This window comes from Magnolia sinica, chromosome 1, assembly GCF_029962835.1.
Source record: "Magnolia sinica isolate HGM2019 chromosome 1, MsV1, whole genome shotgun sequence".
NCBI classification, from domain to species: domain Eukaryota; kingdom Viridiplantae; phylum Streptophyta; class Magnoliopsida; order Magnoliales; family Magnoliaceae; genus Magnolia; species Magnolia sinica.
The window spans coordinates 43,109,754-43,170,701 of record NC_080573.1 but is presented as its reverse complement, the minus strand read 5'-3'; the positions used below and the strand labels follow the sequence as shown (position 1 = coordinate 43,170,701).

The 60,948-nt window shown below is 42.2% G+C and overlaps 1 protein-coding gene and 2 long non-coding RNA genes across 4 annotated transcripts; 2 read left to right on the top strand and 1 right to left on the bottom strand.

The window, feature by feature from the left end:
* The first annotated feature begins 20,647 nt into the window (after nucleotides 1–20,647).
* Nucleotides 20,648–21,521, top strand: LOC131241220 (uncharacterized). The gene is made up of 2 exons (XR_009168988.1): nucleotides 20,648–20,756; nucleotides 21,043–21,521. It is a non-coding gene; the product is annotated as an uncharacterized LOC131241220 (long non-coding RNA).
* A 1,592-nt stretch (nucleotides 21,522–23,113) lies between these two features.
* On the top strand, nucleotides 23,114–23,622 carry LOC131247116 (uncharacterized). Its single transcript, XR_009171550.1, has 2 exons — nucleotides 23,114–23,400; nucleotides 23,570–23,622. It is a non-coding gene; the product is annotated as an uncharacterized LOC131247116 (long non-coding RNA).
* A 2,927-nt stretch (nucleotides 23,623–26,549) lies between these two features.
* LOC131247104 (uncharacterized) lies at nucleotides 26,550–33,091 on the bottom strand. Of its 2 annotated transcripts, XM_058247545.1 has the most exons (4): nucleotides 31,899–33,091; nucleotides 27,876–27,998; nucleotides 27,654–27,746; nucleotides 26,552–27,195 (listed from the first exon to the last, which is right to left on the bottom strand). In XM_058247545.1, the coding sequence occupies exons 2-4, from the start codon at nucleotides 27,987–27,989 to the stop codon at nucleotides 26,776–26,778; spliced, it is 627 nt and encodes a 208-aa protein (XP_058103528.1). In that variant the 5' UTR covers nucleotides 27,990–27,998; nucleotides 31,899–33,091; the 3' UTR covers nucleotides 26,552–26,775. The 2 variants fall into 2 exon arrangements, with proteins under 2 accessions (XP_058103533.1, XP_058103528.1); XM_058247550.1 differs by lacking the exon at nucleotides 31,899–33,091 and having other exon boundaries at nucleotides 26,550–27,195; nucleotides 27,876–28,169.
* Between the last annotated feature and the right edge of the window lie 27,857 nt (nucleotides 33,092–60,948).

The window sequence follows — 60,948 nt, the reverse complement described above, 5'->3', positions numbered from 1 at the left end:
TAGAGATTTTAGGATAAGGAGGGAATAAGGGGAAGATTGAGGGGTAAAATGGGGAGAAAAAGAATAAGAGAATGATGGCTAGTATTGATAAGGGTATGGGTTGCATGAGAATGGCATGGATTTGTTTGACTAATGGGGAGAGAGTGACATGAGTGATAGATGGCTTGATTGATGGATGGATTGATGGATTGATTGATTCGACAACATGGAGATTTGTGCAAGTGGGGCCCATGTGCATTACGTGGCTTACATTCTTTACTCTTTTTTTTTTTGGTAGTGTTGAAAAGGAAATGAATGTTGCATGATGCTAATGCTTGTATGTTAATGAAACTGATAGAAGCTTGAGTGATTGGATGAACAGTAACATCGTAAGGCTATATTAAGTAGCTCAGAATTAAACTTGAGTGGCTGAGGAGGCTAGTACTCTTGCTAGGCTAGGCTAGACCGGAGCTGGGCTCTCTCTCTCTCTCTCATTCTCACTCTGCTTGGTGAATGGATGGCTAAGGCTAAGGTTAAGGGATTTATAAATATGGGAGTGAATTGGAATGAGAGTGGATGCCTTCTAAAGTTTATGAGATGCTTGAAATGAGAATGAGAGAGGGCTATTTATAGTCTCTCAACCCGATTTTCTGGTAATTCCTGATAATCCTAAGGACAAAAGGTGTTTGAATGGCTTTAATTGGAAATTGCCACATTGCATCATCTCATGGTTTGGATGATGTGGTAAAATGGTAATTTTAGGTAAGGAGATGGGTACGAGAGTAAATGTACCTCAACCACATACTTAAGGTTCGAAAAAGGAAAAACCTACATGCTTGAGGGACGCTGCCTGAAAGAGGGGGAGTGTCATATGACCGGCGGCAACTTGACTGCCACCGGTCCCCACTTACACTCCTTGCTTTGGCAAGCCCAAGTGTGTGGAGGCTCTATTGTAAAGTATGTTGCTTTGAGGTTTCGGCTATTTTTTTAATTGGGCTTGGGTTAGGGCTTGGTTTTGGACTTAACTAGGTGAATTGACTGGGTTATGGGTTTAAGTAGGCTGACGGGGTGAGTTAACCGGGTGAGTCGACTCGTCGAGTTAACTCTAGGCTCTAGGGTTTTAGGTTATTAGAGTTCAAGGTTAGGCTGACTAGGTTGAATGTGTTGAGTTTAGGGAGTTTAGGGTTTATGACTTGAGTTTCCTAGGGTTTAGGCTTTTAGGATTAGGGTGCGGTTATCCATCCATCCGTTCAAACTTTATTAGCTTATTATCCTGGGGTGGGGTGTCTACAACTGACAATCTGAGTGGATTTCTCTTGGTTAATCTCAACCGTAAGACTGGAAGAATCTCAACCATTCATCTTTTGCTCACAGGGATTGTTGAGTTGTGCGTAACAAATGTTACTTCTATTACATTATTTCGTTCGATCATTAGAGTAGCGGGGTAGAGAGTGCATCTGGACCATTTGTCTCCCATCCAATGGTTGTGAGAGAGGTAGGGTTTGCTATGAGAGAAATAGATAGTAATTTACAATGCCTCTTCTCTGTTTCTAATGGCAGCCCTAGAAAATTGCTCCCGAACTCAATTTCTTGCAAACCCACCACCCAAACAAACCTAGAGCTTCAATTCGAAGCATCCACAAGCTCCTATGGATTGATTCAGACCCTCTACAAGTGCCAGCTTGAAGAAATACACACCAGACATCAATCCACCATTAAAGGTCACCTTCTTCCCTGACAAAGAAGCTCAGCTGTTCGTTCTTACCACATACCCAATCTCATATCTATTTTATTCATTTGGGGGCCATGAAAACATCATCCAATTGTTGTGAATCAAACGAAGAAGCATGTCAAGTGCGTCAAAAAATGTAGTGAAATCATCACCAAATTGATTACTGCACTTTGTTTGCATGACTCATGTTGCATTACCTTGATGAAGAGAATCTTATCGCTGTCACATTTGTGATTGCGTGACTTGTTGGGTTGATTTGACTCATCAAGAGTTTGGTCGAGTTGTTGATGGGTTCCAGGTTTGATCTGAGCTTTCCGGCAGGAGAATGGAAGAGGGAAAGGTGAGGAGAAAGGAGAAATCAAGAGAAGGGAAGGAGGTTCTTTTTATTTTTCGGGTCTGTCGAGTTGTGACTTGGTCGACTCAGTTTAGATCCGAGTTAGACAAATGCCGATGCAAATTGGAAAAAAACAGTGAGGATTGGGTGATTATCTGGTTCATCGGTAATTGTTGCATCATCAGCCAGTTGCGAGTTAGCTCGATTAAAGACAAGTTGGGATGACTCAGTTAGTGCACTAATTTTTACACCTTATCGATCGAACAAACCCTAAGTGCAGGCCTTTGATGTAGTAATAACTCAGTGAGACCAAGGTCAAATCATCGAAGAATGGGAAACACAACTAAAACTAGTCTAAAGCTAACGGTTTATCTGGGTTTTTAATCCAGCGAATGAGTTGAGAGCAAAAATAACTTGTATAAGATCATTTCCCTAAGGCCTACTTTGTAGAAACTATACTCTAATACCAACTGTAATGCCCCTTCTTTTCAAGACCCGAGTATACGACTCATTTCCCAAAAACCCGGGTGTTAACCTATAGAGAACCAAATTCCATATATATTTTTTTTATCTTCTTTTATCAGAGTTAGCAGATTAGCATAGAATGGTCAAGTTAGCATAAAAGAAAATTTACATTTATATTTAGAATATACAAGAGGTTGCCCATAATGACTTATACAAACTAATGTCTCGATATTAACAATACAAGATTTATAAAATTCAATACATGAGAAATATTAAAATGCATTCAAACATAAATCGCAAAGTCACACAGCTTCACTTGGTAGGTACAACCATGCATCCTTGACAATTACACCTAGCTCCTCATCAGTCTAAACATGAACATCATCTAAGCCACCTGTGTTACCTATACAGTTATATATTTGATGGATGAGTGGCCAACTCAACGTGAATTCTCTTCAAGGTTACACACCGCCGCCTTAGCTAAACATAGTTAAAACAACAAGGCAGTCAAAACAATACATGATGTAGTCTTTTTAAATGCATAGATGCGTGAATGCACATCGAGTTGGGGATGCTCATCCAGTCGGACTTGGGCACGTCACCCATGCAAAAGATTGGTTACCAGCATAGCATATCTCATACAACATGGTGCTAAGTCATCGTACATATCTCATATGTAGGTCACTAGTGTAGCATATCTCGTACAGTATAGTAGCCAAACCGTTATTATTCCAATTACAATCAGCCATTTTAAGTAACTCAATGGTCACTACGGGGGGCTCGTCACCCAGCGTAAGCCGACAGCTCGGACATAGTGTCCTATAACCACCATCCCGACTCATGAGGTTTTCCACCTTGGGATGTTAAATAAAACCCTTTGATTAAAATGACACTAGGTCAAGGGCCCTATTTTCCACACAAAATCCGTCTAGTTACACCCCAAGTGTGGCTCACATACAATAGTGGAGTTCTCCATGCGTAGTGTTGTGAGTTAGATATTAAGGCGACTCACAACCATAAGTTCTTATATGAAGGTGCATAGAATTATATAATGGAGGTAAATTTTTCAATGTGTCATCATGAGACTATAGTACCATCTATCAAGTAATACAATACTAAACACAAGAATAACGATCATCATTCATGAATGGTGCTCATTAACGAGCATATGAGCCTAGTATGTAGTATGAACATAATGCATCAATCATGAATTTGAGATAGGGCAGTTAATAGAACTTAGAAATTCATGAAAAATATCAGGACCTTAAGCTAGTGTTAACAATTTTATGTATACTATGTTTGGCTAACTTAGAGATGGAAAGCCGAAGGGGAAAGTCATCGCCTTGAGAGTTGTAGTATTTTATCCGATTCAATGTTCCTGTGGTCGCCTCGTGGCCCAAATTACGCAAGCAGTCACCTAGAGTCATTCCCAATATAGAACCTTGTGTTAGAAGGCGTTTAAGACCTTGGACTGAATGGGATTTGTAAGGACCCATGAACAAGGACATTTTTGGCCTAAACTAGAGTGAACAGGGCCACCAGCCATGGCTCAACTGGCGTGGCCTGGACTGGGCTATTTTTGGCCCACTGCTAGGTCTTGATTGGCCCAAATTTGCAACTTAAATCTGATCTAGGCTGGGCTAGTGATGTGGCCCAATTTGATAGCCCACTTACTACCTAGAAAATGGGCTAGACTGGGCCGAATTCGACCCAGTCGTGCTGCCAAAGGTTGGACTGTGGTTTAGCCCACCTGTTTTGCAGACACAGCCCGGACTGCCGGTCTAGCCCACCTGTGTGTGGTCTTCCTGAAAAGTGTAGGGCCCGCTACCTTGATGTGGTGCGGCCCACTGAGATTTGATTTTTGCCCATTTCTGGGTTGGTTTTTAGCCCAGATTGCTGCTTAATGCAAGGCCCAGCTGGAGCTCGGTTTTGAGGCAGCGTTCGGCTTAGAACTGAGGTCCGATTTCATCCCTGACTCTAGGCTCGTTTGCAGCTTGTTTTGAGCCCCACCCACGGCAGCCTATCGAAAGTTTGTTTGCGGTCTGCTAATGGACCGGTTTTGGCCCACTACATGCACCAGCTGAGGACTGAATTTTCAGTCCGGTAGCGTCCCAATCCCCAGCCGGATTTCAGCTACCTTCAAGCTGGATTTTCAGCTGTTTTCAAGTTGGATTTTCAGCTATTTTCAAGTTGGTTTTAAACTCAGCCCAACTCGGCAAACTCGGATCGAGTCTTGGTGCAGCTAGGGACTCGATGACCTCACCATGTCTCTCCTTATTTCTTTCTTTTCCTCCATTTTCTTTTCATCTCCTTCTTCCAACACCAGGGACATCTCCATATGGTGAGAGGCTGAAGATGGCACGCCCAAACCTATCTCGACTCAATTTTGAACGGTGGAGAAGACAACATGCCATTAATGGCACATTTGAAAAGGATGCTTCTTCCTCCAATCTGCTTCCTTCAGATTATTCATATGGGTCGTAGAGGGCTTATGGATAAGCTCTTTCAAAGCTCAAGGAGGGTTTGGATGGTGGGTTCGACATTGAGAGAAATGACCTTTTTTTTTTTTGATTTCGAGCTGTTGTTAGGAATGGGAAGCCCTAACTCAAAAATACCTCTCTTGTATGGCTTGCCCTAACATTTTTAAGCCACTAGATTGAGAGCAGATGGTGTGGATTGATACATGTGTTAGGTTTCTAGAAACAGACAACAACAAGGAGGTTTTTGCATCCGTCTCTACTAGGAAGCCCTAATCCATGTGAAGGGTTGTTAGATGGCTGAGATCTCGCCAAACGGATGGCTGAGATCTGAGGAATCCTCCTCACTCGGATTGTCATAGCTGGCCTGCTACAAAGCAATTTCCTTTTTTGGAAAGTGATGTGTTTGTATGGCCTGTTTGCACCAAGGATTGTGTGCCTGCACGTGAGATCCCAGGCGTAGGATTTGGTGGGGTTTGGTCAGAATGATCTCCGCACTAGATGGACGGATCAAATCATGGCCCTGGGTCGTGATGGTGGGCCATAGATCAACACAAATGTTTGCCCATTTGAAACGGACACTAGCGAGAACGTGAAAGAAGGATTTTTCCTTCTTTAGAAATTCTTCGGGTCAGCCCGACTTTAACTGACAATGCAATCTAGTGTACCGCTGGTGCACATGAACTATACTCATGCAATGCATGCATGGGGGGTCCATCATGATGTTTTCATGAAATCTACTTCGTTCATTAGCTTTGGAGGTCCCGGATAGGGTCTCTGACAAAAAAAAAAGGTAGATCCAAGTCTCAAGTGAGCCATACTTCGGAATTTGTGCATCTAGTTAGCAATCCCATGCGATCTAGCGATCTGATGGGCTTTAAATCTGATCCATTCCGACCATTCAATGCATTGGTCCTTGTAAGGCCATGAGTCCTAAAATTGAGGTTGTTTTAACATTTGGGTGGCCCTACAATGTTTGTGGGGCCCAAAGAGGTATTTCAGTAAATTCAATCCACTCATTTGTTTAGTAAGGTTAACTAGGGTGGGGGATTAAACGTGTGGCTTATCAAAAGGTTCAGATGGGCCATACTTTCTGGCCTTGGTGTTTGATTGTGGATTCTCATCGATCAAATGGCCAGATCGAATTTAAGTCTGACCATCAATGGTTCTTAGCGCTTCTAGTCTGATCTAAATGGGTTCTTAAGGGTTATCCTCATAATTAGATGGTCAAATTACATGATTAAGTGATAATTTAATAGATAGGGTATGATGGACACGATGAACGGTGGATCTCGTGACTTTGATCTCTAAACTTACCAGGAGGATTTTCTAATGTGCATTTATCTCATAAGAGGCATAACCACAACTTTACCCAAATCATAAAGGCAACATCATCATCACATATCCATTAATATAAACATTTGAATATAATGTTTGAAAGGGAAATACATATGTTAATAATCAAAGCTCCGTAAGTCAACTACATGCTTCAAGCTCCACGATGCCACAACCAATCATCTCCTGCACGCATCTATCATGCATAAGCTTATAGAAGGCTTAGAAGGTGGTGAAAGTGTATCGCAAGATAAGTGCCAAGCACACCAATACAACGCCAAAGCATACAATGTCGAAAATACAGTAAGATTATGAATCATTCGATATTAGAGTAATATAGATCAATTATGCAAATGAGAAGTCATAAAGAAGTCAAATATCGGATGTCGTATCTAGACCATATAAATGTAGAAACATAGTAACCCAAAATACCATATGCCGCGAATGTAATGCAACATGTGGTGCGAATGGAATGAACATGTTGGAGTGTGAAATCGGGATGATAGTACGTAGTATAGCAGGCTATGGGGTCCATCACAAGGACTTCTATCCAAACCGATCACATACCAATTTGGATAGTCGGACTTAATGTGGTAAACTCCCGATCTCGGGTTAGTCGCGTGCCCCAACGGAAATCCTGGCCATTACGAAGGCACACGTAACAATAGTTATGCACCACCACCGAGTGGATAGTGAATGAATAAATATGCAACTCCTACCCAATAAGTCCACATATCAAGATCATAGTTTATCTCCGGGATCATCACCGGGTCTAGTACACTCTACACCGATCATCACCCACTGGCAAGTGCACAACTGGGTTAGTGGAAAAGACCTCACTATCCGCCTGGCCGATAGTCTACCAATATTTACCCGGCACATTGATAGCGGACCCATTCACGAGTGGTCAAACTCGGCCTAGCTATGCCTACTCCCTCAAACGGGTAAGGCCACACCCTCCCAACCGACCACGGCATAGTGAGAGATGCGGCCTACTATTATACGGCCCTTATGCGCTCATATACATCCACTCGGTTTCGACGTTGGGACGTCCTTAGGTACCGAGAGGGTTTAAAAATTTTCACTCGGGGCCATCTATGGTAGCCTGATGCTACTAACATATTTTTAGTATCCCATCCGACCATCCACGATATGCCTATGGAGGCTACGGATTCTGATGTCGCAAGGGCATACAAGAATCACAACACACAATGCCGATGCATGAGTCATACAATCCAGTCATGCATCAATCCCGCACATACCGTGAGCTCATGTGGTATAATTCCGCCTATAAGGGAGTCTCAAAACCCATCTGTACTATGGCATATGCAATGGTCAATCACATCTCATAATAAACATGCAGATGATGCGTATGGGCATGTATCATGATACTATGCTGTGACATACTCATAATCGGTATCAATAACCAACATCAACAATCAGCCTCGACAATGTGGACATTTAATAGAGCCTAACATATAGTGGACCCATAGCCTCACACAAGGGCCTAATATATAACACCATGGGCCTTACTCGAGAGCTTAATACACATCACGATGGGCCTCTCTCATGGGCCTAATATATATCACAATGGGCTCCATCTCATAGCCCTCACATGCACCACAATGGGCCTCATCATATAGGCCTTATATACATCAAAATCAGCCTTAATAATCAGAATTGACCTCGATAATCAAAATCAACCTTGATAATTAGAATTGGCCTCGACAATCAGAATCTGTCTCAACAATCGGAATCGGCCTCGACAATCGGAATCGGAATCGGTGAGAATGAGCCTAAGGGAAGGTCACAATGTGGACATTTAACCATCATTGCCATCAATGTAGACATTTAACCAACATTTCTCCCAAGGAGTGGCGCACATAAACATCATTACATAGATCATAGCAAAATTACACATCACATCGGGCCTTGAATACACAACAGGTAAGCCCTACACTTGGGCCTCAAATACATCACATGGGCCTTATCACACAGGCCTCAAATACACAACAGGTGGGTTCTGCACATGGGCCTCAAATACATCACATGGGCCTCTCATATACATCATGTCGGGCCTCGCCAAAGGTCACAAACACATCATAGTGGGCCTCCTTACGTGGGCCATATATACATTAATGGGCCTCGTCAAATGGGCCACAAATACATCATAATGGGCCTTGCCCATGGGCCTTAATTACATCATATTGGGTCCCGCCCATGGGCCTTGAATACATCCCAATGGGCCGCACCCATGGGCCTCGGATATATCACAATGGGCCTTACTCATGGGCTTCATGTACATCAAAGTGGGCCACATGACATGGAGCTCGGATCAAACACGTACATCACGTGGGGGCCACATGAATGGACGGTGTAAATATAGAACATATATATATATATATATATAATATCATGATGGGTCCTACAACCTCGATGGACGGTGGGAGCTTGGATTACATCTAAAATCATTTCGATAGTGGCGGGTGCAACATGTGTATCACTATACACGGGTACATGGCTCACTAATGTGATCAGCACTGTACAAACATTGTCCATGTACATCAACACTATCCGAACATTGTCCAACACCGTCCAGCACATTTGGACGGTGTGGAAGAAACAAATACATCACGGTGTGGCCCATATGGCAAAACAAGTGGACGGCTTAGGTAAAACACATCAAAGGTGGATCCACAATGGACGGACGGTGTGGATTAAAACATACATCATGGTGGTTACTCAAAGCTCCTGCTCGCCCCAGTAAGTGGATGGACGGTGTAAATAAGACCATACATCACGGTGGTATCCACCGTCCCGTGGGACAGTGTGGATGAATCATGTACGTCTAGTGGATTAATCCAAATGGATGGTTAGGATATACAACATGTACATTAGGCGGGACCCACGAGAACTTGTTGTCGTGGCTACGGCTTATACATAGGTGTAATTGTACACCAGTGATCTTCTACCATAATAGGTGTGTCCCACCACATACTATATATATATATATATATTATTGATATAGGATGGGTGTTGTAAGGAATGGGAATGGGAAAGCATGAGTTTGTTTGAAATTTTGTAAAGGAGGGATGGGTAGGGAGAGAGAGAGTTGACTTGTGGAAAAAGAGTGATGGTTTTGTACTTAGAATAGGGTGAGGTGGCATTGATAGGTGGTGTACTTAACTTGATTTGATGTGACATGATGTAGAGATTCTCTCAAAATTCAAAACGCGCGCGTTTTTCTTGAAATGAACGCAGGCCCACATCTCTTGGCCGAGTATCGAATCGGTGCGCGAGTCGCGATGTTGGAACCGCGGCGACGCGCGGTCAGTAGGGTACAAGTTTCGGTAGCCGACTTTGGTATGTAGAACTCGGCTTAGGATCGCGCGCAAATGTCGGATATATGTCGAAGGTTTTGAAATTCGACCGGGAAGATCGCGGAAGTCTACGGAACGACACAACTAGGATAGGAACCTTACAACTCTCCCCTCAAAAAAAAATTTTCGTTCTCAAAATTGAAATAATTATCGCAACTAGACATAACTCATAAGAAAGAGGAAACATGACATTATCATATATATATATGTCAAGGCACAATTAGTTTATAAAAGGATGAGAATAACGCTTTCTAATCTTAACCTTGCACTCCCAAGGCCCCTCATCAATGTTATAAGGACCCATACTGAACTTTAGATCCTGGATCGGAAACGATTGAAACTACGATACCTTGCAGCCTCAGAATTTTATCAATGATTACTCTAACAAGACGGTCCTAAGAACTGGAGGCGCGAATCGTTGGCCACTCCTTCTGAGGGCTAAGGGTCCTGCTGGGCTGCATGAAGTCTGCCCTATGCATATTGGGGAGGTGTGTGTCTTCTCTGTGGTTGTCACTACCACGACTGTTACTGGGGCTATCCAAATTAGGTATGAGGCTGGTTTGGATAGAAGTCCCTTGTGATGGACCCCATAGCTGCGATACTACGTACTATCATCCCGATTTCATACTCCGGCATGGTCATTCCATTCACACCGCATGTTGCATTACATTCGCGGCATATGGTATTTTGGGTTACTATGTTTCTACATTTATATGGTCTAGATACGACACAGAACTTGTTGACGTCATGGACTTGCAGTATTTCCACTTACTCTGGTATCGTATGATTCATGATCTTGCCAGTATTTTCAACCTTTTTTTATTATGGCGTTGTATTTGTGCGCTTGACACTTATCTTGCGCACACACTTTTGCCACCCTCTAAGCTTTCTATAAGCTTATGCACGATACATGCGTGCAGGTGGGGTCAGGTTGCAGCAGTGTTGAGCTTGGAGTGTGCAGCAGACTTCTGGAGCTTTGATTTCAATATATGTATTTCCCTTTCAGTACTGTATTCAATTATTTATATTAGTGGATATGTGATGATGATGTTGCCTTTGTGATTTGGGTAAACTTATGGTTATGCCTCTTACAAGATAAATGCACATTGGAAAATCCTCCTTGTAGGATCCCAATATTAGAATCTGGCATAGAATGGGGCACTACGGAGGCTGTCGGCACCAGATTCGGTAAATCGAAATTCCTATGAATTCGATTTCTAGGTTTGGGGCATGACAGAAGTTGGTATCAGAGTATAACTTGAGAATACCTGAGGATAACATCACATATCTACTGATAAATACCCTATACTATGATTGTTGAGAACTTATATTGATTAGGTCCCCAAGTTCGAATAACTCAGAGACTTTCTGATAAAGCCCACCATCGTGTGTATATTCAAGAGTATTTAAGGATAATAGGTGCCTTTATTCCTTCCTATAGGACATGCCACCGAGGAGAGTGACGCTAGCGACTCCCACTCCACCACCAAAGATCCTTGCTCCCCAACTTGAGGATGACGTTCCTCCACCTGAGACTGATGTGGATCCGACTGTACCCGTGAGTGCCTCCCAGTTAAAGCAAATGTTGTAAGCTGTGATGGCTGCCCTTCAGGGGCAGGGCAGGCACCCCGTTGTTTCGCCAACCCAGGCAGAGTAGGAGTGCATGAGCACCCTTCTTTGGGAATTCTGACAGCTCGATCCCCTGCGTTTCCAAGGTGAGCCAGATCCAGTAGCAGTCGAGAAATGGTGCTCCGATGTAGAGAAGATTATTGATATTATGTCATTACGACCCATCAGCGAGTCCGGTTGGCAGTATTTCTTTTCCAGGGTGAGGCCGAGCACTGGTGGACCTCCGTCACCCATGTTGCAGGGCTTGATTTTGTCTGGACATGGGAGGATTTTATTGATCGATTCGAACAACAGTACTTTCCCGACCACATTCGTTGTCAGAAGGCGTTAGAGTTCGAGACTCTGGTATAGGGGGACATGTCCGTGGCGCAGTATGCGGCCCGTTTTGTGGCACTATCGAGGTTCGCGTCGTATTTGGTTGATGATGAGGGGTGGAAGGCCCACCGTTTCGAGAACGGCTTACGTTATAGTCTCCTAGGCCGTGTTGTTGGGCATGAGCTCCCGACTTTCGAGAATGTAGTACGGAGGGCCCAGATTTATGAGGACGAGTGGGTCAGTTCGCAAAGGGATCGTGACCAAAGAAGAGACCAGAAGAGGCAAGCCCCCCTCCGGTAACTCCCAGCAATAACAACGTCAACGGCCGTAGAGGCATAGGAATCGTTCATCCATCCGAGCATCGACAACACTTTTAGCACCACCTCTGAGGCAGTTCACCGGTGCCTATCATGGGTGCGGCGAGACAAGACACCGTTAGCGGGAGTGTCCCCGCCTTTAGCACCAGTAGCAGCGACAACAACTCTTACCATCAGGACCCCAGCAGCAGTCGCGGTAGCGACAACCATAGAGAAGACACACACCTCCCCAACAGGCATAGGACAGACTTTATGCAGCCCAGCAGGACCCTCAGTCGTCAGAAAGAATTGCCGATGATTTGCGCGACCAGTTCATAGCACCGTCTTGTTAGATTAATCATTAATAAAATTTCGAGACTGCAAGGTATCCTAGTTTCAATCGTTTCTAATCCAGGATTTGAAGTTCAGTAAGGGCCACCATAATGTCGATGAGATATCTTGGGAGTGCGAGGCCGAGATTCGAGAGCGATATCCCTATCTTTTTTATGATTGATTATATGTTGTATCATGTATGCTGTCTTTGATTTTATATGATGATGCTATATTTCCTCTTTTCTTATGAGTTATGTCTAGTTGCTTTGATTATGTAAATTTTGAGGATGAAATTTTGAGGATGAAATTTTTATTTGGAGGGGAGAGTTGTAGGACCAATATCCTAGACTGTACCATTGCGTAGGCTTCCGCAGTCCTCCCGGTCGAATTCTGGCAACCCTTGACTTGTATCCGACGTTTGCCCGCGATCCTAAGCCGAGTCCTGCATATAGAATTTGACTTGACCGTCCGTGCTATCGTTGTGGTTCTAATGTAGTGACTCACGCACCGATCCGATACCCGGGCTAGGAGATGTGGGCCCGCGTTCATTCTGAAGAAACGGCACGCGCGCCAATTTCGAGAGAATCTCTACATCATGTCACATCAAATCAAGTCAAGTACACCACCATATCTCAATGCCACATCACCCTATTACAAGTATAAGCAACCATCACTCTTTTTCCACAAGTCAACTTTCTCTCTCCCTACCCATCCCTCTTTTACAAAAATTTCCAACAAACCTACGCTTTCTCATTCCCCTTCCTTACAACACCCATCCCATATCAATCCATTATTCTTCCCTCTCTCTCTCTCTCATTCTCTAGTAATTCCGAACTTCCATGAGAGCTCCAACATCCAAGCTCTCTCTTCCAAAAACTATGTGTGATCCACTTTCTTACCCTCTCATCTCACATCTCAACCATCAAAACTTCATCATCTTCCGTCAAAGTCAAAGCCGATGAGCTAAGGATTCCATCGGGCTAAGAAGATCGAAAGGTGGGTGATCTAACCGTCGATTTTGTTATTTAAGGGCCCACTTGTGGTGGAACCCATCTTGATGTATGCTTTATATTTAGGGAGGGCCCATAGTGGCGGGGTCCCTCCCCTTCTTACCGATCTCTCTCTCTCTCTCTCCCCTTCCTTGTTGATGTGGCCCACCTATTTTGTGCATGTGTGATTCAGACCGTCTAACCATTGGGCTAGCTCTGCTGCCTGATTTGGATAAAGGGAAATCACAAATATCAGCTTGATCCCAGCTCAGGTGGGCCACCACGTGGACCCACCATATTGTATTATTTTATCAATGCCATCCATCCATTTTATCCAAGCCATCCAACGGGCCTAGACGATGTAAAAATGCAAATATCAGCTTGATCAATACGTGGGGCTCACCTTAAAGATATGTTGTACTTAACATGTGAGACCCACTGCTATAGAAAGAAGATTGGCTCATCCGTGCTGTCCTCCACACCATCCACTGTCCATCCCGGGATGGTGGGACCCACCCTGATGACTCTGTTTCAATCCACACCGTCTAGTCCCTGGACGGTGGGATACCGTGACGTATGTGTTTCTTCCTAGTCATCTAGGTCTTAAGACTCGCATGACGTTTGTGTTATATCCAGACCGTCCATCTGGGACTGATCATGAGGTCTGTGTTATGTACAGACCATCCATCTGAGGACCTTATCATGAGGTGTTGTTATATCCAAACCGTCCATCCATTGCTGGTGGGTCCCACACGTGTGGACCGACCAGATGTAGGTATTATATATCTAAACCGTTCATCTGCTGGGGGTACACAGCAGTTGCTGTGATTGACATTAACAACTTCTGTGGCCCCATCTCATGAGGTATGGGTTATATTAAAACCGTCCATTACATAGGGCCTGGACGAAGGGAAGACACAAATATCAGCTTGACCTGTGGGTCCCACCATGATCTATGTGTGGTGTCCACACAGTCCAATGGTTGGACGTGGCACCCACATGGTACAAATGTTTTACCCGGGCCATCCGTTTGGGAGGCTGGGCACTGGATGCTGTATCATTTAAAAAAAACTAATATAATAATAATATATATAGTATGTGGTGGGCCCCACGTGGGACCCACCTGTTGTGGTAGAAGATCGGCTGGTGTACGATCACACTAGCTATGTATAGCTGCTGTAGCCACGACAACAAATTCTGTGGGTCCCGCCTAAAGTACATGTTGTAAATCCTGACCGTCCATTTGGATGGGACCCACTAGACGTACATGATTCATCCACACTGTCCAGTTATCAGGATGGTGGATACCACTGTGATGTATGGTCTTATTTACATCGTCCATCCACTTAGCTGGGACAGGCAGGAGCTTTGAGTAACCACCATGATGTATGTTTTGATCCACACCGTCCGTCTATTGTGGATCCACCTTTGATGTGTTTTAGACCCAATCCGTCCACCTGTTTTGCCATGTGGGCCACACCATGATGTATTTATTTCATCCACACTGTCCAAATATGCTGGAAGGTGCTGGACAATGTCCGGATAGTGTTGATGTACATGGACAATGTTTGTACAGTGCTGGTCACATTAGTGAGCCATGTACCCCTATGACAGTGATACACATGTTGCACCTGCCACTATCGAAATGATTTTAGATGTAATCCAAGCTCCCACCGTCCATTAGGATGTAAGACCCACCGTGATATTTTATATATATATATATGTTCTATATTTACACCGTCCACTCATGTGGCCCCCACGTGATGTACGTGTTTGATCCGAGCTCCATGTCATGTAGCCCACTTTGATGTACATGAAGTCCATGAGTAAGGCCCGTTGTGATATATCTCGAGGCCCATGAGTTGTAGCCCATTGTGATATATTTGAGGCCCGTTATGAGGCCCATAGTGATGTATATGTGGTACAGATATGAGGCCCATTATGATGTATTTGTGACCTATTTGGCGAGGCCCACATTGATGTATATATGACCCACGTGAGGAGGCCCACCGTGATATGTTCATGACCTTTAGTGAGGCTCGACATGATGTATATGAGAGGCCCATGTGATGTATTTGAGGCGAATTATCGATCGATTTCGATTGTCATAGCTGATTGCCGATTTGTGATCGAGGCCGATTATCATGACTAATTTTCAATTCTGATTAACATGGCCGATTTGTCAATTCTGATTATCGAGGCTGATTTTTGATCGATTTTGATTGTCGTGGCCAATTACCGATTAGCGATCGAGGCCAATTGTTGTGATCGATTTCTGATTCTGATTGACGTGACCGATTTTTCGATTCCAATTGTCGATACCGATTTTGATTATCGAGGCCCGTTATCGATCGATTTCGATTGTCGTGGCTGATTGCCGAGGCCCATTATGATGTACATGTGACCCGTATTTGAGGCCCATTTTAATGAGCATTCAGCCTCGGCTTGATGCATGCGAGGCCTATGTGATGAGGCCCATTGTGGTGCATTTGAGGGCCAGGCGATGGAGCCCGTTGTGTTGTATGTTAGGCCCATGAGAGAGTCCCATCGTGATGTATATTAAACTCTTAAGTGAGGCCCATGGTGTTGTATGTTAGGCCCTTATGTGAGGCCATGGTTTTACTATATGTTAGTCTCTATGCTGGCCATTCCTTGGAAGCAATATTGGTTAAATGTCTACATTATCGAGGCCGATTGTCGATGTCAGTTATTGAAACAGATTATGAGTACGTGATAGCATAGCATCATGATACATGCCCATACGCATCATCCGCATGTTTGTTATGAGGTGTGGTTGACCATTGCATATATTATTAGGCAGGTTGTTGTGTGGTATGCACATGATTGATGCATGATTGGATTGTATGACTCATGCATCGGCATTGTGTATTGTGATTCTTGTATGCCCTAGCAACATCGTGGCCATAGCCTCCATAGGCATATTGTGGATGGACAGATGAGACACCGAAAATATGTTAGTAGCATCGGGCGCGATAAATGTCCCGTGGTGAAAATTCTTAAACCCTCTTGGTATCGGAGGACACCCCAACGTCGAGATCGAGTGGATATATATGAGCGCATGAGGGTCGTATACCAATAGGCCGCGTCTCCCACCGTGTCATGGTCGGTTGGGAGGGGGTGTGGCCTTACTCGCCCTTGGAAGGAGTAGGCATAGCTAGGTGAGTTTGACTAGCTCGTGAATGGGTCTGCTATCGATGTGCCGGGTAGATATTGGCCGACTACTAGCCGGGCGAATAGTGAGGTCTTTTCCACTTACCTAGTTGAGCGCTTGATGGGGCGGCAAGTGGTATAGAGTGTACTAGACCCGGTGATGATCTCGGAGATGAACTGTACCGATATGTGGACTTATTGGGCGGGAGTTGCATATTTATTCATTCACTATCCACTCACGGGTGGTGTGCAACTATTGTTACGTGTGTCTTCGCAATGGCAAGGATTTCGGTTGGGGTGCGCGACTAACTGAAATCGGGAGTTTACCACATTGAGTCCGACTATCCAAATTAGGTATGAGGCTGGTTTGGATAGAAGTCCCTTGTGATGGACCTCATAGCTGCGATACTACATACTATCATCCCGATTTCACACTCCAAAGATGGTCATTCCATTCGCACCGCATGTTGCATTACATCCGCGACATATGGTATTTTGGGTTCTTGTGTTTTTACATTTATATGGTCTAGATACGACATTTGATATTTAACTCTTTATGATTCTAAGCGGTATTTTCACTTACTTTGATATCGAATGATTCATGATCTTACTTGTATTTCCGACATTGTATGATTGTGACATTGTATTTGTGTGCTTGGCACTTACCTTGTGTACACACTTACACCACCCTCTAAGCTTTTTATAAACTTATGCACGATAGATGCGTGCAGGTGATGTCAGGTTTCAACAGCGTGAAGCTTGGAGCATGTAGCTGACTTCTGGAGTTTTGATTTTAACAGATGTATTTTCCTTTCAGCATTGTATTCAAATGTTTATATTAATGGATATGTGATGATGATGTTGCCTTTGTTATTTGGGTAAACTTGTGGTTATGCCTCTTATAAGATAAATGCACATTGGAAAATTCTCCTTGTAGGATCCCAGGATCGGAATCTGGCATATGGGCGTTGGGAGCCGAGAATGGGGCACTACGGAGGCTGTCGGCACCAGATTCGGCAAATTGGGATTCCTATGAATCTGATTTTCAGGTTTAGGGCATTACGATTATCCTCATAATCGATGGTTAAGTTGCATGATTAAGGGATAATTTGTGAGATAGGTTGTGATGGACACAATGAACAAGTGGATTTCGTGACTCGATCTTTTAACTCACTTTATATGATTTATTTATACTAAATAGGCGTAATCTAAAATATCTTCATGATCAAGGTTTTAAAAATAGGATTATTTATTTATTTATTTATTTATTTAAGTACAGGGTTAATTTAATCATGTTGAGGTGGTTAAAGGGGCAGATCGATCTCAAATCTTACGATTGTGTAGTGAGTAGTCATAGTTTAAAATCGGATGGTTGAAAGGTCATTAGGGATCCAGGGCGGATTGAACAAACTCTTAAAGGTCTTGTTGTCATAGTTAAAGGCTAACGGTTTATCTGGGTTTTTAATCCAGCGAATGAGTTGAGAGCAAAAATAACACAAATAAAGCACTACAGTTCTAGGGATCCACTTCTAATAATCACAATGCATAATTCATCGATTCATCCTCTATAACTCAACTAGAATTGAATTCTAATTCGTTCCAATCGAAAGATCAAATAATTAAACCAATCTCAACATCTAACAAGTTATAATATTAATTGAACTATTTTCTCATGAAGCACTCTGACATCAATCGCAGAGAATTCAACCATCTATTGTGCCCAAATTCTACAATAGATCAATGAATTTTGTAGAATGATTTATTCTCTAATCAATCATTGTAATTGCACTTCCAAGTATGAATTCATAAACTAAAACATAGTAATAAATTAGATGCTTCACCCCTTAGCCTTATCTAAGAGATTAGTGGTCATAGCTAACTCTTAAAAAACTAAAAACTAAAGATCTACTAGAACTCGTAAAGAAATTGAAGTGGAAGAATGTTGTGAGTGCTCCACCCAAACCTTCTCTCTCTCTCTCTCTCTCTCTCTCTCTCTCTCTCTCTCTCTCTCTCTCTCTCCAAACCCTAGAAGATGCTTAGGAACGTCTAAAACAACTCCTTAATATATAGGAGGCTTGCACTTAGACTCATTCACACCGTCTTCAAACCAACTCTGAATTTATACAATTGTGCACACCTTCGATGACATCTCAATGGCATCAAACTCTCATTCACACTTTGTCGATGGCATCGAGTAGAAACATGAAATTGTTTAGCAACCAACTTTTTAATTGAGAATTTTCTCAATGGCATCGAAGAATGTGTTTAGCAACTAAATTGGATTTTATTTTATTTTTCTAGAATTTGTCTTTCTAGCCCTACAATTTCAAAATTCGATTTTCCTGGCCCTAAATTTTCAGGACTCATTTTTGTTGGTTTCTTCTCTTGATTTCAAGCATTATTCGACTTCCTATTGATCTCATTTAGTTCACATATTCGAATATGCTTGATCTTCATATCTTGAGCTCTTAAATCTTCAAATACTCTACTCTTGATTATCTTTGGACTTTAAATCCTCACATTTAACGCAAATTTGGTCTCGGACTTCAAATCTCTCTTTGAACATGAAATGCACATAATTAGAACTAATTAATTTGATAGATATATAAAAGAAATGTAAATTATGGGATAAATATGTAATATTTAGACATTATCACACCTCCAACTAGCATTTTGCTAGTCTTAAGAAAAACATGTGAAAGACATTTCAAAAATAGATGAAGAATTTTTCTATAAACTCAAACAATTCCAAAAACAATCCAAAAACTCATTACACAATTCACATCCCATGTAAAATAATTGTGATTGAACGCCCATAACGTTACTCGAAAAGCAAAAACACAAATATTATATATCCAAAAATTTTAAGCCCCCAGTAAGTTTTTAATGGTGTCCATTCAATCCTTATTGTGTGGTCCACCTAAGATTTGGATTTGCTTCAATTTTGGGTGTGTGCATTAAAATTAGCTGGAAAAATGAATAGACTTCCTGAATATACAACATATACATCAAGGTGGGCCCCATGGTTAAGGAAACTAGAGTGGTTTAGCTGTTACTTGGATAACACGTTAGTGGTGGTTACCCTAACAATATTGACCCATCTTGATGTAATTTTTCTATATCAATGTTGTCCATCTGCTTTAACATTTCATTTTCAGATGAGATGTAAAACCTTAAGAAGATCTAAATCTGATGGGGACTACACCACTAGAAATAGTAATGAATGACCGTTAAAAACCTTTTGTAGGCCACAAAAGTTTTAGATTAAGCTGATCAATTTATTTTCCATTCAACCAGATCCTCTTAACATTATTAACAGCTTGGATGGAAAAATAAACGTTATGAAAGCCTCACAAAGGGCCCTTCAGAAGTTTTAATGGTGAGGCACTCGATCAACACTGTTTCCTATGGTGTGGTCCATCTAGATTTTAATATGATTAATTTTTGAGACCACGTCGTAAAATGGGTTGGATGGACGGTATGGATATACAACACATAATCTAAGTGGGCCCATGATAAGGTGTTACCAGTGTGACAGCTAATCTGCACCCCACTTACCCGGTGGGGGTTACCGTTAGCATGTGGAGTCTACCTTGATAAATGTGTTTCATATCCATGCTTCTCATCCATTTTTTTCATCCATTTTTTCATGTCATTTAAGGATGTTTTGAAAAAAATTAAATAGATCCAACTCCTCAATGAAGCACAACTGAAAAAAGTGGCAAATAAGCATTAAAAACTTTTTATAGGCTACAAAATTTTTGGATCAAACTAATCTATGCAATTTTCCTTTATTCAGTTTTGGTTGGCCTTATCAACAAGTTGGATGTTAAGTAAACATTACAGATCTTCTTAAAGTGAGCATCAAGGAGTTTTTAATGGCAAGCATTCAATTGTTAGTGTTTCTTGCGGTGCAGTTCACCTGAAATATGGATATGGTTAATGTTAAGGACAGCTTCCTAAATGGGCTAATAATAATAAAACGAACTAACGGAATGCACATACGACATATCATGAAGGTGTACGGTGTACACTACCGTAAAGGTAAACCCAGTGAGCTGTTACTCGGGTAACACGTAATCCACGCCCATTACGAGGTAACACGTAAACTGCTCCCATTCACATTTAAGGTGGGCCCAACTAAGTTTACTCAATACAATAAGAGCATACTAAGTAACTCAGTACGTAATCCGATTTCCCAAGGGGGCCACCCTCTCTCATCTTCCTCTTGCTGCCTCTTTTAATTTTTCTCCCTTCTTCATCAAACCCTAACCATAGCAACAAAGGCACCCAAATCCCTCTCATTATTTCCCAAAATTAGGTAAAATCCCCCTTACACGGAAATCTCTCGTTCGAGCCGTGGATCCGAAAGCGATTTGGCATAGCGGCTCTCCACCATTCATTTCCCGACGGATCTCTCTTCTCCTCTATGAAAACCAAAGCAAATATATCTTGTAGACACAACCCTTCAAATATATATATATATATATATATATATATATATATATATATATATATATATATATATATATATATATATATATATATATATATTCCTTTTAGAGTTAGCATCCCTTAAATACGTCGGGGCAACTCATTGTACACAGCGGCATCCTCATCAGTCCTCAAACGTGGCCCACCTTGTATTCTATGACGGATCTGACGGTTGCGCCTATGCCAAACTATAATAAAGAAATCCTTCAAAGCAATTCCTCACCGTCGACGAGTGGGTTCAGATTCGACAAATCTGGGGAAGTTTTCATATTCAACTTTATTATTTCATCTTATCATTATATTTTTTCGATCATTTAAGCTAATCATTTTTTATTTAGTTCAGTGTTGTTAATATCTTTTTAAAAAAAATAAAAATAAAAAATTACGATTGTTAATGGAAGATTATTCATTGTTATCAAAACCCCTTTATAGTCTTCAAAAACGTCTGGATCCAATGGGCTATCTGATCTGAAAATTGAACCATTCAATCACTCTGGTTGGGTTCATCATTCATTCTTCCCAAATGGTAGGCGTACAAGTTCTAATAATAAATAACTGTCCTCCAAATGGTAGGCCCAAATTTATATCGATTGCCAAACAAAACTTGTGGTGATTCTATTTTCTAGCTGATGATTAGCAGGCATCTAAGAAACAGTTAGAATTAAAAATAATCTACAGTGAATTGAATAAACAAATGTTCATTAATCTTAGTTTAAGATTGTTCAATCTATCTTTATTGGAATTTGAACCTAATTGTTTATAGCTTGTTTGAATTATATATATATATATATATATATATATATATATATATATATATATATATATATATATATATATATAATTTTCAAATGTCTGGATCGATGGGTTTCCAGTCCTAAAGTCAACCTGGCTATACATCTAGTTGAGTCGAGTTTTTGAGTTTTTAAACTATGCTGAGGACTGGGCATAAAAAAATTGACTATTCCTTTGCTAGAGTAAACAAAATAGTTAAGCTGGAAGAGACAATTCTAATTTCATTAAGAACAAAGAGGAGCCTAGAGGGCTCTAAGCCTCGTGTTGCCGGGTGGATGGCTTTGGCTGATTGTCCTTTTGACGATGATTGGAAATTCGAAAGCGGCCCCATTAAGATGCAGTGCCTATCTCTCAATGCTATGGCTAAGCTTCAGGCAGATTGCAAGGGGAGATTGGACCTGAGAAGGATAACAAAATTGTAATAGCAGAATTTCTCAAAATCCCCCCAATGCCAGCTACCGATTGAACCCCATAGGAAATACACTTTAACACACTGATCATCACCAACCACTGTCATCCAGTCTTTGCAGATATCCATGGGGGCCTGATCCTTTGATTTGGATGTGGCTGCCCATTCCGGCACTGTTCCTATCACCGTGATGATCAACTCCTGGATAGAGACTTGCATGTCCTTGAATATCCAGCTGTTATTCTCCTTCTAGATCTCCCAACAAATTTTGAAAGGGAGAAGACTCACAGAAATCTACCATTTTTTCAATAGGGTCTACTGCCCCTACACGTGAATAGAACCCACTTGATTTGAAACTTCCCTAGAAGGTGATTCCATTCCTCGGATGCCAACGGATAGTGGAAAGAAAAGGATGATTACCACTTTTCTCAGGCTCCATACATGTGATGCACCGATTTGGAAAGGCATACCTCTTTGTTGCAACTTGTCCACTGTAAGAGTTTTCCCATGCTTCACCAGCCATGTGAAAGCCACTACTCTCAGCATGATGATACCATTCTCCCATTGAAGTAGCAAATGGGCAGAGCTTGATGGAGTTCTTAAAGGTAAGATCTACATGAGAAGGTGCCTGAAGCCTCCTATTTCCAACCCCTGTGGTCATCTTCCCTTGGGTTTAAGCAGTTGTCATGCAAACACGTCAACGCCTGAAAGGGGGCCATCTTCCAGCCATTCATCTTCCAAAAAATGGACATTGTCACCCTATCATTATTCACCATAAAACTAAGGCCATCAACCATCACCTTACCTCACAATTTTAGACTGATTTCCCATGGACATTATTCCCTTCCATAATTGGGAAACAGGGAGCCTACCAACCATAACCAGATCCCATCCCCTGTTTGTTGCTCCATATTTTTATAGAATAACTCTTTTCCAAAGTGCCCGCTTCTCCACAACTGATGTAGAGCGGGTCCACAGGCGAGTTTAGTTCCATTCTCTGATCCTGCCTAGCGCCTACTCCGAAACCCCTCCTCCGGTTTCAGTACCTCTTTCCAATTGATGAGATGTAATTTCTGGATCTCATCCCAGTAACCCCACAAGAAATCCCTTTGGATTTTTTCAATCATTTCTGCAACCATGCGCATGGTTTTAAAGAGGGAAGTATTTTACACCGATTACACAGAAGATTCCTTGTTTACCTGCAAATTTGCTAGTTCTTGCATCACAATTCACATCTGCCATGTGGACAGAGATCCAAGCCATTCATCAGGTTATGTGCTCATCCGAACTTTACATCTGGTTTTAACAGTGGTTAGATGTTCTGCCTTGAAAACTAGTCCATTTTACTCAGGTGGGTTACAATGAAAATTGTAAACTACTAGTCTTTCTGGCCTTCCATTTGCTTTGTATTTTCATGGCTCACTTGCTTTGTATTCCAGATATCTAAACAACATAGATAACCTGATGGAAAGATCTGACCTTGCACGTGTTACATAGTGGCACATGTTTTTGCATCTAGATGGTATGGGCTCCTACAACCATGGAATTAGCAAAGCTAACATGATGTTGAGTACAATATGTTCACGTCCGGTTGCATTGCTATAGTATTTGTGGCGACTATAGCCATTGGATGTCATGTTTCGATGATCTGAGCCGTTTATAAGGTGGGCCACACCTTGGATGCGGGATGCACAAAAAATTATTAGACTAGAATATTCCAATTCTTCTTTCATTTATATCTTTGACTTTGAACATGTAACGTTTACTTAACCATTGGTTTGTGGGCCATTCGTCAAAATATAAGATCTTCCAATCTTAAAGGTTGTCAATGCAATCACTATCAGTTATTGGGTGCATCATTTCGATTACCCAAAATGACATCTCCACATCCGACGACTCATGGCTGTAGTCCTGATGTATCCTACAACAACCCATGTTGTCACAAACCACACGTACAAATGCATATAGCTACTTCTGAGATAGATAAGGGCAGCCGGAGAGGGAACCAGTCCTTCATGCGCACGACCCGACGGAATTCTTTCTGATTCCGCAAGCCCACCTCACGCCTTCCGACATTTGAATTGAGAAAGAATGGGGTTCCGACGCATCCGAACGGACCCCTCTGACGTGTATACGAGACTGATGGGTGGGGATTTCATCGATGACTCGAATCGCCCCTATCAATATTAGAGGGGGCACGCTTCCCTTCGCTTGCCGAGATGTGGGGGGGGTGTGCCACGACGAAACAAGGGAATGAAAGGCCGCTTTGCGTTGGATGCTCTTTACCCTCCCCACAATGATGGCCCCATCATCAGGATCACCTTGTGCAAAAATCAGCCACATCCACTATCAAGTGGATGACACTTATATTTTGTTATTTATCAATGGCTAGACATTGTTTTATATGGTGTGGGGCACTTGATGAATAGATAGGGTTATGGGGCCAACCTATTGGAAGGGTTGGTTGTCGCATGCATTTAAGAGCCACTCTCCCTCCCTCCCTCACTAGCTCATATGGGCCCACTGGATGTACCTCCTATGTTGCTCATATGGGCCTGCTGGATGTACCTCCTATGTTAGGCCCAAGGCCAAAATGTCAGGCCTGTGCTTTTCAGGTGGACCATGTGATTGGGAACATTGAAGAGAGGCCTGATTTTTGGGCCCTGGACCTAACATGGGGTGACACATTTGATGATTGGAGTGGATTTCACAGACACATCACATGCTTCATTATATATATATATATATATATATATATATATATATATATATATATATATATATATATATATATATATATATATCAAAGATAGGCATCCATTTTTACCAAGGAAATTAGTTTGTGTAGTTTTTGTGACCTAGGCCAGACCTGCCGGTTGAAATGGCTTGGATTGGGACTTCCGGTCCATACGAAACTCCACTTTTGAATGCAACTCACCCAGGTTGTATTTTGCTATTTATCAATGGCTAGACACTGTTTTCTATGGTGTGGGGCACTTGATGAGTAGATAGGCTTATATTTGTATAGGTGATCCTCATGGTGGGCCAACCTATTGGAAGGGTTGGATGTCATATTCACTTAATAGGTTGGGAGTTATTCACTGGGTAGACCATAGATTGTGCACAATCCCAGCCTCCGATTTGTGGAAACTTCTGGTCTTGTCCAAAAGTCAGAATTAGTTTCACAATCCCAACCTCTGATTTATGGAAACTTTTGGTTTATTATACGCAAACTTTCATTATATGCCTAAATTGGTGCCTATAGTTTGGACAGCTTAAATTGAATTACCTGTGTTACATCCATCACACTATCAGAGTATCAACGTTTTTCTCTTTCTACATAGAAGGAGAAAAGCTCAGATACAACGATTGAATCAGAAGTTATGATACAGCATCATGTTGCTGCCCAACATCTTAACAGGTCAAATTTGTAGGACGGCCATCCTAAAAAAGATAAGTGACTCCATGGTGACAACTTAGGAATAGGATGCTTCAAAACTTGTGTCTTTTAGATTTCTTGTCAATGTTAAGTTTGCTAGCAAGAAAAATAAGTGGTTTATCTAAATCTTCCATTATTCACATCTCTAGGCACCACTATTGGAAAATAGTGGATTACTCTACCCAATCAAAACCATCAAGATAGTGGATCCAACTTAGATGGTGTATAGATAAAAAATCATAATGATTTGATGGTCATAACCCTTGATTTGAAGATCTTGGCTCTTCATTCCAAAAGGGTAGGCAACCCATGATGCACGGGCCCTGGTAACACATGTTTAGCCCAATTCCTCTATCACGAACCATGCATTCCATTTCCATGGAAAGACGGATTTGCCATTCCCTTCATGCATTTCTCACTCATTTTCCTTCTTCATGCATTTATGCATATTCTCGTGAGTTGAGCATAACTAACCCCAAAAGAAATGGTGACTCGAGTGATATTTCTAAATTACACTTACCTTATTATTTTTGTATTTTAATAATATTTTGAAGTTCATAGGAAGTGTCTTCCATTTATCCTTTGACATGTAACATAAACTTAGGTCTTTTAAAAGCTAATAGATGTAAAAAGAAAGTACATAACTAAGTAGATGTCATATAAATGATGCGTGATAGCTAACAAATCAAAACATGATAATAAGATCCGATATTTGCATTTTAAATGAAGTGTTCCAACCTCAAAACATGATATTAAGATCCAATATTTGCATTTTAAATGAAGTGTTCCAACTGTGGATAAAACTTGCATATCTAATTTGAAGAAACCAGCACAGTAGCCATTTCAGCCAATGCCCACTTTCTGCAAATTGAATATATGGACTCATGGAATCGCTTGCGAAAGCATTAATCGCATTTTTTGCCTTGCATGGAATGTGAACATTGTGGATTTGAACCTCTGATGCTCGATTATGGACTTAGATGTGAGTGGATACAACTATAATTTTTTTAAAATATAATGAAGAAATGGACATGATACAACCGAATACAATGAAATCATAACTTATGAGTGTCCATGCATTACCTATTACATGTAATGATAAAATATTAAAATTGGACCTTAGCTAATACATGTGTAAATACAAATATGTAATTGAAAGAGAATATGAAAACTATCAAACTTTTCATGAACTTCAATGATATTGTATCAAACTTTTCGGAAACAGAATGTGACCCCAAAACCCACAACCAATGCCATTGATACTATGGCAGTGTACATGAGAACTTTAATAATAATAATAAAACATTGTGTGTTTGGGCATATGCTTTTGAGTACAAGTATGCAGCTCCCAAAGATGAAAGTGATGCACAATGAAATTAAGGATGCCTTGAAGAAAAAATTGTGGCTTGAACCTGTTGTTTGATTTCCAAGAAATCCTGCCAAAACTGCAATAACTCCGCAGGCGGCAATCTCACTAGCCCAGATTGCAACCGTTAATCCGGTCTTTAGGTCTTTTGCTTGTGTCTCATTTTGTGATGGTTGCAGTTGACTAGCTTCAGAATTCATTCCTCCTACTACTCTATCAGCTTGTTGGTTTATTGCAATCGTGGTGTTGGTTTCATGGCCCTTACAATATAGGGAGGGTTTAAATTTGTTGTTCCACCAAAATAAGATGCTAATCGCATAAATAATTACAAGAATAAAATTAAGATGCAAACTTTCATCCATGAAGCCATATGTCCATTGCATGGACCATCCATGATGGGACACGTGGAAGAATGAATTATCTATTTGATTTGTCAATTTAGGAGCCCCATAGTTGATCAATAGTCATAAAAAAACTTATGTCCATGGTGCAATCCCATCTATCTGATGACCAATTTAAATCAGATGGTTCAGAAATGTCGAGGGAAAAAAAAGTCATTAGACTTACATTTATGTACGAAAATTAGTTCCCAAGAATTGTCTGCCATTCATGGTTTTGTACAGTTTGCATCTTACGTGGGTCAAAAGATGAATATTCTGGAGGGATATACTGGTAGAATGTGAAACTTTTTGCTAAAACCGTTTATAGTGGTAAATACCTGTGTTTGATTTGGTATCTGAGAATTCATGTTTTGCATGTCTATTTGGGTTTGTAATCCTGTGCTAATCTCAGCATTGGAATGTACATGTTGCTGTAAAATGAAAAACAATAGAAAAAAAAAATGTGGATGTTATAAGTAGCATCTGCATCAATAAATTCATTTCAAATAATAAAACAGGATTTGAAAGCAAAAATTACAGGAAGTAAAAAGGTTTTCCACCTCTATTGTTACATCATCCATCCCCAACATCTGTATCTTATTCAGCAACTCAACAATGTACATGTATAATGAATAAATGTATGAAAATATGCTGCAGCGTCTTGTTAAAGCCATAACTTGTCCCTGAAATGAAAATAATGAAGTGAATAAATCACTAGGGATGAGAAATTAAGCGTAAAAACAGTAGTTCAATAATACTAAAACTCGATTTTATTTGATGTTGAGTTGGGTCGGGTTGTGTCGAAGGGCTGAAAGAGCATAATTTTACTCGGCTCGATATTCAAATATATAAATGAAAAGTGTATATAAACAAGGACCCACTTGAAATATATATATATATATATATATATATATATATATATATATATATATATATATATATACAAAAACGCTCACCTGCGAACCAGTTCGTACGTACTACATACGAACTTTTTTGAGAACCCATCATACGTGATGTGGATCCAAAATCTGAACCGTTCATGTGAAGCAGCACCTCGTGAAACCCTCCGGGACCAAGTTTTACTTTGATCTAAAACTTTGATGGGCCATGAAAAATGAAAACAGTTTCCTCCCTTGATTTGCATTTCTCTTTGCTATGGCCCACCAGAATTTTAGATCAGGGTGAAAATTTCCCATAGGGGTTTCATGGGATTCCGCATCACATGGACCGTTCAGATTAGACACCCATGACACGTGTGCAAAGGTGCGCACGTGCGTATGTGTTGGGATATCTCATAATTCAAAAGGGATCCATCAAATGCACCTAATGGTGTTGTTAACTGATGGCCTCTTGCAATCTGCAAGGGACAGCTAAGAAAATTGAGCGATTAGGTATCAATAGATCAGCAGCTTTGATTGATGCACCACCAGTGGCATAGGAGAGGCATCTGGCTTTCTTACTGACTTGCCTACTTGACTGACTCAGCGTGATTTGAACGGAGTGAGGATGAGTGGCGATGAGTAAGTTGGGATTTTAACTCACAACCTCAAACAAATAAAAATTGTGAGGATGAGTGACTATGAGTAAGTAGGGATTTTACTCACAACCTCAAACAATTCAAAAATTCAAAAAATAGCATTTAACGGCAAGCTATGCAAAGCCTTTGTGACTTTTGTTGTCTTGTTTTTTTGTGTTTATTTTTTTTTTTTTTTTTATAAACATGCCATTTAAATACCAGGTCGACTTGATTCAAGTATTCTAGTTGACCCAACCTAGCTTAAGAACGAGTCAAGTCTAGTTTTCGAGTTTTAAAACTTTGGTTTGAACCATGCTCTGGACTTGATGTTTAGCCAGGTCAACTTGTGGACTCAACCAAGCTAGGACTTGACTCAACATTTAAATAATTAAATTGCGATTATGTAGTGATTCAATTCCCTGCACACATCCATGGACGGATATGAGCTTGGTGTCAGTGGCTAAACTATATGCTTGAGTCACACTGACTTGTATGAAGTTGACCAAGTTTTCAAGCTGACTCAATGAGCCTTGTCCCCTGCCTGTGAGTTTCCAAGAGACTAAACTCGAAATCTAAATGAGTAAAGTCGGAGGAGTTCTGAGTCAATGCAGTATGTTTTAGTGTTACGATTGAAACCAGATACACCAGATGACACTATATGTGCAAAGAGTCAAGGGATCTAAGATGATCTTTATGCAGGTATCCTTAGTAGAGGTGCAAGTTGGACGGGTTAGTTTGAGGGTTGACTCGAGCCTAACCTCTTTTTTATTTTTTTTAATTTTATTTTATATATTATTATTATTATTATTATTATTTAAATACATACACGCACTCACGCCCCACACACACCTATGCACTCACACCAGAGTGGTTTTTCACCATAATGGGTACTCAATTGATCTTGTGTTGAAACTCTTGTGAGTCTACCACTGAGGCATGAACAAGACCCAACCTAACCACAAGAGGAACCAACCCACGATGTGACCTGGCCTTACCCGAATTCCAACCCAAGATGCTCCATTCTAACTTTACCCGATCTCAACCTGAGTCAAATACATATGGTTATTTCCAACCTGGCCTTACTTGGCTCAACTTGACCTGACCCAAATTTGCTCAACCTGAGTTCAAATTGGGTTCGCATTTTCCAACCTGAACCCATATGATTATTTACAACGCAACCTAATTCGATCCAAATGCATATGATCATTTCCAACTCAATCTAACCCGCCTTGAATTTGCTCTACCCAAACCCAACTCAAATTCAAATTGGGTACCCAACCCGACCCAAATACATATGATTATTTCCAAGCCGACCTAACTGACAGAATTCGCTCAGCCTGAACACAACCTGAATTCAAGTTAGGCTGGTGTTTTCCAACCCAATCCAACTCGAGGACCTCGACAACCCAACCTAAACTAGGTTGGATCAATCGGGTTTGGCTTGTGGCCCTAATCCTTATAGGTCTCTTGAGACAATTAAAAGATTTAAGTATGAAACAAGTAGCTTGAAAGAGTAAAATGCAGTTGCTTACCGCAGCCACAGAGCTATAGGCCCATTAATAGGTCTGGACCAACCTCAGACCAGCCCTTTTTATGCTTTGGTGGGTTGATTTTCATACCAGATAAATAATAGGAAAGCCCAACAAGCAGCTCAGACCAACCCAGAGGTAGACTCATGTGAGTTTCAACACGAGGTCATGGGTTCGAGTACCCGTTGTGGTGAAACCTCACTATGGTGTGAGTGCGTGGGTTAACAGAAAACGAAAAGAAGAAAACCAAAAACCGAACCCAACGTATTTGACTATTCCTTGTTGAGTAGTCTTTAAGGGGCTCACCGAGCCATATTCGCAGTGGGCTAGGCCTTGACCCAGATATTTAACTGACAGGTCCAATTATCCATCTGGACTATCTATACCATTGATCCTTACTTTGATTACTGAGGTTTCAGTGGTACGTGCAATTCTAACCATCCAAAATCTCGGACAGAACAGAAGGTCCAAATACATTGCAACTGAAAAGACAATCATGAATCTGAAATATCTTATGAATGGGCTCCCACCCCTTTTATTTTACATGCCTTTCAAAGATCAGTTTATAAAAAAAAATAAAAATCTAACCATCTCTATTTGCGACCAACGAAGTAGTTGGCCCTCATCGATTCTAAGTGAAAATGATGAATCATCAATCTGGACCATATGGATGAGGGCCACTGATCGGTTGTCAGATAATTAGGTTGATGTAATTTTTGAAGAATGTTCATTTGACACATTATTAAGAGAAATTACCCTGCCGAGCCAACTATTCAGAGGGTTATCTCATATTCAGGCCCACCTGCTCCATCTTTTCAGTTTTTTTGCTATCTCTACTGGCTGACGTGTGTATGAGTTTAGGCTTTACCGCACGCATGCCAAACCAGTGCGTGTGAAGATTTAGGTCCATTCATCTTGTGAACATGCCCGCAGTCGCAGGCAAAATCCGTCTGGTTCACTGCACAGGTGGCGAACAGGTGGTAATATAAAAATGGACAGTCAGAGAATTTTATATACACATGTGCCCCCTCTGATGGACGTGTTGGGCTGATCTTTCGCTCAGAGCATGCTTACCATGGCTGCGCCTAATGAATGGGCACAGATTGCGCACAAGCGTCACCTGTTGGCACGTGTGCCAAGAACCTCTGCCTCTTATCTCAAGTGAGGAAGTGCCATTAGCGTTCTTCATAAAAAAATGCAACATAGATGGTTCACGGCAGTGAATTTGGTAGGCCCCACTCCAAGAAAACTTGGGAAGGGCATGTAGCAAGTAAGAGCGTTCATCTAATATCCCACATCATGAATGGTTCATAATTGAGAAAAATCAAACCACTCAAGTTAGAAAAAATAAAAACATAAATTGAAGAAGAAGAAGAAGAAGAATCCAAGAATCAAAAAATCGAAGAAGAAGAAGAGGAGGAAGAAGAAGAAGAAGAAGAATGTTAATTGAATCAAATGAATAAAGAGCAACTGATGAAACGAATTCGTGTGATTGGTAGGATTAGCTAAACTATAAGCAAAGAGAAGGAAAAACTTACTTAATTGAAGTCTCTCTCACTTTGTTTTAAACAAGAGATGATCTTAAGACACGATAGAAAGAGTTGGAAGAAAGATAGGTAATTGACAGTATAGAAGAAGCTGAGACCAATGCCCCTTTTTATAGCAATGGGCGGGGAAAGACTCAAGACAAAAGAAATTGACAGGAAAATCAGGTCGGTCGGGGGGCGGGTGTGGTGGGCGGGGCCTGTGACAAAAGAGCAACTCCCAGGTTTGCAAGCTCCCTTTGCAAAAGTGCTTAAGACAACTATTCATTTGCATTTTTGAGCTCTTTGATTTTGCATGCTTAAGTCCCGAGTCCTACCGGTTGCATCTTTTCATTTGCACTTATGGGCTATAGGATTTGCAAGTTGTAGTGTCCAACCGATTACTTGTTTTGATTTGAAATTTGGGGCTTTTCTTATTTGCACATTTGAGCTTATGTCCCAAGTCCAACTGGATACATTGTTTTATTTGCACTTTTGGGCTATATGATTTGGACGTTTGGATTTGGTCTCAAGTCTATCTGGTCAAATACTTTGATTTACACTTTTGGTCTCTTTGCTTTCCAAATTTGAGCATAGGTTGCAAGTCTGATAGGTTACATGTTTTGATTTGCAATTGAACAGTTTGATTTGCATGTTTAAGCTTAGGTTTTTGATTTGCAATTTTGGGCTCCATCGATTTGCATGTTTGAGCTAAGGTCTCAAGTCCTACCAGTTACATGATTTGATTTGTACTTTTAGGCTCTTTCATATGCATATGTGAGGTAATGACCTAAGTCCAAATACATTTTTTTTATTTGCACTTTTGGATTCTTTACTTTGCACGTTTGAACTTGGCTTCATGTTCAGCTGATTACATTTTTTGATATGCCCTTTTGGGGTCTTTGATTTACCTGCGCCTTAGGTTGCAGGTCCAATACCTTACATGTCTTGATTTGCATGTTTAAGCTTAGGTCTCAATTCCAACCTTAGGATCCTTTGATTTGCACTTTTAAGCCCTTTGATTTGCATGTATTAGCTTGTCCCAAGTCTAACTGATTACATGTTTGATTTACACTTTAGAACTCTTTCATTTGCATATTTAATTTTAGGTTTCAAGTCTAATGGGGTAAGAATTTTGATTTGCATGTTTGAGCTCAGGTCTCAAGTCCAGCCGGATTGCATGCTTTAATATGCACTTTTGGACTCTTTGATATTGATGTAGAGCGGGTCGCGGACAGTTACATGTTTTGATTTGCACTTTTGGTCTTTTTTATTCGCATGTTTGAAATTGGTCCCAAATCAAACCAGTTGTGTTTTGATTTTTCTTCTTGTGGCTCTTTGATTTGCATGTTTGAGCTTAGGTCCCATGTCTAATTAGTTACATCCTTTTGTAGTGCACTTTTGAAATCTTTGATTTGCATGTTTGAGAGTAGGTCACATGTCTAACTGTTACGGATTTCAATTTATGCTTTTAGACTCTTTGATTTGCATGTTTAACCTTGACTCCAAGACCAACTAGGTACACATTTGGACTCCCACTTTTGGACTTTTTAATTTGCATGTTTTATGTTAGATACTCTCTATAGCTGACGTCTTTATTTTAATGTACTTTTTTGATTTGCATGTTGGATCTTAGGTTTTTGAAAGTTATTTGCAAGGTGGACTGTTAATGTAATCCAACACGTTAGACTCAGGACCTCCTTTATGAGTTTTTATTTAGTGGCTACGACCTTTTGAAATGCCAGGTGTCCACTTTGCAGTTTTGAGCTGATAGTGTTTGTAGTTTCATGGGATTTCTGAGGATGGACGTGTGCTTTGACGAAAGACACAGTCGTTGGGGGTCATAGATTAAGTGAGGCAGGGTAACAGTTTAACTGTTTAGTGAGTGAGGCCTTGAATGTGTGGCCCACCTCGATGTATGTGTTGTAGATGCACACTGTACATTCATTTTTTCATTTGGTTTTTCAGCTCATTTGAGGGCATTATATCAAAATTGAGGTAGATACAAAATCTCAGGTGAATCACAGTAGGGATTTCTGGGGGCCACAGAAGTTTTGGATCAAAATGCTATTCTAGACTCTTTGATTTGCATGTTTAACCTTGACTCTCAAGACCAACTAGGTACACATTTGGACTCCCACTTTTGGACTTTTTAATTTGCATGTTTGAGCTTCGATATATAAACGCGGACATCGAGCAGGTCCCACGGTCAGGGCATCACCCACTAAGCTGTCAAGTCTGCCTCATCTAATCCGCGCATTTGACACTGTTTTAAGGTGACTGTTGACCCAAAAGACACGGAAAAAGGAGGTGTGCTTTGTCACCATAATTCTTTACGGTGACCCCTTCACCAAGCATACGGGGGATACATGTATGGTTGGTTATCTGACCGTCCTTAATAGTGGGCCACTTGGGATGAGGCATGGCTCGAAGTATAGTGGACAACTGGGGATGAGGCCCCATAGCACAAAGTCGTGCTAATAAAACAGTCTTAACCATTCAATAGATGGGGATCACGTGGTTGTTCAAGGGTCTAATTCAATTACAAAATAGAATTTTTAAGATCAACTAATTAATGCGTGCTTCATGCATGCTCCATCACATCTATGGTCAAGCCCCTAAATTGTGTGGTCTGGATTACCAAACATACATGCATGCAATGGATGAGTAGCAACAACTCTAGAATCCCTTCTCGCACTAATATTTCTAATATCTCATGAGAGATGTGGCCTAATTTCCTGTTCCACAACATGGAGAAATTTTCTTAATCTAGTATTCGCTTAGATCCTACTTTATTTTTATATATGACATTTATACTATACATGTGAGGTATTCAAGTCTAATTGGTATAGGTCGTTCACTATATAATCAGTGCCGACGATAATTGAATCAAAGTAAACACTCAACTTTTTAATCTCAAATTTAAACGAATAACCTAATTTGTCTAAATGAGAAATAAAAATCAAACTATGCCTTATAGAAGGCACACAAAATGTATCAACTAGATCCAATAAATGACTTGATCCTAACATAAGCCTACAGACTCCGACTTGCCTCCACATCGACTTTAACACCATTACATACGTATACTAAGTATTCTGCATCAGTTGGTGTCCAACACTGTAAAAAGTCCTGCACAGAAGTACAGATGTGAATAGTTGTTCCCGAATCTATCCACCAAGAATCTCCCGATACATCAGTTAGATTAGGTTCAAAACAGACTAAGATAGAAATATCGCCCTTCTTTATGAGCCACTAATTATACTTTATGCAGTCTTTCTTCTTATTGCTCAGCTTATTGTTGTAGAAATAATTTTTCTTTTTAGCCCACTTATGACTCAATGCATTCCCAAGTTGACTGCCGGTCGGAGGACCTAGAGGACCTGAGGATCCCTTATCAGAACCATTTTTCCTTTTTTTCTGCTTCCATTATGTCCCCGTCTATCTATTCAAGTTATGATATTAGCATTTTCTGTCTTGCCTAGTGTCTTGAGCCTTTCCTCCTCTTAGACGCACCGAGATTTCAGTTTGTCCAATGTCTATTTATCCCTTAGTGTGTTATAATTTGCTAGGAACGGTATTGTATTGAGAAGGTAAGTTATTGATGACCAAGTCAACCAATTGACCATATTTGATTTCCAAGTCTCTTGAGTGGGTGCAAAACCTTTACATGTCGAGGATCTTCAAAGCACTCCCAAAACCTCGGACTTCACAACCTCCTACTCCGTGACCTTTATTCGATTATGAATTTTTCGATCAGGTCTATTAATTGTTTCCATGACACGCCAAGGGTTCGTCCCATCTAATTGGTTGGAATTTTTAATAGCTCTCGAGACACCCATAGTTTTATTAGTCTGGCTGAGGTCCGAAGAGGAGTTTAATCTCATTTTGGATGGGATTTCCAAGAGTATGAAAATATTCTCTTCTCATTCTTTCTTCTTTGAGTTCTTTTTATTTCTTGAGTAAGGTTTGAAGACAATAGTCTAGCTTCTTGGTGGTATAAATAAAAACTAGAGAAAAAATAAATGCTATTATGGTACTAAGACCAAATCAAGAATTATAATGGTTTGATGTCATGCCCCAAACTCGGAAATTGGACTCACAAAATTTTCAATCGCCGAATCCGACACTAACAACCTCCATAGTACCTCATTCTCGGCTCTCGGCACCTACATACACTAGGTTCCGATCTTAGGATCCCACAAGGAGGATTTTAAATATGATTTGATTCGTAATGAGCATAATCATAAGCCTAACCCATGAACAATAACCATAAGAACACCATCACAAAATCCACTATGATAAAAACTTTGAGTACAATACGTACGAAAGGAAAATACAAGATATGAAAATAACAGAACTCTAGAGGCTCAACCGCACACTCCAACCGCCGCAAGGCTATGGCCGTGTCCGACGTCACCTGCATGCATCAATCGTGCATAAGCTTATAAAAAGCTTAGAAGGTGGTGTAAGTGTGTGCGTAGTATGAACGTGCTCATAATGCAAAGTCAGAGTAATGCGGAATCATATTGATGAGTACATGAATGCAATCAGCCGTACCAAGGCTATGCGGTGCAAGATATGAATGTTATCGGCCATATCAAGACCATGCGATGCGAGATGCAACTCAAGCATGTCAATCCTCATCCAAATCCTCATACAGCTCATCAAATATCAGTACAGTTCTCATTCTAGATAATCACCGGGGTTTGATACACTCCAAATGGCACTGCCCCCTATCTGAACACACAACTGGGAGAGTGGAAGAGACCTCACTATCCACTAGCAAATATCAGGCCCGGCTCGTCGATAGCGGACCTATTCCTCAAGCCGGTCAAACTCAACCTAGAAATTATCCCCTCACTCAGGCGGATAAGGTCACAACCCTTTCTTACCGACCACGACACATTGGGAGACGTGGCCTCCTGGTATTCGGCCGTCGTACCATCCATGATGTGCTTGTGGAGGCCACAACCCTCTGGTACCATGGGGTTTAGAAATTTTCACCTAGGGACATCTATGGTGCCCCTATGCTAGAAACAGTATTTTCTGTGTCCGATCCTACCATCCACGATGTGCCTATGGAGGCCACAGCCCTAATGTCGCTAGGGCGTGCAGTAATCATGTCATACAAATGCGAAGTGCGTGAATCACACTACCAGTCATGCAGCAATCCTGCGCGTACCGCGCGCTCATGTAGGGCAACTCCACCTATCAGGGAGCCCATAAACAATCTGCCCGAAGGCATATGCTATGATCAGTCACTCCTCATATCAAGCATACATATGATGCGTATGAGCATGAATCATGGATCTATACTAAACATGTTATATGGTGATGGATTCTGTTTATAACAAAGATGGGCCTAGACGGCCTACACGCTACAAGTATGGGCCTATCAATGGGCCCCTAGGAGAGTTACAATGCAGACATTTAACCATCACTGCTCTTACAATGTGGACGTCAAACCATCATTGCTCCCAAGGCACGGCCTGTCTTGAACATCATTATATAAACCATGGTAGAGTCACACATTGCAATGGGCCTTATGTACATCCCATTAGACCTTTACCTAAGGGCTCCAAATACATCAAATGGGCCGCATCACATGGGCCTCATATATATCTAGGTGGGCCCCAACAACGGGCCACAAATACATCAAGGTGGGCCTCCTCATATGGCCTTATATGTATACCAAGGTGGGCCTCAACGGATGGGTCATAACTAGATCAAGATAGGCCTCAATTATGGGCCTCATATATACCAAGGTGGGCCTCAAAAGATCAACTGGATCACACTCTAAATAACAGTGGCGACAATGATTTCCACCATTAAAAATCCTACAGGGCCCACCGTTATGTATTGTTTTGGGATCCAACCTATTCATAAATTTACATGGAGATAGATGAAGTGAAAGCAAAAACATCAGCTTGATTGGAACCACAGTGACCCTTAAGAAGTTTTGAACGATGAATGTCATTGTCCCCACTATTTTTAAATGGTGGGGTCTACTTGAATTATAGATCTATCTCATTTTTAGTCTCAAGCCTTAAGACCAGCTTTTAAAATGGTTGGACGGCTTAGATGCAACACATGCATCCTGATGGGCCCCATAGATGGATGGCGTGGATAAGACAGGTGGGACCCATGGAACTTGGTGACACCACTCCAGCAGCTATGGCCGGAGTGAGGTACACCAGCCGTCCCACCACGATGTGGGTAAAACACATACATTAGTGGGTCCCACGTAGGGCCCACCATAACGTTAACTTTCCATCCAATCTGTTAATAAGGTCACGTAGACTTGAATGCAGAGGAAAAACAATTTTCATAATGGTCCAAAACTTTTGGGACACCCAAAAGGGTTTTAATGGAAGACATTCAATCACCTCTGTTTCCTGTGATGTGGGCCACTTGAGTTCTGGATGAGGCTAATTTTCGGAGGGGTCCACTGCCCTAAGGGGCCCATCAAATGTACGGTGTTAATGTTCAACACACATCACGGTGGGGGCCATGGTCGGGACAAGTGGGTCCCTGCTGCTTCACACCATAAAGAAGACAGGATGTTGCTTGCGGCCCTATCGCATATATGTTATATATATATATATATATTGTTTTTGATTTATTTGGGGTTTTTCCTAGGTGGGACCCGTCAAGAGGATCCACTCCTTTGGTTGGATTCTATGGTTCATGACGGACCAAACAAGTCCAATATTCAAGGTATTTTGGTATGTAGAAACACGAGAGTGGGCCTTAATAGATTCTGACTGTAAGGATCACTGTTTTATTTAATTCGGCCCCCCAGATATTTAGATTGGCTCCATTCTTCGGCTAAATGCCTAAAACGAGATGAGAAATAGGATAGATGGTGTGGATTATATACATACATTAAGGTGGGGCCTGCATGAGCGGCCCACCCAAACCTTAAATAAATATATATATTATTTTATTTATTATTATTATTATTTTTGCTCGTTAGGACATCCCACTATCGGTTCACGTTCATCAACCCACGTCCGTGTCCCCGGACGCTAGACGGACGGCTTGAATAAAAAATCAAGGTGGGTCCCACATGGATGTGGCCCACTTGATTTGGGTCAATATGATATTTGTGTTTTTCCTTCCATCCAAGCCCGCTAACGGGCCGGACGGTGTAGATCCAACCCATCCATTAAGTGGGTCCCATGAAGGTGAATGGCATGGCTAACATATACACTTCATGGTGGTCCACACACACACACCACACCATCATCCATATGAGAGAGAGAGAGAGAGAGAGAGAGAGAGAGAGAGAGAGAGAGACACGGTGATGGAGGGACCCGCCACTATCGGCCCCTCATGGTTACATTACATACATCAAAATGGGTCCCACCTACAAGTGGGCCCTAAAAATTAAGAGTCAAAGGTGGATCACCCACCTATTAGCCTCCTTCTTGCTCCCTTAGCCTCCTTAGCTCTTATGCTCAACTTTTGACGGTAGATGGAGTTTTGATGGTGGGGATACGAGATGAGAGGGTGGGCCACACTTGTTATTTTTGGGAGAGCCTGGGAAGGCTTGGTCGTATGGAATTTTTGTTGCTTAGGAGATTTTTTTTTGAGAAATGAGGGAGAGAGAGAAGTGATGGGGTGATAAGAGTTGAGTGATGGATGAAGTGATGTAAGGGTTGACTTTGGTAATGGGAAAGGGATGGTTGCTTGTACTTGTGGTATGAAGTGTACTTGACTTGATTGATTGATTGATTGATGGGACATGTTATAGAGATTCTCTCGAAATTCACAACGCGCGCCGTTTCTTTGGAATGAATGTGGGCCCACATCTCCTGGCCTGGGTATCAGATCTGTGTGCAAGTTACGGCGTTGGAACAGCGGCGATGACGTGGTCGCTGGGGTACAAGTTTCAGGTCGAGCCGACTCTGATATGCAGGACTCGGCTTAAGATCGTGTGTAAACATCGGATACATGTCGAGGGTTGCTAGAATTTGACCGGAATGATCGTAGAAGCCCACGAAACGGTATGGTCTAGGATATGGGCCTCAGATTTGATGTCATGCCCCAAACTCTAAAACCTGGGCTCACAAAATTTTCGATCGCTGAATCCGGTGCCGACAACCTCCGTAGTACCCCATTCTCGGCTCCCAGCACCATATGCCATGTTCCGATCCTGGGATACTATAAGGAGGATTTTCAACACCGCTTAATTCGTAAGAAGCGTAACCAAAGGCATAACCCACAAACAACAACCCAAAAACTCCATTACATTTTCACTATGATCAAAAACTTTACAAGTACAATGAGCATAAAGGAAAATACAAGGATGATGAACAAAAACTCCAAAATGATCTGCCACGCGTCCAAGCCTCAGCGCTGCTGCGATCCAACGTCACCTGCACGCAACGGTCGTGCATAAGCTTATAGAAAGCTTAGAGGGTGGTGAAAGTGTATGCTCAAGGTGGTAATGCAGTTATGCAGTATCAGAGTAATGCGGAACATGCTGATGAATGCCAAGAATACCATTAGCCGTACCAAGGCCATGCGGTGCAAAGAATGATGTCGGCCATACCAAGGCCATGCAATGCGAAATGCAACTCAAGCATACAAATCCTCATCTAAGTCCACATATCAATACGACTCAAAATTTGGAATATCACCGGGGTCTAGTACACTCCAAGCCAAATTGCCGCCCCATCGGGCGCAATAAGGTGAGTGGAAAAGACCTCACTATCCGCCTGCCAATATCGGGCTTGGCTCGTCAATAGCGGACCCATTCCTCGAGCTGGTCAGACTCAGCCTAGCATTGCCCCCTACTCTCGGGCGGGTAAGGCCGCACCCCTTTCCAATCGACCACGACACAGTGGAAAGCACAACCGTCTGGTAATCGGCACTTAGCGCTCATGCAGCCACTCGGTCTAGACGTTGGAGCAACCTCTTGGTACCATAAGGGTTTAGGGACTTTCACCCAGGGATATCTATCGCACCCGTGTAGAAACGATTTCCGGTATCCATTCCGCCAACCACGATACGCTGTGAGGCCACCCGATGTCGCTAGGGCGTACAGTAACCATATCACACAATGCGAATGCATGAATCACACTATCCAGTCATACAGCAATCCTGCGCGTATCGTGCGCTCATGTAGGGCAACACCCCCTGTACGGGAGCCCCTAAACAATCTGCCCGAAGGCATATGCTATGATCAGTCATTTCTCATATCAAGCATACGTATGATGCATATGATCATGAATCATGGAACTAAACATGTTATATGGGATGGATGATGTTCATAACGAAGATGGGCCTAGACGGCCTACACATTACACGTACGAGCCTAACAATGGGCCCTAGGGAAAGATATAATGCGGACATTTAACCACACTATACTTACAATGTGGACGTCAAACCAACATTGCTCCCAAGGCACGACTGCCACAAATATCATTACATAAATTATGTTGGGATCACACATTGCAATGGACCTTAGGTACATTCCATTGGGCCTTAAATACATCAAATGGGCCAAATCACATGGGCCTTATATTCATTAGGTGGGCCACATCAATGGGCCGCACCAATGGGCCTTATGTACATTGCAATGGGCTATAACCCGTGGGTCTTAGAATGCATCAAATGGGCCTAATCTCATGGGCCTTATGAGTATCAAATGGGCCTCGCCAATTGGGCCCCATATGTACATCAAATGGGCCTCAACCCATAGGTCCTTTAATGGGCCTTAACCCATGGGCCCCTAATGCATTAAATGGGCCTCGACCCATGGGCCTTACATATACATCAAAGTGGGCCTCAACCATGGGCCACAAGTACTGAGATGGGCCTTATATATATATATCAAAGTGGGCCTCAACCATCAATAAATTATATATAATATAATATAATATATATATGTAACATATAATATTATATATATACATATAACATATAATATTATATATATAAATATATATACACACACCAACACACACACGCACACGTACACAGCAGGCCCACCGTCCCTGGACGGTGGGAATAAAACACTTGCATCACTGTGGGCTCCATGTGGGGCCCACCATAATGTTACTATGCCATCCAACCCGTTGATAAGGCCACGTGGGCCTAGATGAAGGGTGAAAACAAATTTCACCCTGATCCAAAACTTCTGCGGTAGTGGCCCACCCTATGAACGGCTCAGATGGTAGGTAAACATCAAGGGGGGCCCACAGCCACAGCCGTGGGTGGCTGCATGAACGTCTGTCTGCCCGGACGCCGTGCGCAGGCGCTGCCTGCTGCGTCTGACACAGCAGCAGCAGCAGCTGCTGCTGATGATTTTATTTTTATTGTTAATTCTGTTTTTCTGTGGTTTTCACAGGTGGGGTCCACATTTTGATAATCTACACCGTCCAATGGCCTTCCATGGCTCAACACGAGCAAAACAAGTCCAATATCGAACATATTTTGGCATATAGGAAATCAGGGGAGGTTTCAATGGTGAAAACCACCATTTGATATGGTATGGCCCGCCCGAAGGTCTGATTGATCCCATCTTTTGGCTCAACGCATAAAAGGGGCTTGGGAAAGGAATGGATGGTGTGGATTGAAGACATACATCAAGATGGAGCCTACACAAGTGGACCACCCCCATTAGCTTGTAACCAAGCTTGCATTTGTGTTTTCAGCAAACGTCCAGCGTCCCTGGACGCTGGACTCTCTGGCCGAGCAAGGTGGGCCTACTCATGAGGGCCACCACTGATGGATGGTATGGGTACAATACATGCAAAGTGGGCCCCACTTGTAAATGGTTTGGATAACATACTAACTTCATGGTGGGGTCCATTCAAGTGGGCCACACAACCTCATTATCATCACAAAAATAAAATAAAATAAAAGAGAGAGAGAGATAGAGAGTGAGACCCGCGTGATGGAGGGACCCCGACACTATGGGCCCTCCCTTGCACTAAATCATACATCAAGTGGGTCCCATTACATGTGGGCCCATTAAAATTAAATCCAACGGTGGAGATCCCTTCTCCACTAAATTAGATGGTCTAGATGACCCTAAATATGCAAGAAAGTAAACATCATGATGGGGTCCATGGAGAATGGCCCCATCATGGAATGATCATGATGATCCAAGTGGGCCATTGGTCATATCTTAGGGTCCAAAGTGAGATCCAAACCATTGATTAGATGGCCTCACTTGGCCCATCTTAAAAACATCAAAAAATATCCTCTCCAAACACCCACCGCTTGATCTTCTTGCTCCCTTGGCTTCCTTAGCTCCTTGTGCTTCTCTTTGATGGAAGAAGATGAGAAATGGATGGTTGAGATGAGAGATCTAGGGATGGAAAGGTGGGCCACACTTGCATTTTCTCACCATGGGAGGACTCATACATATGGGATTTTTGCTTATGGGAGAGTTTGAAATTGAGAGAGACTTGTAAGGGAGAGAGAGTGTGTGTGATGGGTGATGGAGTGATGGATGGGAGAGAGAGGGATGGGTGTGTAAGAGGCTTTTTGACTTTTTTGGCAAAAGTTGTAAGAGAGGGTATGGGTTGTGTAAGAACTTTTTGACTTTGGGGCTTGCTTGGGAAAGGGTGAAAGGTGATGTGTACTTGACATGATGGGATTGATTGATTGATGTGACACCTTGTAGAGATTCCCTCAGAATTCACACGCGCGGTGTTTTCCTCGCACCGAACGCTGGCCCACATCTCCCAACCAGGGTATCGCCTCGGCGCGCAAGTCGCAGCATCGGAACCGCGGCGACGACGCGGTCGCTAAGGTATAAGTCCTGGGTTGAGTCGACTCGGGTTGACGGCATGAGAATCAGGGTCGCGCGCAAATACCGGTTAAGGGTCGAAGGTTGCCGGAATTCGACAGGACTGCAGAAGCTTACGGAACGATACGGTGTAGGATATGGGCCTTACATTTGAGCTCAATTAAATCCCCAGGACACTATGCTAAGAGCTCTATTGTACATTTGGAGTCATAAATTGTCTTTAAAAAAGCATTGCAGTGTGCCTTGTTGAGTGTCAAATATTGCTTATTTTCCCTATTTATATCTTGGTTTTATTGACATGATAATGCTCAATGGTATATTTTATACATGTTTGTGTTACAAGGTGAATCTGAGAGTTTGGATTGAAAAGAATATTAAAAACATGGAATTAATGCTCAAGAATCACCAAGGCAAGGGATATGGATCTTACGAGACCAATATTGAAGAATTCACATGCCAAAGATCCTAGGAAACCAAGTATAATGGATGAAGAAAGGACTGGAGAGACTTTAGGATCCGTAACAGAAAAGAGACAGGTTCGATTCGACCGAACCCAAGTTCGGTGCGACTGAAAGTGCATGAAAAGCTCCAGCGAAGAACAATGAATTTTGGAGTTAATTCGGTTCGACCGACGATTAATTCGGTCTGACCAAACCTAAGCATAATAGAATCCTGTCATGATTCAAACTCAACTTCGGTCCGATCGAAGCATAACGCGACTGCGTAAATTTGAGGCGGTTTTAAGGTCGGTTTGTGAAAATTCTAAGGCGGTACGAAAGATAGTGTTTCACAACTATAAATAGAAGTCCCTAAGACGTCCCAAAGTATCTTTTGGGGTTCAAGGAGCAGAGCCAAAGGGTGGAGCAACCTTTCAAGATTTTTTATTCCTCTTCCTTAGTTTATTTTCATGTTTTGTTTAAGAGTTTTTAGTTCAGTCATATCTATGGTTAACTAAACATCTTAGCTAAGGCTAAGAGGTGAAGCTTGTAGCGTGTTGAGATATTTATCTTACTTTGATTTTTGTTTATGTTGAATTTCATTGAATTCTAGTTTGATAATAAAGGAATATATATATATATATATATATATTATGATTTTTGTGACTCAAATCACAATAGATGTTGTGATAACTTTGGATATCTTCTTTTTCATTATGTGATGGTAAGATCGATAAATCTTGTTGTTCACCATCGTCTCTTGGGCATGGTAAGGTGATGGAATCTCTTCCAATTATCACAATACTCCTCCATTGAGAATTAAGTCAATGAAAAGTTCGATTTGATTTAAATTGCTTTATCTTCCAATTGGATAGGATAAGACCCTAATTCCAATTGTTTTCCTTGAATCAAGTAAGGTAGCATCTTGATAGCTACAAGTGGATCCTTGGCACCCTAGTTACCACATTTAAATTCATATATTTTAATCACATTATTCACAATTACTCTCAATTATTTAGATTTCAATTTAGATCTTTTTCTAGTTCTAGTTCTAGTTATTTTCAGAATACGTACAAGTTTAGTCCCTGTGGATTTGACCTCGGTCTTCTGAGTTATTACTACATCGTGACCCTACACTTGGGGTTGTGAACATGCCTCTGCACCAAAATTCTTCAAGTAGGTCATCCATTGAATATGTGATGCAAGTGGTGATTTAAGCGCTTAGCACTTTCCATATATGCTTGTAGGGATGACTAATGTCTCTGCCAAATGCGATGCATCAATTATCATGACAACTTTTATTTTATAAATAATGTTGTCCACACATTTGTATGATGTTCGCCAAATGGAGCCTCAATATTATAGATAGGAGACGGATGTCAATAATGTAACAATAAGATGTTGAGGTAGGAAAACGAGAAACTTTGATATTTCAATAAGGGGTTTTACCCCAAGTACACCTAAGGTTTTGTGGGAGCGCCTTACCTTTTTTCAGACAAAAATGTGCTTAATTACATTTTTTTAAAAATATTTTTCATGCACCTGTATTATCACACCGTTGCTCTGGAAACCCGAGTTAGTTTGAGTTAGTCGCTGAGTTAATGATGTGGCTTGATGTGGATGTGATAATATTATACACAGAACCATAATAATCATAAAAAATAGTAAATTTAATTAATCATCATGCATTCATACAAGAGTATCAATTATCAACTAGATAATATCCAACCCAAATTCATACATCATTATTTAAAGCAATAAATAAAATATAAAAAATTCTTTATTCTCGCGGTGAATCTCCAAGAGCATACCTCTCATAGTCATCACTCCACACGTGAAGACTCTAGTTCATTTTCCTATAATAGATGGTTTTCCAATCAACAGAATGAGCTGACATCCCAATAATTAGTTGTATGCATGATTCACAACATAGGCATAATACAAATGTATATATATAAATCTTGGTATGCCATATTACCACATAAATAATTTCTTTAGTGAACAACTAGGGCTATAGCTGCGCACAATGTCTGACCTGCCATCACCCATCCGACTGAAATCCATACAAGCCTAACACGTGTAGGAGTTTACCAGCATCTCATGCGAACGCTGGCTTGAAGTATCTCACGTACCGTGTGTAACTGTATAGTATGGCAATGAGTGACCCAATATAGAGATGGCCAAACTCCTTCCCCAGTCTCGACTGTAGTCCAAGGAGGAGGCCCTATTAGTACCAACTCGGGTTTCATTGGGAACTCCGCCCGAGAATTTAAGGGATAACTCGATCCCTTAGTTGTTTGATGTTCTTAGAATGACACAAATATTAACAAATTGTAAAAGTTAAGCAAAGGTAAACATATAATGTTATGCAATGCATGCGGAAAAATCCATCCGTGATAGTGACTACTTACCCATAACGTTCATTTTTTTATTCAACCATTTTGACATTTTGATCATTTCCTCATGGATCTGATGATTACACTCGGGTCTATGATTCATATAAATTTTTTTTTTTTGAATTATAACTAGAATACAAGCATCAAGTTAATTTCTTCCTTAGTGTTAATTTTCTTTGAACACTTGGACAAACGAGTAAGATTCTAAGATTGTTATATTAGTCCACTAAATAGGTCAATTAAGTCCCTAATTTCTTAGATCTAAGCCGTAAATTGTCCATTTACTATGTTTCTAACCGTAGATTAAATGTATTAATCTTTGTTAAGTTTAAATTAGGATTGAGATCTACCTTAAAGACAATTGTATGTTAAGATCCATTGAATCCGACCATTTATTTCCTTATTTTTTACGATTTTGGTCCAATGGTCTTGATTGATATTTGATTAGATGATCTGATCTAACATTAAATCAAGTAGATTTTTAATTTTCTTAAATCTAATACCTTAATTGGTTTATTAAACCTTTGATCAACGGTTGAATTAGACTCGATCATTGATTTAACGATCCAAATTATTATTATGATCTTTTTTATAATTTCAACAGTCTAGATTTAGATTTATAAGGTCTTCAATCCATATTTACACTTAATGAATACGATCTCTAAATTAATTTTATGTGGGGTCCACCTTCGTACTAAGTGCTTATGATGTATTTACTACCTACAAGATTATAACATAATACAAGATGTGAGAAATACAAATGATTTAATCTGATAGACATGATCTTATGGTGGAGTCCATTTTTATATGCTATTAATATTTGGGCGCCACCAAAGATCATGGTCTTCAGGTCAAACCACATATCTAATTATTTTAAACAATCTAGCCGATTATTCAATATTAAAGTTGAGATCAATCGGCTATGATAGTGTGGTGGGGTTTATTTCCCAGGCATTCTTAACATATGTGGCCCAACCCACGATCAGATGATGATCTTATCATGATTAGCTAGTAGTATATACAAATTTACCATAAAATAATTTACCCTATTCATTTTCATTGGTGACACAACAACTTAGGAAATTATTTAATATGCTCTCTATGGCCATGAACTCCTTCTAAATTCATGAGATTGGAATCATTCATGAATGAGTAGATGATCTAGTAGGCCTCACATTATGATGGCCTATATCCAGGTGGCCACACATGATGGATGATCCACATCAAAGGTCCGCCACTAATGATGAATGGCCCACATCCTAGGTGAGCTCCACATTATGGGTAACCCACATTGAAGGTGGGGCCTGTATGATGGCAATCCACATCAAAGGTGGGCTCCACATAATGTGTAATTAATAATAGTAGGCCCCACATGATGGATGATCCACATTAAGGTGGGCCCCACATGATGGATAGTCCACATGAAAGGTCTGCCTAATGATGAGTGACCCATATCTATGGCGGTCCCACATGATGGATAGTCCACATCAAAGGTGAGCTCTACATGATGAGCAATGTATATTGAAGATGGGCTCTAGATGATGGACAATAACATTGATGGTGGGCCCCATTTGATGGATGACTAACATGAAAGGTGAGCCTTACTTAATGAACTATGCACATTAAAGGGCGGCCCCTAATGATAAATGAACCATAACTAGGGTAGGCCCTACATGATGGACAACCCACATAAAGGTGGGGCCCATACAATGAACGTTATACATCAAAGGTTTTCCTCACATAATGGACACTAGATGGGGGGGACCAAACAGACTTTCAAGATAATTACTTACTATGTTGGAAACCAAATATGTTTTTTTTTAATTTTATAGATGAAAAGTATGTTATTTAACAAACACACTTATCTACTGATTAAGTAAAAACCAAGATAAGCTACTTATAACATAAGTAGCTTATCTTAAGTAACTTATGATCCAAACGCTCCTTTACAGACTATCTAACCTTTCAAAAGTCAGCCCAAAACAATGATTGGGGTTTGAACAATGCATTACGTGGTCTTATGAAAATACTCATAACTCTCTCATTACAGGTTGAATGAGATAATCTTCGGCTCATTGGAAAGACGATTCGACAAACTTTTGAATGACTTTTTTATTATCTTATTTGAATACCGTTTGCCTTTTAAATGTGGGCCCAAAGTCCAACTGTTGGCAAAAAACCAATTTAAGGCTAATCTTTTGAAAATGAATAACTCATTTTTTAATATCTCTTCTCTTCATATCAGTTTCTTTCCATGCAAACCTATCTTAGCATAATCTTTATGCAGATAAAAATAACTCATTTATTAAAAATGTACTTTTCTTTTTATATATTTTCTTTCTTTCATTTATATTCTGGTACAAGATCCAAGCAAAATCTTTTGATTAAAAAAAAAAAGAAAAATTCATTTTTCAAAAGTGAAATATTTATAAAAATTTTCATCTAATTTTCTTTCATTTCTTTCAAAACAAGTCCAGTTTAGCATAATGAGTTAAAAAGAAGAACATTTTTCTGAGATGAAAGATTATTCCAAGGAGTAATGATAAAAAAACAAAAGGTACAAGTGCAAAATTGAGAAAAGTAATTAAGGGCATATTTGTTCGAGAAAAAGATAAATAGTGCCCTCCTTAGTATAAAAATAATGATTTGTAAAGCGGTGCTACTTTCTCGCTCCTGTGAAGCTTTGTGTAATTGAAGTAAAAACCCTTTCAATGAACACTTACAAAAGAGTTGGGTATGTCCATAGTCGGTAATAAGGGATCCATACCTGTGCGTTTTGCACACCTAGTGTTGATGATAAAGACGGTGCTCCAGTGATACCCGTACCACGGGATGGTTGAGCAGATGTGGGGCTCGCCTGATGCATTTACAACATCCAACCTGTTCATCATGTGCAACACCTCGTTTAGCCACAGAAAAGGGAACAAGCTGGGAGGCAATGCCAACCCTTACATTTCACAGGGGCCCATCTGATTTGCAAACAACTTTAATTTTGTCATTTCCAACCTCTGAACTGGACGAAGGTTTGAACGGCCTTGGTGGGCCCTACTTTAATCAACGGTGGCTTTTCTTTTATCTTATTTTCTGTGCTGTGGTATCTGAATTTTGTACGGGGTTTGGAGTACGCCCTTGACTACAGGCTTTTAATGGCTCCCGTTTGGTAGCGGTTGGGCGGGTTGTGTTTGCAATTCTAAACAACGACACTAAATAACACGTGTCCCCTTCCAAGAATGGCACCAGATTCTTCAAAACATGAATAAAGTAATGATATGCTAACACGTCTCCTTCCCCAGCAGGTAGACTGGCCTGTGTTTGAAATTCGAAACTGTGATTCTAGATTTCGCGAAGAGTCACATCATTAAAGTATCCGCAAATGACACGTGTCTCCTTCATGCACCGGTTGAACGGGCTATGTTTGCAATTCTGGTGAATGGCAGTAGATTTTGCAAATCACAATAAAGTGATGATAGCAAATAACACGTCTCCGTAGCTTCAGCTATTGGACCGACAATGATTCTAGATTTCGTGAAGAGTCACATCATTAAAGTATCCGTAAATGACACGTGTCTCCTTCATGCACCGGTTGAACCGGCTATGTTTGCAATTCTGATGAATGACAGTAGATTTTCCAAATCATAATAAAGTGATGATATGCAAATAACACGTCTCCGTAGCTTCAGCTATTGGACCGTCTATGTTTGCAATTCCGAGCAATGACACCGAATTTTGCTAATCATCAGTAAAATAATGCTCTGCAAATAATACACGTTCCTTTTCTTCCCCCATTTGATCAGAACGTCCCACATTTTTTTTTTTTTTAGGCCAGGTCATGGTGGTACACTAGCCCGAAAATGAGGCCAATCAAAGAATCATGTGAGACATATATCACTGGAAACTTCCAGGCCCAATAAAGTTTTCGGTCAGCCAGATATTTGTTTGTTAGTTTTATTTTTTTCCTTTCCTGAATGGGTTTGATGTCGTGTAAACATCACAACGGGCCATGAAAGTTTCACTGGGGAGGGTATCCATTCTCACTGTGGTAGTTTGTGTTGCCCACTCGAGTTTTAATTATATCAATCTTATTTTTGGATCCATGCAAATATGAGCTGAAAAAATCAACGAACCAAATGATTTCCACGCCAACATCATGGTGGCCCCATGGACTCTTTGATCGGTCTTTTCCCATCCCGTTAAGGGAACGCGTATCATTTGTAAATGGCCCAAGCATTACTTTAGAAAGTATGCTTGTAAAAAATAACCAAGCCTGTCTTTCAATTTACGGACAAGCAGAAACCTTTTTAATTCTTTTCTTTTCTTTTCTCTCGAGTCCTTATGATTTTGTGGATTGTTCGGGTAGTATGGGGCATGGCGTGCTATCATATTGATCAAATGATCCTAACCATCGAACAGAAGGCTATCAAAAGGATGATTGGACCTTCAATTCCAACCAGCAAAATAAAATGGTTATGATCATCAACCAATTAGTGTGCTTTTGTGAATTCATCCAAATGGAGCCTACAACTCAGGATTGCCATGCAGTGTGAAGCCATGGCGCGCATGGAATATGGTAGAGCTTATCATCAAGCATGTGGCAGGAGTATATATGAATTAGGACCGTCCATCCAAGGAACCTGCTCATAGCTGGAAAAACCATGTAAGGAACCTGCTCATATATAGTTGGAAAAACCATTGACCCTATCATAATTGAAAAATAGGCAATTTTATTTACGGAAGAGGGTTCTTTAAACCAAGACAGATAACAGATAGTTGTCATTGAGGCATTGTAACTGTTGAGCTAAAAATATGACAAGTCCTTGAGTCGATTTGAGGGTCAGAAGAGTAGTGAAGCAATGGCTCGGACTTGTCAGACGCCGAGTTCGGATAAGGCCCAAAGTCCAGAAGAATGCTAGATGGAGAGGCATAGCTTAGATCGTGAGGCACCTGTCCCGGCCGTAGCCTAAGAAACCTGAGTCACAAAACAAAACCTCTTAAGGGAGGAAGTACACCTCAAGGCTCAATCGAAAGCCTCATAGAGGAAAGGCCAAACCGACTTAAGATCAGTCGGCCCTAGAGCCGTCCAAACTTTAGTCCGACTCAAAGATTGAGTCGGCCAATAGAGTAGGCGGAGATTAGCTGTAAAACTTATCTCGGCACGACCGTGTTGAAGAGATAAGAGTTGGCCGAGCCATATCACTCCATATCCGGAAGTTACCTAGTAAAACTCCGGATCTCTACCCGAGATTCTTGGAAGATAAGGTTAAGATCTCCGAAAATTTGGGAGTATCAGGGATCCCAAGAGATTGAGATCTACTCTAATTACAGAAATCCTACGGGGTACGACACTATTATAAATACAAAGAGCTTCATGGTAAAAGGTATGCAAAAAATTCTCGCCTTAAAAACCTTTACAAGAAGACCTAGGTTCTGACTTAAGCATCGAAGGGTCCCCTTGTTAAACCAGGGTCACCTTTTATCTTCTCCTTGTGCAGGTCCCAGGTTCACCAAAGGGGCGAACCGAAAACAGCATCAACAGTTTGGCGCCGTCTGTGGGAAACGATATGAAAAGTCATTTTCTCCAAGTACTGAGCACTCTCCAATGACGAGAATAAGGAGAACCGTCCAAAATGAGCCCAGTGAGGTCCCTGTCACTGGACCACCGACGACTAAAGGCCCGCCTGGTATGAATGGAGCGCAAGGGGCCCAGAACCAACCTGATAATCGGCAAGATTCTGCAGCCCGTCAGGCAACCTCCGTTTCGACCAGGCATACTCAACGGAATCGAGGCAATGGACGATTGAATAATGAGGTCCAAGAACTCAGGACCAACATGAACTACATGAAGCAGATGCTGGTACAAATTCATCGTCGGCAGGTCCAGCTGCCCCAGCAAGACGATGGTCGGGTTAATGCTCCATGACAATTCGTCGACCCTCAGCCTGTCGCACCACGAACAGTTCCTCAGTAAAGCCAACACCAGGTTCCAGTTGAGCCGGTGCCGTCCCATATCTCTGTAACTGCTCCACTGCCCGCCACCGATCTACGACATGAAATAGATCGGAGAAGACGCAACAGGCCCCCTGTTGAGGGTACGACTGATAGTGATGAACCCTGAAAGGCTGAGATGCAGGACCTACGAAAGGAAATGCGAGGAAAAATCGCGAACATAAAGCAAAACTGCTACGCCAATCAAACGGGACCCGAGGCAAAGGCGTCCTCGTTCACGGAGGAGATCATGCAAGCTCGGTTATCGGAACGATTCCCCCTTCCTCAAATCCTGCCCTTCACCGGTAAGACCGATCCGACCGAGCACATTGAGTCCTTTCGGACCTATATGGAGTTACATGATGCCTCAGATGCTATGATGTGTCGGGCCTTTTCTCTCACTCTGGCCGATGTAGCTTGATTTTAGTTCAAACAGTTAAAACCAAAGTCCATCGGCTTGTTTACCGAACTCAGTGACACTTTCCTTGCCAATTTCATTGGTGGGAAGAAAAAATTGAAATCATCTGCGCATCTGAATAATATAATTTAAAAAGAAGGAGAACTACTTAAGGATTATATCAAGCACTTCAATTTTGAGTTGCTCCAAGTCCGGAAGCATTCAGATGGGACAGCTCTCAATTCCATCATGCAAGGTGTCAGTGACAGGCCATTTATTGCATATCTAGACAAGAACCCGCCTGCGACTCTGGCTAAATTCATGGCTCGGTCAGATAAATATGCAGATGCCGAAGAAACCCGAATCCTGCGTGAGGCCGCTCAAAACGCAAAAACCTAGCCAAAGAGCCAGTAAAAAAAGAAGTTTATTGGCTAGTAGTAAAAAGTGAAAAGATGATCGGTCTCGTGACGAACGTAGGTCGGGTAAACGGCCTGATCACAAATTTTTGAAGTACACTCCGCTCAACAAGCCGCAAGAGCAGGTATTGATGAAGATCAAAGGCGAAGGATTCATCAACTAGCCAGATAGATCCGGTGTAATCCGAACTGACGGAATAAAAGTAAGTACTGCCATTTCCATCGTGATCATAGATATAACACGAGTGACTGCTATAATCTAAAGTAGGAGATTGAGAGACTCATCCGATAGGGCCATCTCGGCGAACACGTCGACCCAGGAGCCAGAACCACAGAAGAACACCCAAACGATAACCGGCCCACTGAGGATATTCGGACTATTATCGGTGGTTATTTGGGCGGAGGCGACTTAAATAACGCTTGAAAAAACCATGCGAGAAATGTTGGTTGACTTGAGTCTGAGATTATGGTTTTGGCTCGACCTCCGAAGGAAAGAAAGCTCAAGAAGTACAGTATAGTATTCACCGAGGAAGACTTAAGGGGCATTCATCACCTGCATGACGACGCTCTAGTCGTCACTGTCACTATCGCCAACCGCCGAGTCTTCAGAGTCCTTATCGACACAGGTTCATTTACGGACATATTGTTTACACAAGCATTTAACAAGATGGGCGTCGAACGATCGGCTCTGAGGCCCGTAAGGACTCCGTTGATCGGATTTTCGGGTGGACAGATTCTTCCCAAAGGAGCGATTCACCTCTTGCTCACTGTCGGAGATGTGCCGAGTCAAGCCACTTTATGATCGACTTTTTGGTAGTCAATCAGTCTTCGGTTTACAATGCTATCCTTGGTCGACCTTCCCTCTGTCTCATTCGAGCCATCGTCTCAACCTATCAACTGTCCGTAAAGTTTCCAACTGACAATGGCGTCGGGGTGGTAAAAGGAGACCAGCACGATGCTCGGCGATATTATGCTACCGCCCTGCGAACACCCGCAGAGGTCACGATGATCGAAACCCTGGATTCGCGCGACAAATCTCCCGACCGCCGCCAGCTCGTGGAAGACCTCATCCAAGTACCATTGAATGAGTTGGACCTTTCGAAGACCGTCCGGATTGGTTCGTCCCTGATTACGCCATTAAAGGAGAAGTTGATAGCCCTGCTATGGTGGTATGCCAATGTCTTTACGTGGACTCATGAAGACATGTCGGGCATTGACCCTTTAATCATGACTCACCGCCTCAATATCGACCCAACTTACAAGCCAATCCGTAAAAAACGGCGTGCACTCGGCCCTGAGAGATACGCCGTAATCGAGGAAGAGGTTAGAAAACTTCTCGAAGCCAACTTCATTGAAGAAATATATTACCTAGAATGGGTGACCAACGTTATATTGGTTAAGAAGGCTAATGGGAAGTAGCGAGTCTATATAGATTATACCGACTTAAACAAAGCCTGCCCTAAAGATAGTTTTTCCCTTCCTCGGATCGATCAACTGGTTGATAGCATTACGGGGCATGAATTACTTAGCTTTATCGACGCTTACTCAGGTTATAATCAAATTATAATGCATCAATCTTATAAATTAAAAACCACCTTTGTCACCGACAAAGGTTTTTATTGTTACCGAGTAATGCCGTTTGGATTGAAAAACGCTGGAGCGACCTATCAAAGATTGGTCAACAAAATGTTCGCCCGACTCATAGGATGAACAATGGAGGTCTACATCGATGACATGAAAAGCATTAAAGTGACCGACCATATAACCAATCTAGAGGAAATATTCCTCATCTTACCAAAGTACAAGACGAAGCTCAACCCGAGAAAATGTGCATTTGGCGTGGGCTTGGGAAAATTCCTCGGATTCTTAGTTAGGCAACGGGGGATTGAAGCTAACTCGAAAAAGATCAAGGCTTTACTCGACATGGAGTCCTTCAAGATGACCAAAGATATTCAATGATTGACTGGAAGGATAGCAGCCCTAAATCGCTTCATGTCCCGAGCTACCGACAGATGTCTCCCCTTCTTCAAACAGTTGAAGGGTCAGCAAATTGTTGACTAGACGGAAGAATGTGAAGGCGCCCTCCAACAATTCAAAGAATATTCAGGATCTCCACCATTACTTTCTAAGCCCGAGCCAGGCGAGCCATTACTGATTTATCTAGCAGTATCCAATGTAGCAGTAAGCTCGGCCCTGATCCGCGAGAATGAAGGCAAACAACTCCCTGTCTACTACATCAGCAAGGCTCTTGTCCCGGCAGAAATGAGATATCTTACCCTAGAAAAAGTGGCCTTAGCGCTGGTTATATTATCCCAAGGTTTATGGCCATACTTCTCGGCTCACTTGATCATTGTCATGACCGACTAGCCTTTACGTTAGATACTACAAAAACCAGAGTCTTCAGGACGACTTACAAAATGGGCGATCGAACTTAGTGAATTCGACATCCATTACAAGCCCCGAATAACAGTTAAGGGATAAGCCATGGCGGACTTTATTGTCGAAGTCACAGTGCAAACCGAAATCTCTTCCACTGACTTAGAAGTATCATTCGATCACTCCCCTCTCACCCTCCCCTTTTGGTCTCTATACGTTGATGGCTCATGCAACTTTAAGGTAAGCGGGGCAGGGGTAGTCTTGGAAACTCTTGATCACACGGCCATTCAATATGCCTTCAGACTTCGATTTCAGGCTTCCAACAATATAGTAGAATATGAAGATCTGCTCCTAGGACTCTGGTTAGCGGCCAGTATAGGAGTCACTCATTTAAACGTGTACAACGACTCTCAACTAGTCGTCAATCAAATAGCCAACATATACCAGGCTAGGAAGGAAAGGCTAAAAGCTTATCTTATGAAGGCCAGAGAGATGATCGCCGGGTTTCGCTAATGTTTTGTTACCCGGATCCCAAGGGCCGAGAATGCCAAAGCCGACCTCCTAGTAAAGCTCGTTTCAGCTGACAAAGACGATATCCCCAGATCCATTCCTATTGAATTCGTGGCCGGGCCAAGTGTTGGGAGAACTGAACCTTCCACCCTGCTCCCCATCGATTCCAAACCATCTTAGGTTGACTCAATTGTCAAATACCTTGAGACCGACAAACTCCCCGAAGATTGTGTCGAGGCTCGACGACTGAAGAATCGCGCTGCCCGCTACACATGCTTAACGATGTACTATACAAGAAAGAATATTACGCGCCCCTCCTATGATGCCTGAGACCGAGTGAGGCCGATTATGTTCTGCATAAAATTCATGAAGGCATCTGCTGTAATCACTCGGGCAAGCGATCCCTGGCTTACAAAGTTATTCGGCAAGGATATTGTTGGCCGACTATTCAGCAAGACGCTCGGAAACTCGTTTAGGTTTGCGATAAATGCCAGAGATTTACCACCAGCCCTCGACAACCACCTGAAGAGCTGACGCCAATGACCGAACCTTGGCCTTTTGCCCAATGGGGAATCGACATCATCGGGCCGTTTCCTCTAGGGAAAGGTCAGACTAAGTTCGCCGTTATCGCCGTCGACTATTTCACCAAGTGGGCCGAGGTCGAGCCCCTAGCCAAGCTAACTGAGCAGGAGATCATAGACTATGTTTGAAAAAACATCATCTGTCGATTCGGGATACCTCAAACTATTGTCTCCGACAACAGGAAACAGTTCAACAACAAGCAGTATCAGGAAATGTGCTAAAATCTAAGGACCTGGAACATTTACTCGTCCTCGCGTCGTCCACAGGAGAACGGACAGGTTGAAGCCGTCAACAAGGTTATAAAACAGTACCTTCGGACTAAGCTGGACCGAGCCAAAGGAGCATGGGTTGAAGAACTTCTTAAAGTTCTTTCGGCATACTGAACCACAGCCTGAACTGCGACAGGAGAAACCTCATTCTCACTAGACTATGGCTCAGAAGCAGTCGTCCTTGTGGAGATCGGTCTACTTACCGCCCGAGTAAGTTCGTTCGATGAGCAAAATAATGAAGAGCCGCTGACTCTCAACCTCGACCTCTTGGACGAAATTAGAGAGTTGGCTTGACTTCGGACCATCGCCTATCAACGATTGGTGTCTCGGTCATACAATGCTAGAGTCAAAGTTAGGTGATTTCGAGTAGGAGACTTGGTCCTTCGAAGAACTTTTCAGAATACCAAGGAAGGTGGCGCAGGAATGTTAGGGCTCAATTGGGAAGGCCCTTATGTAATCGCAAACACTCTCCGACCAGGTACTTATCGACTGGAAGACCTAACAGGGCAACTCCTACCTCATCCATGGAATGCCAAGCATCTCAAGATATACTATCCTTAGCTCGGTTAAAAAGCAATCCACACTCGGCTCGATTGTTTAACCACTTACAAAAAAGAAAAAAGAGAAAAATGTGTAGAATGTTGAATAAGCAAAAAACATTTATTCATTGATCAGTAAAGTGTTACATTAGTCGGTTCAATTGAGTACAATTGTGTTGGATTAATCAAACAATAAGTGATCAATACTCAGATATCGGTAAAAGATGACGTTCGACGCTGCTGACTTGTTCAGCCCCGAAGCTTGGTGTGCTTGAAGTGCCTAAAGCAGATGTGAGGAGCAAAAAAGAGTTGTGCTCTGCCACATAAACTACAGGGCTCGGCTTTGCCCACCGCATCAGGAGGTGCTGATGGAGCTGCATCAGGAGCAGTAGCAGAGGTGTTATAAGTGTATGCCTCGGGATCAACCGCTGCCTTGCCATCGGACCCCGACTCGCCCTCATCAAAGCTAGACAGATCTAGATGGGAGAAAGCGCCTTTCATCACCTCAATACACTTTGCATAACCCTCTCAATAGACAAGGGTTTGCTCCTCCTCGAAGGCTAAAGATGAAAGGAACTGTTCCACCGCCTCATCCATTGCAGCCGCGAGGGCGGCCTTGGTACCCTTTGCGAGCTCCTGAAGCTTCTTCTGAACTGAAGCTCAGTCTGTGGCCGCCTGTTCGAAGGCTAACCTGGCCTCTTTCAGTCGCGAGGCCACCCGCGTTCTTTTCGTCGTGACTGACACAAGAGCAGCCTTTGCCTCCTTGAGCTAGCCCTCCGCAAAGATGGCCTGAGACTCAGCAAATGATTGCCGAGCCTCCACTTCCGACCGCCGAGTCTCAGCATCTGATAGCCTAGCCTCCACATCCCTAGCTCACCTAGCCAAGGCAGATACCTCGACACGAGCCTTCAGCATGCAAGGGGTGAACTGCACATGGAAAAAAGCTCTTTTAAAATAAAAAAGGATCCAAAACAAAATGACAGAAAAGTGACGATATTACCTCGAGCAACAGCGTCCCGATCCTACCGAGCGTGTTGTCCATGGAAGACGACTCCAGAAGGCCGAAGAACTCTCTCGCGAACATCTGGAGACTCGCCCACGGAAGGATCTCTTCAACCTTCTGGCAGAAAGTTATCATCTCTTCCTCAGCTGCTCCTATCTTGCACGGCTCCCTCTCCTCAGTCTTCGGATCAACAGGTGCCTCAGCCGGCTCTGGCTCGGAAGCCTCCCAAGGCTGCTTAGAGGACGCCGCTACCGCCTCTACCGTCCTCACCTCTGAAGCAGCCACTTCCATCACCTCCGCCACCTCTGTACCTTCATCGACCTCGATAACAGTCGAGGGAGCAGGAGGGGCGGTCCTCACCGGGCCCTTTAAGACCGTCTTGTGCCTCTTCGAGGCTCGGGAGCCCAAAGGAGGTGGGGCTCGGATTTCAGACGGGGGACGAAGAGAGGGCCCAGCCTCAGACATGTCCGCATTCAATGAAGAATAAGCGTTAGTACCGTCAGACAGGCAAAAAAAATACTTAAAGCTTCTCACCGGTCATAGTGGAGTTGAAGCATCACTCGAAAAGAAGCTCCAGTTGGAGAAGCCTCTTATAAGATCTCCTCTCCGGGCTAAGGGCTCAGAAACTCTGAATTCGAGTCAGCGAGCCCGAGTCCACGTTCGGAGGTTGCTTCAGTATTGCTGCAAAATAAGAAGTCACGTCAGTGATTCAGCAGAGATGCATTAAGTAAAAGGCAGTAAATCACATAAACTCTACCTACCGCGTAAAAAGCTCAAGGAACGAAGGGGTGGATAGGTCCAGTCTCGGCCGACTCCCACCTACCATGGGCCCAAAACCACCTATCCCTCCAATGCTTATTCGATGGAGGATCAATTATTAAGGGCCCGCCGGTGTTCCGCCAGGAGCAAAAAGAGAACCAGTCAGGATGCTGAGTGTGCTTTCGCACTTGATACAAGTGGAGAAATTCATTCACACTTAGCTCGGGTTGCCGCATCTCGGCCCAGAGCACAGCACAACTGAACAAGTCCCTCCACTTGTTCGGCACAACTTGTCCCGGAGCTATAGCCAGACTGCCCAACAGTTCCCGAGCAATCCTCTGAAGTGGTAACCAGAGACCTCATTGCAGCGCAACGTGAAAAATCACAACTGCCCCATGTGGAGGTTAGTCGGGTAGCTCTCCAGGCCGAGGGAGAGTCAAAATGATCGAGTCCAGAATGTGATATTTAGACCGGATCTTAGACAACTCCTTTGTTGTCATCACCGAAGGCATGGGTCCTTTAAACCGTTCTTCAGTCTCAACTTCCTCCTCACCGCCCTCCTTAGGGTTAGAACGACCAGAGGAGCCCTCAACGGCTATACGCTTAGGAAGTGAATCTAGCGCTTCCATCGATGCCATCGGCCTCTCTGCTGGAGGGTCCATAACTCTCCGTGAATGGTGAAATAGGAGGTTCACCTCTCCAGCAACCTCTGCCAACAGTGAGGGTGATTCCGAAGCTGCCCAAAAGCTACTCGCTTCACCCTCACCGTTGTATTCTCCCTCCCTAGGGCTTGCGGGGCCTAGCATTATTAAAAGAAAAGAAAGGGAGGAAGAAGGAGCTCATCGGGAGAAATCCAAGAGTGCTAAAAACGGGCGATGAAGCAAAGGTTTACAGTGCCAGAATCCGCGAGAGAATGAGAGAAGGCACGAGGAGAAGATTGAAAGAAGGCATGAGGAGAAGATTGAAAGAAGGCGCAAAAGTGGCGAAAGCTCATCTAGGGTGACCCCCTTTATAGAGCTGCCACGTGGCTCCAACATTAAATGAGGAGCCGAAACGATGCCTCGTCGGGTTCCCCAGCTTTACATGTGGCAGCTCCCCACGCGTTGCCGCTGAATACTCTGCTACGTGTCCGATCTTCATACGCCCTGACGCCGCGACGACGGCTGCCCCGCTCGTGTGGTCGATAAATTAATCGACGCATGGTCAAGCAAGGCGACATGTCTTGGAAGTTACACAAACCACCCTACAATCAATAAATGCTTCATCATTACTCGGCTCTAATGCAATCCGACTCCATCCAGAATACTCCTCGACCACCTTAAGGCGATGCACGGAGTAGGGGGGCTTACGGTTGGGGGAAAAATATAACAAGTCATTGAGTCAGCTTGAGGGTCAGAAGAGTAGTGAAGCAATAGCTCGGACTCATCGGACACCGAGTCTGGATAAGGCCCAAAGTCCACAAGAACGCTGGATGGAGAGGCGTAGCTTGGATCGTGAGGCACCTGGCTCGGCTGTAGCTTGAGCGCCCTGAGTCACAAAGTGAAACCTCTTAAGGGAGGAAGTGCACCTCAAGGTTCAATCGAAAGCCTCATAGAGGAAAGCCCAAACCGACTTAAGATCAGTCGGCCC

Bases quoted from the DNA above. Each gene is read 5' to 3' on its own strand.
- LOC131247104 (XM_058247545.1), bottom strand. From the start codon at position 27,989: ATGGCTTTAACAAGACGCTGCAGCATATTTTCATACATTTATTCATTA. The intron at 27,747-27,875 runs GTGGAAAACCTT...TTCATTTTACAG, and splicing joins TGGATGATGTAACAATAGAG to CAACATGTACATTCCAATGC. The intron at 27,196-27,653 runs GTATTTACCACT...CTATATTGTAAG, and splicing joins AGATACCAAATCAAACACAG to GGCCATGAAACCAACACCAC.